The 60948-nt window shown below is 38.4% G+C and overlaps 2 protein-coding genes across 5 annotated transcripts in view; both read left to right on the top strand.

The window, feature by feature from the left end:
• The first annotated feature begins 8137 nt into the window (after positions 1–8137).
• On the top strand, positions 8138–33586 carry rybpb (RING1 and YY1 binding protein b). Its single transcript, XM_048198858.1, has 5 exons — positions 8138–8490; positions 9116–9241; positions 27023–27289; positions 27379–27474; positions 30266–33586. The coding sequence occupies exons 1-5, from the start codon at positions 8465–8467 to the stop codon at positions 30513–30515; spliced, it is 765 nt and encodes a 254-aa protein (XP_048054815.1). The 5' UTR covers positions 8138–8464; the 3' UTR covers positions 30516–33586.
• A 14230-nt stretch (positions 33587–47816) lies between these two features.
• prok2 (prokineticin 2) overlaps positions 47817–60948 on the top strand; it is a 42016-nt gene continuing 28884 nt past the window's right edge. For 3 of the 4 annotated variants that reach the window (XM_048198855.1, XM_048198852.1, XM_048198856.1), the window contains exon 1: positions 48732–48791. The gene's annotated coding sequence lies outside the window, so the exon portion shown is untranslated. Of the gene's footprint in view, positions 48026–48731; positions 48792–60948 lie in introns of those variants that run through there. The other variant, XM_048198854.1, reaches the window with a different exon arrangement.

The following is a 60948-nucleotide window of genomic DNA, read 5'->3' as shown; positions in this document are numbered from 1 at the left end:
AACTACAGCACTGTAAAATAAAGTGTAACCGCACATATTAATGCATTTTTCTGCATGACTTAATCCTACCAATTTAAAACTTAGCAACATAATAACTATTAATATGCAGTAATTAGGAGTTTATTGAGGCAAAAGTTGTAGTAATAGTTAGTTAATAGTGAGAATTGGACCCTAATCTAAAGTGTGACCATATATTTCATTATATTTTGTGGACCAGGATTAGGAAAAAAAAGAAAAACTCTCAGAATGCATTATCTGTGTTGAAGTCCTTTGAATTGCAATTTATTAAATTCCCTTTCCTGTCATTCCAATTCAAATTCCATTTCAACTTCCTGTGGGTTGTGGCTAAATCAATTCAAATTCCACATTGTGATTTGAAAAGAAGCCAATTCTGAATTTTGTTCCAATCTGACTGGTTTGTGCGCAGATTTTTATCTAGGAACTTGAAAAATGTGCAGGGTTCACATCATCAAAGGAATTTAGTGTTTTTAGGCACTTTTTTAGAGGTCAACTACATATTCATAAACATAACTTTATATTCTGTGTTGTTTTCTGAGTTTATATGTGAAGTAAAATTCTCTTATTACTTTTATAAGGACTGAAATTCTTTGCATTGCACTATATTATTGTGATATCATTGATTTCAAGCGTACCCACCCTTTAATGGTAAGTAAAATAAACTGTGGTTGACCTAAATGTCAGCAAGACAGCTTAATGTCTAGCTTTGCCAGACTAAGATCTCCCTGACCACATGGAGTGATTTATAGTCCTCTGTATAAACCACTCTTGTCAGAAGTACCACATGAAAGCATTACAAAGTCTCTAAACATCTCATTCCTTCATCTGAAGGTGACCTATGCTCAAAGAGCTTGATTTAGTTTTTTCTGTTCGCAAATGTGCCACAATTCTTGGTCTGTCATGCTTGATTGTTTTCAAGTGACTTTGGTTTTGATAAACCTTTTAGGAACTGTGAAGAATGACAATTTGAAAGATAAGCAAGCACTCTCTTTTTCAAAGAGAGAAACGACATCTGAAAGTGAGAGCGGGAGAGCTGGCAGCTGACGCAAAGCGTCTCGTTTTCTTGTTTAAAGTTGCAGCGCGCCTCTGAGTTAACAAACCATGGGATTGAGCCTTCCCACCACGCTGCCTGCGCGCATATGCATACTCTCCTGCACACACACTTAGCTCGCAGGCCTTTGTTCTGCAACCTTTTGTGAAGCTTGCCCTGGATTCAGCAAAGCTCTATGCTGTAGTGTGAGACTAAAGAAGTCTCGCTCTCTCTCACTCGTTCTCTCCCCCTTTGGCCCCCAACGTTCAGTCTGGCTCTCTTTGTCATCATTTTTTTTCAGTCTCTTCACCTGACTTTAGCAGTCTGCCTCTTTCTTTCTTTCTTTCTCTAACAAATAAAACACTCACGCTCTGAGCGTTTGCCAGCGTTTGGTGGGATAATCTACCTTCCTGAAGATTTGGCTGCGCTTCTCCTTATCGCTATGGACTCATCAGAGCATAAGCAGCTCTTGGCTTTCTACCAGCGTGAGAGAACCACTTTCCAAACAGGAACTCTTATGGAGACATTCCTTGTGTGGAAAAGGAAATCATGTCCTCCATTCCCCCCTTCATTCTCCCAGAGCACATACGCACACACATATTAAAAAATGCCTCCCTCTTTGAGTTGATGTTACGGAGAATCTGGCCAGTTATTTCATATTCAGACATTGTATTAACTTGGTATCTTGAAAACACGTTGTGCGTGTATGTTTAAGTACACTGCCCGGCCCCCCAAAAAAAGTTGCTTTTTTGAATCCAATCGTTTGGATTTTAATAGGCAAATACTTAAAGGATTAGTTCACTTTCAAATTAAAATTACCCCAAGCTTTACTCACCCTCAAGCCATCCTAGGTGTATATGACTTCCTTCTTTCTGATGAACACAATCGGAGTTATATTAATAAATATCCTGACGCATCCAAGCTTTATAATTGCAGTGGGGGCGGGGGGAAAAATATCCATATTTAACAAGTTATAAAGTAAAATATAGCTTCCGTCCGACCGCCTTCCATATTCAACTTGCGAAAAAAGTGCAACGCCTCTCGCAGTTCAAAAAGATTTATTTATGCTACATCCTACACCTTCCGTATTCGACTTATGAAAAAAAGCATAACTGATGTGACCAAAAATGGAAGCACCTCTTGATGGAAATAAATATTGTGATGTTATTTCCATCAAGAGAGGCATCACGTTTTGGTCAAGATCTTGTATTGATAATGCAAGAGGTGAGCACTCTGTAAAGTCTACTCCAGAACATCCCAAAGACTTTCAGTGAATTTAAGGTCTGGCCTCAGAGGTGCCAATTCATGTGTGAAAATGATTCTTCATGCTCTCTGAACCATTCTTTCACAATTTTAACCCTGATATCAGCATTGTCATCCTGGAATATGGTCATGATACATCTTCAGACATGGTTGTTAGGGTTAAAAGAACCGCTTCCAAACATAAAACATGCTAGAAACATAATAATCACTGTAATAATGATCCATTCATAGATTCTTAAGTATTTACCTATTAAAATTCAAATATATATATATATATATATATATGATATGATGGAAAAAATGTTTTTGCTTTCTCTAATCTCTTGCCACAGATCTAAGTCATGGGTGATAGTGTGGGATCCTAAAAGAATGTGCATTTCAAGTATGCCTATCGTTGGAGCCCTTCGTTTGGGAGTGTGCCAGCTGAAAGCTGAGGCCAAATTTTGTTTTGAATCAGTCAGTGCTCTGGAAAAAAAGTGCATAATTTTCCCAGTGTCAGTGCCAGATATGCATAAATGATCAACCACATCTGTCTCAAGAGAGATTGTGGATTTTAAGTAGCTCAAAGGTGTCACCAAACACTCTGTTTACTGATCAGTGAAAACTTTTTGAAGTCCAACACAAGCACACGCACACACAGTGAGTTTAGCCAACAAGAAGCAGCCCTAGGGGCGGTAGCCAGATGTGTTTTATCTTTAAGGTGAAAGGTCAAGTAGAACAAATTGCATAAACTCATTCCCAGTAGCAGGAACGCTATCCACAGGGCAGCAGATATGCATCTGATTTTCTTCTGGCTTCAACAACATTAAATACGAAATGAACAGGCTCCACTTTGCTTCTTTATTACTTCCCCTTCGCTTATACCAATAGAAAGGAAACGTACTGCGGAGTGTTAAGTGAGACAGGTACAAAAATGGCAGCAAAGGTCAGAGTTGCATCAGAGGTAATTGTCGAATTACTGGTTCGAAACTAATCAGGGAACATGAAACAAACACAAACAAAATGATATAAATCTAGAGGTCACCCTGATTTTGTCCTTGAGCCAGGCATATAATGTTCTTTTATTTTTAGGATACATTGGCCCCATCTGATTTAAACTGATTCATAATGAGTTTTATTTATCCTGAAAACAAACATTTTAAATGAATGGAAATGTAAAAGCAAGCAGGTCAAATAAAAGTGGCTTTTTAAATGCCATTCTGGTACGTCATGTAACCTAATTAATAGACTCAGTCCTGTTTTTATACTTTGTGTTCTGTGATGCTTTTTTCATTTTCTGAGATGCCTGCTCTGACTTCCTTGTCAATGAAAGCCTGTAGACTCATTTTTATGTGAAGGACTCGGGACGTTTTTGCTGCGAAAATCAAAAGGATGTGATGCTTACTCATGTAGCACGATACAGAGAATCTCTCTTCCGTTCTATAACACGTGAAATGTTTATATAATGTTCAGGATAATAAAGAAAGAGCCATTCTGTACAATGTCAATGTGTCATGCAAAGAAAGGGAATTAATTCAAACTAAAATCTCACATATCTAGATCTACAGTACTGTGCAAAAGTCTTAGGCATGTTAGTATTTTCACACAAAAAAGTTTTTTAAGCCAGTTATTTTTACCCTTTGCTGTATGTGTCAGTAGGAAATATCAGTTTACATTTCCAAACATTCCTTTTACCATTAATTGTAATAATCCAGCACAGATTTTTGTATGCACAAGGAGTCTGACAACAGCACACGGAGATCGGATCTCATCATCATTGAACCTGTCTGAGATTACATGAAGAAACAGAAAAAACTGAGACAGACTAAATCCAGAAGAACTGCTGCAATGTCTCCCCGACCTGCAAAGATACAGTACTGTGAAAAGTTTTAGGCACTTGTGTAAAAAAGCTGTAAAGTGAGGATGCTTTCAAAAATAATTTCATACATTTTATTTATCAATTAACATCTATTAATTAAATCAATATTTGGTGTGACCACCCTTTTGTTCTAGATACACTTGCACATAGTTTTTCAGGTAGCTTTGGAGGTTGTCTTCTTCAAGAAACGTTGCCACAGTTCTTCTGGATTTAGTCTGTCTCAGTTTTTTTTCTGTTTCTTTAATGTAATCTCAGATGGACTCGATGATAGTTAGATCAGATCTCCATGTGGAGCACATCAGGGTCTGAGCAGACATACACACTTTTCCTTGTCAGATTACTGCAAGTTTTGGGAAATCTAAGCTTTTCCTGCAGCTCACCATTCTAAATTTAAGGATTTGGATAATGACTGGTGATCTTTTATATGTAAATGACATTAATTAGGTGTCGTTTACAACACAGAGAACTGAAACCATTCAGCTGCACGCAAGTTCAAGAACATTTGCGATTTATAGATTTCACATCTGAAAGAGAGGCGTACGCTCCTTTTCTGTGTGTATGTTCATTCTATGAATCACACGTTCACCCATCTGAGAAATTATTATAAGATCAAATTTAGGATGGTTTCTGTGCAGCATTTTATAAATGAGGCCTCCGGTGCATACACTCAAAAAAATGAACTTTCACTGTTGTTAGTTTCACTCAAACCACCCTTGTTTACATTGCTTAAAAAACTCATGTAACTACATGAACGTAATTTAACTGTGTTGTTTCTACTAAAATTGAGTATTGTCAGCTTTACTTAGTAAGTGTTTGCTCAGTCAACTTAACATTGCTGTGTGAAACGCACACATTATTGTTGACATAACTAACTGTGCAGTGGATCTGTAGTTCCCAGCATGCTTTGCAAGGGACTGCATTAGGAGAGTAAATTTAGGGATTAAAGTGTTATTTTATGTGTTTTTCAGTAAAGGGAAAGATGTTGTTAGTTTATGTTAGTGTTTAATGTTCAGTTATGTTGGACATTTAGTGTATTTTCTGTAATGTTTTTGAATTTTGTGGTTACCATTATGCAGAAGAGTGTCGCCTGTGTTTAGGCTGTGCGCACTCATATATTCATGTTTATAGGATGAAATTCCTGCTCTCAATTCAATTGAGTTTGTTCAATTAGTTATTTTTTGAGTGCATTTTGGGGTGAGGGGCTGCATTCTGATATGTTGTATCCTTTTTATTTAAATGATTATTCAAAAAAAAAAAAAAATGTGTTCACCTTACGTAATCAACATAACATTATTAAGTAAACTGCACATATAAATATTATGTAACAGTGACATTCAAATGATTTGCATTTACTCAAAGAAATTTTACTTGAATTTCTTTTGTTCATTCAACTAAATAGTTTTTTTGTACAATTACTCAATATTGTTGCGTGGAACCACTTGACACTTATTTTTTAAGTAAATCCAACAATTCATTTTTTTTGAGTGTAGAAAAATCTCACTAGATTATTACAATTAATGGCAAAAGGAATGTTTGGAAATACCCTTTTACACTTTATTTTAGTGCCGTAATTACTCAAATAAGTACTGAGTACTATTAATTAACTACATGTAGTTACAGTTAGGGTTAGGGTTTGGTTTAGGGTTAGTTACTTGTAATTATGCAAAAACTGTTATTACTATAGTAAGTACATGTAGTAACGTGTACTGTAAAATAAAGTGTTACCAAAATTATACATTTGACTGGTAACACTGCACTTTTATTATTAGTAATAAAAATATTTGTACCATATTAATTACAATATAAATGAGAAATTTTATATTTTTAAAAAATATTTATTTAAAATATGAACATCCTGAGCCATTTGTGTGAAAATGTGAACTTTTTATAGTTCTTTTCTTTCTTTGGTAAAACTTTTTCTTTGTTAAAACCCATGTATCCAAACACTGCGGGCTGTTCAAATGTATCATCAAATAAAGGTTGACCAGCCACATGGAGAACAGAAAGAAACCATGTTCTCGGATTCTGTCTATTTCATCTGTTTGCTGGTATCTCAGCACTCATCTGAGTCATCTTTCTAATTCACCTACTCCCACATCACATCTCATCATTCGTGAGACAGCATGCAAGAGCTAGAAATCTGTGACATCAATCTGGTACCACAAAGGTGACAGCCAAATGTACTGTTCTAATTTTAAGACATCACAGACAAGCTCTAAATTAAGGATCTGACAGATTCTTACAAGTTTTCTCCAAATTCTCTGCATTCAATTATGAATCAGTTTTTGAAGGCAGAGTGTGAACTTGAGGTTTGTAAACTCAGGTAATCAGTACTGTTGTAATATTTCATGTTTTGTCTGATGTGACTAAAAACACTTTGACAGCATCTGTGTTGTATTTTGTATATTTACAATTGTGTGATTCTAGTATCATTTTCTTATACTGTATTGGCCTTTGGAGCTCTTGGTTTTTCCGAACCTTAGACGTTTGTATTCTTAGCTGTCCTGGATTTTGTAAGGAACCATCTGCAAAGAGTTCCAGATCAAACCTCCAATCAACATCAGCCGGTAATAAACTTACGAGGGTCTGTCATGAAGTTGCAACAGAGAATCCAGCAGCACATGGAGAGAAAAGGGGGCACAGAGGGGCTGGAACTCTGGAGAGCAGCTAATGATTCACATTTCATATCCCCCACACAGGGGCCCTTGTGTCTACCATGAGGGGCCTCTTCGAGTGTTTGTTTTCACTGTGCAATCCAAAATAAATGGGAGCCGCAGATGAGGACTGGACACTTGAGAAATTGAAATCATGAAGTCTGTAAGAAAAACACTAAGAAATACTCTTATGATCGTCTGTTGCTCATTATATGTGTCTCTTTGGCTGTGTGGGGATGGTGGTGTGTGTTTCGCACCATGAAATAGGTGAGGTCAATTGTGTTTATACTTAGAACTTGTTGTATCCTCCATAAGAACACTATTTATTTTGGCACAATTAGTTTCTGGTCATGCTTGTCAAAGCAGATAAAATGCCATGACATACAAAATATCAATACACTGATATCAGCAACAACAAAATGGCATTGGTTCTCATGTGTTCATTCATTTATAAGGCATGAAATAAAAATTCCTCCTCTATTTTGTAAATAATTTCAAAATTCATCTATTTTGTAAATGCATTATATTGTGACTGATTCATCCATTTCATGACCTTGTAATTTTTAATCAAAACGAAACTTGATCTTCCGGCGAAACTACAGACTTCACGAATCATGCCATGTCGTAATTCCCATTAATTTCAAGATACTCGGAGCTGTTCACATCCTCGGACTGGGAATCGTGCGTTTCTATGGCTATCAATGCCTAAATGAATCTGCAGCACTTTTTACAATGTGGAATCTGGTAATTAATTACAGTAATTACAACATGGTGTGAATGCACTTTTTTCGTTAATCTGTTTGCTTCTGTTACATCACGACTTCAACAATTAGACATAGGCTTAAGATATAAATTTGTGATCATCTAGAGAGCAAAAACAACTTCAAGTAATAGCCTAATAATAAATGAAATATTTTTATTCTTATAATGACTATTTAGTTAAAAAAAACTGAAATAAAATAATTAAAAGCAGGTTCTTCATACCAGTTGTTTATCAGACACTTAAAAATATCCAATATTGCAATCAGCTGTAAACATATCAGCTGCTAAACTTGTTGCACACTGAGTTGCTTGAAGACAGACTTAAAACTGTGGTCATTTGATCATTTAATCCCTGCATTTCCATGGCTTACGTTCATATAAGATATGAGATGGTAAGCCACAAGACAAAGTAAACCCCCATTTCAGTATTGAGGTGTCCCAAGTTGAACTTGACTTTCTCTCCATAGCCTAATTCAACGCACACTCCCCAGTGCTGCTGTTGATATATAGCAGAGTCATTTAGTCATCGAGTCAGCCTCTCACTACTGCTTTCTCTCACCTCGACAGGCACACATTCTAATTACGTTTGGCAATCGGAGAGTAGTGTAGTAGTATTACTCTCTCCGTGCCGATTATTTCTGGCGAGACTTTTAAACCGACGACAGCGGTGATTGGGCGGCGCAGTCACGGGGTCCGCAGTCTCTTCGCCCTGCCTAGAGTCAGTCAGTCAGTCAGTCGGGGGAAGGCGAGTCTGCCTGCAAGCGCTTCTCTCTGTGTGGATCCACCATACACACACATACACGCTCACACGGACCTTCACACACAATTATTGTTAATTACTGAACCCTTTTCGGTCTTTTGAGAGTCTGTTTTTCCACCATGGGCGACAAAAAGAGCCCGACCAGGTAAGAAAGCGTCAACAGTCGGTAGTTTCCGAGGCGATTTTGGTGTCCGCGCGGCTGTTTTTTCGCTCGGTGGATATTCGGATGCTTTTCTCGAGTAGTGTTTCTCCTTTCTCTCAGAAACAAGCGCAGCTATGGCGGCTTTCTCTTCTTCACATAGGACTCTAAAGACGACTCAGTGCCTCTCAGACAAAGAGATTTTCTTCCTGAGGGATACGCCTGGCCTCTTCGGACAGGGTTTTTGGTCGAAGTTCACCGTTAAATGGACGGTTTTTTTGACATTCAATTTCACGCCGTTCACCGACGCGATATCTTTAGCTCGCTGGCTAATGTTAGCTGCCGTGCCAGCGGACACCAGTCTAGAAGAGTGTATTATATCTGTGTTAAGCCCGGTGACTAGGTGCTGTGGAGAATAACCGTGGCTAGTTAGCTGGTTAGCGTGTATTTCCAGTATTTTCCGGTTCTAATAAACCGCCCTCGCGCGTCACGGGTTGGATTTTCTGTCACTTTCTCTGCCACTTCGGTTACGTTAAACGCATTCGAGACCGTCTAAGTCGGGGTGTAGGATGTTAGGGGGCAAACATGGAGGTTGACCTTTATAATTTGGGCTTCTTTTTTGTTATTTAAGGCCAAAAAGACAAGCCAAACCGACAGCGGACGACGGATTTTGGGACTGTAGCGTGTGCACTTTCAGAAACAGTGCCGAAGCCTTCAAATGCAGCATCTGTGATGTACGGAAGGGCACGTCTACCAGGTATGGGCATTTACACTAGGCTTCTGCAGCATTGCAATCCTGATTTCATCATTACTAATGCAGCTGATTGTGATGCTTTACTTGTTGATTTGCTCTTTAAGATTCATAGAAACATCAGTCTTCTCATGCAAGTTAAATGTCATTTATTCAGTCTGATGACTGGCACTAGAATGAAGTGTGGCAGCCAGCCTGTGCAGTCACTGCAGTGATAGGCAAACTTTCTTTGTCCTGCATTAGCCTGAACACATTGGATTTGCCTGTAGATGCTTTCACTGCTGCTTCCATGATCATGCATGCTTGCAGATGCATACCTGCTATTGCAGTGCTGCAGTGTTTGCATGTGTGTCTCCAGTCAGATTTCCAACTGAAATCCATTGCTGTAATTTGTTGGGTTTGATCAAAGGCATTTAATGTCTGAGTGTGTTTATAGCCTGTCAAACTGTTATAGAGACATTTGCTGTTCAGATCCAGAGCAGGAAACTAATTTTCTTGGGTTTCCTGTCTTATTAAAGCGGTTGCAACAGTTTAAAGGTCAGTCGGGTGTCAGAAATTCGTCAGGATGTGCCATTTGTTTTGACATACATGCAAGTGTAGCAATTTCTGCTTGATTTAAGAATTAGGCTAACATGCTGCTCACTTGTAATAAAGCTAAGGGCAAAGAACCAGACGTTAATGTTGTTTTTCTGGTTTGCCTAATTGAATGATTTCATTACTCTAATTCCTATGCTGTTCTTTTGGAAGCTGTCACTAACAGGTCTAGGTGTGCTTGTACGTTTGTAAAGGTCATTTATTCCAGTAGTTGTCATTCTTTATCCTGGAGGTCACTCTTATTTGACCCCTAGTTTAGGATGTCTGGATTTATCCTTAGCTAATTCTCTGTGTTGCTAACCATGAGGAACAACTTTATTGATACCTATAGCTCTTAAGGCTTACAGTTCTTTGTCATTTGTTTTTTTTTTTTTTTTCAAATTATAATGGCTTTAAGCTCTTGGCATCACGCTTCAGTATCTATGTATTATTCGACTGCTTCATTTTCTTATTTGACCATGCAATATATTTGATTACTTCTTTTTGCATACTACTTTGCAGGCTAGTATGCTAATATTATTTTAGGTGTGTTAAATAAGGGGCACTCCAGAACCAGGATTGAGAATCACAGATTAAATCGACAAATGAATGTTTTCAGTTTGCCTAAAATGCCATCGTGGTTGCATTCCTGTAAGCAGAGTAGCGGTGTATCCTCAGTTACGTATGTTCTACGTCTGTCTGGCCTGCGCTGTTTGTTATGATGTGTGAACCCGCCAACACTTCTCATCAGCTGACTGATGTGGTGTCTACAGCTATGAGTAATATGCGGCCGCACGCAGTAATCCCCGTGCTCTAACCTTTTCATCTGCTCTTTTACACCCAGTACTTTTCTGACATTTGGGGAAAGAAGAGGTGTTGGGAGAAGTCAGACACTCCAAAGCGGCATATTTGTCAATAACGATTAGTCTGTTTATTCCCTTCGAAAACCGAGCTTAGCTCGTGGATCTGTTTGCGCAAAGCAGGCGCGTTACGTTTGTGGTAATGACAGGAAATGATGCCATGCGTGTCGGAAACCCCTCGTCTCACTCTCTCTGGCAGCATCCCAGCTCCTATCAGTCTGCTAAATAGAAATCGCACGCTCTGTCTCTGTTTGATCTGCGCTGTCAAGCTTTGATGGATGCGATTGTTTGCTGATGTAAGAAGCCTGGCTCTCTTTGTAATGAGGACTAATTAGCCATCTTGTCCACGTTTGATGTATTCCAGTGGTGCACAGGAGGGAGCGTGGGGTGCGCGCAGAGAAACGATGCGCTCTCTTAAGAGGGTGCAGCAGTTTATGCTCCCATCTCAGCACCTTTTATCTCGGTTTCCCCTCAGTGAATGGGTCTTTGTGGTGTGATAACGCATTCCTCTCACCAATTATTTTATCTTTGTTGGTCTTTGGAGTTCAAAGAATGCAGCAACCCCCTGTGCAAGGATGCTTGTAGATAAGTGATGCATGTTTTTTTGTTTTGGTTTTTTTTTGTCATGTAAAGAAAGTCTGTTTAAAGTGTCGGGATGGTTGTGAAGCTTAAAGGATTAGTTTACTTCAGAATTAAAATTTCCTGATAATTTACTCACCCCCATGTCATCCAAGATGTTCATGTCTTTCTTTCTTCAGTCGAAAAAGAAGAAATTATTCCATGATCTTTCTCCATACAGTCCAGTTCAATGGTTGCCAATGGTTTGAAGGTCCAAATTGCAGTTTCATTGCAGCTTCAAATGACTCTACACAATCCCAGCTGTGGAATAAGGGTCCTATCTAGCGAAATGGAAAAATTATATACTTTTTAACCACAAATGCTTGTCTTGCACTAGCTCTGCGATGCATCACGCATTACGTAGTCACGTTAGAAATGTCACACGTGACATAGGCGGAAGTACCGCGGTAGGGCGAAAAACTCCATCTCATTTCCATCTCCTCCAACTTCAAAATCGTCTGACATCGTTGTTTTACCTTTTTTTTGTAAACGGCTTTCAACTTAGTCTTTGCATGATCACAGAACAAGTACAGGACAAGCATTTGTGGTTAAAAAGTATATATTTTTGTTTTTTTAGAAAACAACTGATCGTTTCGCTAGACAAGACCCTTATTCCTCAGCTGGGATCGTGTAGAGCCCTTTGAAGCTGCATTGAAACTGCAATTTGGACCTTCAAACCATTGGTTACTGTTGAAGTCCCCACTATATGGAGAGAAATCCTGGAATGTTTTCCTCAAAAACCTTAATTTCTTTTCAACTGAAGAAAGAAAGACAAACATCTTGGATGACATGGGGTTGAGTAAATTATCAGGAAATTTTAATTCTGAAGTGAACTAATCCTTTAATCTGATTCCTGAGCACATTGGATTCAGGCAGATTGATTATTTTCATGCAGTGTGCCTTGAACTTGGCTGCAGGAGAGTGTGCATGGTGTCGACTTTTAGGATGATAATTAAAGGCAACTTGTAGGGAAAATTGTTAACTGAGCATAACATTCTCTTTTGCTCAACTGAATCACTAACAGATCTCATAAAGGTTTGGATGTTCACTTATAGACTGGGCTATTTGATGCTCGATAGTGTGCTAATGAAGTGTTGAATGAATTATATATTTGGCTTTCATTCTTGTGTATCCACAACTTGCAGGATTGTAAGAGTTGGATGACATCTTTGCCGGAGGGCATGTCTCTCGCTGTTTTTTCCCACACAGCAGCTGCACACTTCATAGACTCATTCGCTTTGTGTTACCATGGCAGTAGAGGTTATCTAGGGTTATGCTACTGTCAACCCAGCAAAAATTTGTACTGAATCATTGCGGGCTTGTTCCATGATATGTTAGAAGTGTGGTCTATATTATTTGTGAGGTAGCACTTTTGGATTCAAGTTGCCTTGAGATGGCTTTAATCTTCCGTTCTTACTAATCTGAACTAAAAAAAAAAAAAAAACACTCAAGCCTCAAGCAAAGCTTCAGAACTATCTTCTTTCCTCTGAGCCCATCCAAATCAAATTTCCTCGCACAGCATTCCTTGCAGACCTTAAAGCATCACGTTTTAATATTACATTGGAATCCTGAGAACAGGAGTGAAGAATGCGACACCTTGTTTCAGTATCAGATTCCGTGGTTTCTATGTTCCAAGATGCATATCAGTCACCCACAGGTTAGAGGGAAGAATCCATTAGGGGTTTCTTAAGTTGATTGATGTGCCGGATCAGGGGGAAGTGCCATTTGGCCTTTGTGTTACCTTGATCTTCAATACGGGTGTACTTTTACTTCCCCTGAAGCTCCCTGCCAGGTCCCTGCTAAAGTTTTTCCTCCTTTTAAACAAGTGTCCGAGTAGTTTTGTTTCTTCCTGTGTCGATATTGATAATCAATCGCAAAGCAAACATTTAAGCCACAAGAAACGTTTTACGTTTTAAGTGTGCCTGATTTCGAATGTTAATTGATTCCTTTAAAAGTAACTCCTTACAAGAATGTTCAGTCTGTTAACGATAGAAAAATTGAAAAACAATTACTTTTTATATTTATTAATATAGGGTAATGCTAACTTATGATTTTGGACATTAATTCATGTTAGTTCATAATGGATTGCTAAATTATACAACTTGAAATATTCCCAATGTATTAGTGGTTGCACTTTATTTTACAGTATGTGCACTTTGAATTTATTTACAGTGTACTTACCCACAAAAGTACGGAGTAATATAAGGTAACTACATGGGTTAAAGTTAGGTTTAGGGGTAGTTTCGGGGTTAGTACCTAGTTATTACCCAGTTAGTGTCATTACTACAATAAGTACATGGTATGTTTATGCGAAACATGACTGTAAAATATAGTGCTACCATATTAGTATATATATAAATGATATATAATTTAACATGGACCTCAATTGATACATGCTGTAAAAGTATTGTTCATTATTAGTTTGTGATACCTAATGCATTAACTAATGTTAATTAATTGAAAGTAGATTTCCCCATCAATTCTTCCCCAGTGCTTGTCCAGTTTTCTTCTCAAACTTTTTATATTATTCACACTCAGTGATAGCGGTGGGGAAAATCGATTCACAGATGCATTGCAGTTTCTTGGACTAAGCTGCAAAAATCATTTGACTTTTACATTATTAAAAATTCTGTTTATTGATAAAGCATGCACAGGACAAAACATTGCAGATATAGATGTTTGCTGTGTGCAACCTTGCAGAAACGGCTTTCTAGATGTATCTGCAGCAGCAAAATACATTTACATTTAAAGGGAACATGTATTAACTCCTCAGTGTATATGTATGTACACATTCAATAGTTGATTAGTCTCACTGATTGACAGTTTAAGCTTGTTCTGATGTGTTATTTCATTTACACTGAATGAAAGCTGCAGAGCCGCCTCTTATTGTATTTCTGTTGATAGGCCAGAGCAGACATTTTACTATGGGTTTTTTACGGAATCTTTCCATAGAATTTGGCAACTGTTCTCTTTAACTCAAAATTCAGTCAAATGGTGAGGTGTCTTCAACATTCCCACCCATGATACTCAACAGGCTGTTTCAGTGTTGACCGTCTCTCTCGCGTGTCGTGTAAAGGTAGACAAGCAGAGCAAGCAGATGGAATATTGAGTATGTCACGGTGCAAGAATTTCATACAATCTGTTCAGCTGATTTTTTTTGAGTCTATGGGAAATTGAGGCTTTAAGTGCCTTGTTCCGCTTGGAATAACATAATATTGTCTTGACTCTATTGATTCGTGAAATCAACAAGGATGGCTTGGATTCGGTGTGTGTAATTGATGGAGCAGAGATTTACAATCCAGTAATTTTCTTCGTCATTGCATGAGTGCAGATTGTTGAGGATAATGAAATTACATAATCAGACTGTGCTAACACTGTGTCAAATTCCCCCATGCCTCTACAAACACACTTAGACACACTTTTGCTTATCCACAGTTATCAGCATTTAGACCTGCTCTAAACCACAGGCATAAGCTTTTAATCTATACCACTGTGTTAATTGAGGGTTTAAAACTTCTTAATGAGATTGTAGACATTTAAGTGAATGAGCACAATAAGGGTCTTTCAGTAGACTAGAGCGAAAATAAGAGATCGGAATACATGGATGAGATTTTGTCTAGTAGAGGTCAAATAGAGGTGTTGAGTAGTGATAGACCAATATGTTAGCCAGACTGATTCATCAAACAATATATGGCCATTTTGTTTTTTGGGATTGGCGGAATATACCAACAGGTAATGAACATTTATACAGGTATAACAACAATAATTTTGCACGGTTTGATGCGATATGAGCTAAGCGATCGTTAAATTTAAACACCATTGGCAGTGCTATTTATTGTAGGCTTAATGCTTTTTCCCTCAGTTGGTCAGAACAAGAGTGGCAGGAACATTTTCCAGTTAAAATTCAATCTGTGATATCCACGCCGGTATGGTGACTGACAGCAAACATTAGATTCTTCCTCGCTGACGAGCTGTGCCAATGCACAATGCACGTAAAGATGATAATTCTGCATATAACTGCAATTGCAGGTTTCAAACAGAGATGGCGACTAAGAGGAAAATCTTACGGACAGCAGCTTTAAATTGTACTATACAGTTGGGTCCAAAAGTCTGACACCACTAGTGAAAATGTTTTGTTTCTAATATATTTTTAATATTAATTTATATTATCCGTCTAAAGTTGATTTTGATCTTAATTGTTTTACATATTAAAACTAATATTACATTTTATACTTCTCAAACTCTTATACCTTTCTGATTATTTTGAGGTTTAAATAAGATGTTGAATCCCAGATTTTAAGAGAATTCACAGACTTTTGGACCTCACTGTCCTGGTGATACTGGTTGATGCTTAGTATTAAGTTTGAATCGTGTGTGTGTGTGTGTTTGGGTGGGCTGAAATTGGCTTGAAAGTGATTTAGCAACAGAGAAATTGCTGGCCATGTGATTCTGAAGGGAGCCAGATGACAAGGCACCAGGGAGGAGATAAAAAAGGACCCAAAAGAATAGAGTGAGTGAGTGAATGAATGCAAGAGAGCGAGTGTGCGTGTTGTACGTGTATGTGCGCTGTGAGGAGGGGGTTGTGGGCCACTGCATGCTGAGTTTGATGGACGGCTCTGTTGGGATGTGCTCACTCAGCCAAGAGGCTCTCAGAGGGAAGGCAGAATGGAGCACATCATTACCCAACGCAGGGAAGCACTGGGCTCACCCTCCTTCAACTACCGCTCTCCTCCTCCTCTTCACCCACCGCATGTCATTCAGTCAGTGGAGCAGAGGAGGCTGCCGTTCGCCTGACTCATGCATATATCACGTAACACAGTCAGTGACGTTCGGTGACCACACTTAATCAGCTAACTGAGTAGGAGCTGAAGCTGTTTCGAGTGAGAGACGCTGCCTTGCAGTAGTCTGCGGAGCAGAGCGCTGATGAAGATGGTAAGGCAGACAATGGAAGACGAAGTGACTGACAGCTTGTCTTGATATGAGCTGGAATCTGTTTTTGCCGAAGGGAAATATAAAGCTATTACAATCTGCAGCTCTGCTTGTATATAGATGTTAGCGCTAAGAGGATTAGTCGGCCTACTGTATTGCTTGCTGATGTGTTTTTATATGACATTGAAATTCTTCAGAGCAGTGAGGGCATGGATTTGCAGATAATGTATGAAGGTGATGGCAAGGGAAATATCTTTTCTGTGGACTCTTCATGTGAAAGTTTTATTTTACACCAGCAGTGTATTTGAAAACTCTGGCCCCTAGAAGTATTTGGACTCTCACATACAGAATATCAAATCAAGCAACATCTTACTTTTAAACAACTTGATTAAAAAATAAAAAAAAATTGTATTAGTTTTTTTTTTTTTTTTTTTTTGACAACCAGTCTTTAAATACTGTTTGTCTTAATTTTAACCCAAGCTTCTGTTGTTTTAATAAATTAATACTTTTTGTGAAAATTTTCTGCTTGCAGAGTGTACTTCAAAAATGTCTTTAAATGCCCCTTGCTTTTACTGTATGTTTTAATGCAGTGACTTTAAGTGTGACTTGTGTTCAAATACTTTGTAGGCCCACTGTCTCCATATATTTTATTTGAGTGTGGGAGTAAAACTCTGTATTGAAACTTTACTCTCAGTGCAAAAGTGAATCACAAAGGAGCAGTTCAGTGACAAGACATGGTTTTCTATTTGAGCGCTAAACAAAAAGCGCTTCTTTGTTGCATTTTTACTTATTAGTTTAGCAGAGCATGCCAGTCTAGACATAAATATTCAGTAAATTGTTGTGTTGAATAGGGTGCATATTGCACAGCCTTTAGCTCGTTCATACTAATTTGAAAAGTGACCTGTAATTATACAGGTCAGAGGCAATGGCAGGACACAAGGTTGAGTCTGATAGAAAAGGAATCGCCCTTTCAGGTCGTCATATGAAAAGAAACACTGAAAGCTTCTGCTGATAGATTGGTCCCTATGTGGATTAAACACAAACACTACACCTGGTTTGCAGTCTGAGTAATGAGGGGAATTGTGTGGTTTCCTTTGGTGAAAGGTCAGACAACACGGGAAGCTTCTCTTGGATGGATCAAAAAGCGAAAGAGATGTTTAGAGAGAAAGAGATGTTCTTTTTACTGTTGCTTTTTTGCTAGAACAGGCCCACACAGAGTCTGTGCCTGATTTCCAAATACAAAATGCAGGGCATATCTTTTTTTTATGCCACTCGAGGAACAAATCCCATGTTTGTGTTGTGAGGGGAAAAAAAAAAACAAAACAAAACCTTTGTACTGGCAACAGTCTTTTATATATATATATATATATATATATATATATATATATATATATATATATATATATATATATATATATATAATTTGTCCAATTAAATTTTATTTTGTACATTTAATGTTTGTAATTTTTAGTCTAGTGTTGTGAAAAGTACTGAAGAGTACTGACACTTTAAAAATGTTACACTTTGAGCACTGTTGAGCAGATTCGTAAACGCCTCTGATTGGCCATTGTGTTCACGTGCTCAACAGATATGTCTGTGATTGGCTACAATGATCAACGCATAGGAGTGTTTGACAGCACACGGAAGTGTTTGAATTTGAAAGCATTTTGAAAGCGGGAGCATTTGAAAGCAGGCGTCTATCAGTAGGCCTGTCCGCTGATAGACCCCCGCTTTCAAACGCTCCCGTGTGTATCTGTGTAAGCGCTCAGTGAGGAGCTTCATTGATGCCTGTTTACAACATGTTTTTGTAGCCAATCACAGACATATCTGATGAGCGCGTGAACACAATGGCCAACAAGACAATGCTAATTTAGTCATAGAAATTGTGTTAGTTTATAAAATTAATAGGAAATTAAACTGCTTTGAGCTCCTAAGGTGACGATCAACCTTTTCTGCTTCTCAATTTGTGTATAATGGCTTTTAAATACTTTGGCTGATTTCATAAGCTTTCATTCTAATGGAGTTTAATTCTCTGTTCCATTTAGTACATTTTGCCGTGTTTGAATCTATTCTGCAGCATTCCATAGATTTTCCCCCCCAAAATTGGTGCAGAGAAAAAAACCCCAGCAGATTGCATTTGGGCTGCTGTTTGGTTTTTATTTTTATTTATTTACTTGCTTTAAGTTATCGGCTAACTGCCCCATTTTTCACATTGCATTTCACATCCACATCTTGGTAGAGCAGTTAAATTTTTCACCACAGCTGAGATCTTCTCCCCAGAGAGCAATTTCCTCAGGGAAGAAGGAGGGCAGAATCCCTCCAGAAGGTGGAGATGAATGTTTAATGTCCTCCACCCAGTCGAGAGCGACAGAACAGGAACCCAGGGCCTGTTCTCTAGGTGCTCTCTTCGCTATCTCCGTTCTGTACAGCAGGCACAAAGCCACTAATCGCTTAGTAGAATGGCTTATGGGAGCCCGGTCCCAGAGCTTGTTCAACACGCGCACACATGGCAGCTTCATCATCCCCCACCAGCCAAACGCTTAATGCTGCTACGCCAGAGGATCAAGGCACTCCGCGAACTGCCACTGCACATAACTGTCGCGTTTGCCGTGATGTAAGAGGCGAATGACGTTAAATCTAGTGGTGAAATTCACGGAGGCTTTTAGGAAATGTCTAAAAAGCGAATTTTTAGGACAAATATTAATGTTTTTTGCACTGCTTTTTTTTTTTTTTTTCATTCAGAGTCCTCCATCTGAGATGAATTAAATCCATAGGCTCAGTAGAGAGTCTTTAACTAGCCTTGTCCTTTAAATGACAACAGATTGCTTTTTAGATTGCACTCTGCCTATAAAGGTACAGTGCCTTGTAGTCCAGTACCATGCATAAGTAGCAGATATGTATCCCATTGATCTGATTGTCCTCTCTTCAGGGCACTTTGTGGCCCCATAGCATGTAAGAGTCAATGACCATGATTGCCTGCTTATGCTGCACTTGAATTGGAGAGCTGTGTTAATTGAGCGCTTTTTTGTAGCCTCTCTTCACTGGAGCGTTCTCTCATTCTGTCTTGCCTCTACAAGCAATCTGTTTCATTTAACGCAACCATAATTTACTGCACCACTAACGTTTGTGTAACTGAAGCCTAGACTGGAGCCTCACAGAAATGCCAACCGCTCCAGGAATTAAATAGCCTCCATGTGTGGTGTCATTAATTACAGCGCATCAGTTTAAAGTGACACATGCCACCATGGGGGGCTTCTCAGACCAAGGCTTGTTTTCACACAGTCCTACAATTAGAAATTGACCAGTGGTATATTTAAAAATTAATAATTTATATTATGTAATGCCTTTTTTCTGTTTGGTAATATAATTACCGAGATGTAATTATTTATTTTGTTTTTGTATTTTTGTGTTTTTTGTATTCAACAGATAAAGGGCAATAGCCGGGTACAAGAAGCCCCTTAAAGGTTAGTTCACCCAAAAATTAAAATTCTGTCATTAATTACTCACCCTCAGGTCGTTCCAAACCCGCAAGACCTTTGTTCATCTTCAGAACACAAATTAAGTTATGTTTGATGAAAGCAGAGATTGTTTTTTTATCTCCCATAGAAAGCAACGAAATTACCACATTCAAGGTCAAGAAAAGAAGACATTGTTAAAATAGTCAACATGACTACAATGCTTTAACCTTAATGTTATGAAGCGTCGATAATACCTGTTGTGTGTAAAATAACAACAAAAAAATAAATAACTTTATTCAACAATTTCCTCTTTTACGGCCTTAACGATGTCTTTACTACTTCTCTGGACCTTGAATGTGGTAATTTTGTTGCTTTCTATGGGAGATAAAAAAAAACCTCTTGGATTTAATCAAAAATATCTTCATATGTGTTCTGAAGATGAACGAAGGTCTTGTGAGTGTGGAACAACATGAGGGTGAGTAATTAATGACAGAAATTTCATTTTTGGGTGAATAACCCTTTATGCTTAGAAAACCTTGTGATAACCCATAGTTATAAATAAAATACATTTTCTTAGCTTAAGGGGTTGGTTGCAACTGGGCCCAGTTCTTTGTAATGAAACTTCTAGATCTTAAAGATTGTGTAGTGTTTGTGACTTTTAGTGGTCTGTGCATTTTCACTTGATTTTATCTGAGGCTTCCCTTCCAATCAAGTTGGTTTCTGTCCAACAAGGGCTTGAGCAGTAGGTCTATGTTTGGAGTGGAATACTAGCATACTTCTTACTAGGGCTGGGCGATAAAACGATAACGATATGTATCGCGATAGACGTGATCGATATCAATAAAAAATGTGTTAGATAAAACATTAAATATTTTTTATTCTTCGTCGGAAGAAAACGGTGGTTGCGAAGCAAGTTTGGTTGCATTAACAAAGGCACTCACTCTCTGGTAACCTAGCAACGTAGGGAGTGACGCTAACAGCCAATCATGTAACAGTAACAATTTTGGTTGCGCCATATCGTTGTCTCGTGCTGGTCTGCTGGATTCCTCTTCAGTAACAGGCGACTGATAAGCAGAAAATGAGTGAAATTGTAAATAAAAGAGGAAGTGTGTTCATTGTGACTTTAGACTTGTTTTTACATTTTAATTATTCAAGTTTTCCATGGTTGTTGACATTTCTGTCTTAATAACTGAGGGGATTATGATCAGAGGAAGGTTAAGTTTAAAATAAAAATGTTTAAATGTAATATATTTTTCTCCTGGTCCTTATTTTAAATGGGTCATAAAAATATCAATAATTATCGATATCGACTGATATGAAACACTGATATCGTGATACAGTTTTCAGCCATATCGCCCAGCCCTACTTCTTACTGCATACCGCCTAGTAAACGTAAGTATGCTGCAACACATTGCAATTTAATTCATTAAGTGCCATTCATTTTTCTTCTTGGAAGTAAATATGAATATTTTACATTTTTAATCAATTTTTGCATAAGAAATTCTTATATAATTCTTTAGCCAGGTTAAGTCACGAGTCAAGTTGTAGGGTAAATAATGATTGATGTTTCTTCCAGTTCATTAGTCAAACTGTAAATGGAATGGGTTGTCAAGTGGATTGCATTGTGGGATACAGTGTTCTACACAGTGTGCTATATTGTGTACTGCAGATTTTGTCAAATGTAGGTCATTCGGATTCTTCATGCATAAAGAAAATCCACAATGCACAGTACACATACTATATACAGGAGAACTGTACCTTAGTTAGAGGTGGGCAACATTTAATTTGATGCAAATGAAAATAAGGTTCTGAGGGAGGGAGATACAGTCCATTCAGTAGTTTGTCTTACTGTATAATTTACACAGTGTAATTGTATTATTTATTGGGGCAGTTATGGCCTAATAGTTAGAGAGTCAGACTTGTAACCTGAAGGTCACGGGTTTGAGTCTCAGTACCAGCAATAAATGTAGGTGGGGGGAGTGAGTGAATAGTGCTCTCTCACACTCTCATTACCCACAACTGAGGTGCCCTTGAGCAAGGCACCTAACCCCCAATCGCTTCCCGGGTGTCACAGCAAAAAATGTCTGCCCTCTGCTCTGGGGGTGTGTTCACGGTGTGTGTGTGTTCAATACTCACTGCTGTGAGTGAGTGTGTGTGTGTGTGTGTGTGTGCACTTGGATGGGTGAAATGCAGAGCACAAATTCTGAGTATGGGACACCATACTTGGCTTCACGTCATGCCACTTTCACAGCACAGTATTTTTGTCAACAGGAAATGTTTTGAAAATACATACTCTGTTTTGTCAGCTGAATGATGGGCAACAAAGTATACAACAGTACATTGTCCCTCACAGCGTCATGTTCATTCAAGTGAAATTAAATGTGGCATATGCCCTGACTAATCCATAGTAAGAGTAGTATGAATTTCCAAAACACAGTCCCTCAACCACAGTGACCTCTCTCATTCAACTCCATTCAAGTTTCCCTTGACTTGGCAACCAACGTCTGTTTGCTAATGTGAGTTTGGTCAGTGTCCATCTCAAAGTGTATGCCATTACTCTCTTTCCACTGGAGAGGTGCCACCTGTGTTCATACACGAGTCCTAGTCAACAGGGTGAGGTTGTGATGAGGCAGTCATGTGTCGATCAGTAAATAATGTATTGTGTGGTTTTTGTCGTGCTCAGGGAGTGTTGACAGCAGTCCTTACATGCCAGTGAGCTCTCGTGGCCGAGTTACAGCTGGCACTGATTCATGGCTCAAACACTCAGCCTGTTTCTGTCTCGCTGAACTGCCCCTGATACAAATCTCCCCGCGTGGCAGGAGATCCACCGAGGGGAGGTTAATCAAATCAATCACAGGCCTGTCTGCCGCGAGACTCCCAGGCTAACCTCAGGTTGGAAGGGATTTCTGGATCCCCCTCAGGAGGTAAACTAAGCCAAGTCCCTGTTAAGTGGAGGATCGTGCACTTTTGACAAAAACCCTATCTGGATTAGAGCAAATTCCCCAGTGCTAAATGTACTACAGTGGATGGACCGCTCTCTCACCCACAGTTCAGCACACGGTTAATCTCAAATCTGAAGACACATAATATGTTTCGTTAATGTATGTTTCTGTCGATGGATAAGCTCTGCACACGTTTTTCATGACACTAGCTTCCCAGTCAACTTTTATCATGTTAATCTGTTGCTGACATCACAATTCCTCACATGTTGGTTTGTTGCTGATCAGCATGGCAAGTGAAGGAGACACAGTGGTGATAGAGCTGCTGCCTGCATCATATACATCTCCTGTCTGGGAACATTCTTGCTTCCCAATTCGTTATAACAGCAATGGTCAAAAACGTAGACAAAAGTCACTTTTGGTAAACTTTGTTCAATGCGAGTGCCGTATGCTCAAAGCATTACGTCTAACGATAGCGAGCAAGTGCAAGTTAGACTGAAACGACACACATTGCCTTCTGTGTTTATACAGGCACTCAGTGCTAAATCAGACAGACACAAAACAATAACAAAAACACTGGGTAGGGCTTGACAATAAGGACTGCCTGGGGAACGTGAAAGACATTCAGGACAGTTGCGCGTTTTTAAGCCTTGCCAATTTAAACAAGCGCAAGATAGAGAACGGGAAAGAGAACTTGTGCACGTTGTGTGAGAACTTTTCTCTGTGCACATCTGAAGCGCACAAGCCACGTCTCAGCGTGTGAATACTAAATTAAGTTCTCTTTCACATCTTGCACTTGAATTGACAAATTAAAAAAAATGTCAACATGCCTGTCTTGGCAGAATCTTAGTCATAGCTAACAAAAGTATGTAAAATGTAAATTGTTTCTAATCAAAAATGTTTTTTAATCCTTCATAGTTTTATCATACTCTGGAACGGATATGTTGCCTTTATAGCATAAATGTAACTTTGTATATTTTCATTTTTAAAATTGTTTGCTTTTCATCAGTTATTCTGCAGTATGTTAGTTCCTGATCTTTGTTTTTTTCTTCCCTTGACCAGCACAGACCTAATGCAAACTATTCCCACATGCTCTAAAAGATGCTCTCCAGTATCTTTTGCCAGCGGGCCCTGAAGCTCATCTAGATTCCTTGCAGAGGTTGTATTGATTGGAGTTGTGCTGGCCTCTTGAACATGATTCCCCATTATGAGGGATTGATTGGCTTCTCATTGGCTGGTCTCTACGAAAAAGGCGTCTGTATCCCATCAGTGTGTGGAGTGAAAGAGCCATCGCAATCTAAGGACCACAGGTTTTCTTCAAACAACCAGTAGACAGCTGTTAGTTTTATCCAGGGTTGTCTATTGATTTTGAGTTGAAGGGCACCAGTAGGTCTTTGGATCACTAGAGCTGCTTCTATCAGTACTTCCATTGCATTGTGCCTCGTTTATTATTCTGTGACGCTCCTAACCAGGCACAACATGACATGATTCTAATGACAACCTGTTGCAACAAATGCTGTGCAGTGCAGCAGTCATAGCCAGTCAGTGCAATGTGTGGATGGGTTGTTATTATGCATGCTTTCTTGCAGTCATAAACGTCCTCTACACAAATATGTGAACACAATGATTCAGACTCATTTTCTTGTGGTGTTATATTCCGAAATGATAACTCGCGTTGAATTCTCAGGCTTATTTTCTGTGTTTACTGTTAGAATAAGAACACATGTTAAGCAGACAGTGCAATGCATTGGCCAAACCTTCATGTTTGTGCATTTACGTAGAGTACGTGTCTGACCGTAATCTTTCATTCATGAGTTTTAAGAATCTAACCGCCATCTAAACAGCTAAACATTCCCTACTGCGACTGATCTGAAATATTGAGGTGAAGAGGACTCCTGAGTCTAAATGTTTAGACAAAGCAAAAAACACTTGCGGGCTTCAGCTCTTCCCCCATGATCAGTTGAAATCCTCTGTTACCCCCAGCTGCTGCCAGATGTTGGCCATTATGCTTGAGGAACGCGAGTTGGCTCGGGCTGCATGGCGCTCTGCCTCAGATCTCAGACACAGCCCCTCGGCTTTTAATTAACTCAACACCGCGCCGAGGAGAGGGAGCCTCCAGCGCGCAGCCGCTGCCTGTCATTCCACCGTTACAGAATGTGTGTGCGCACAGAAGCAAAAGAAAGGTTTCCTTACCCACATAGATACTAGGGCTGCTGGATTATGCCAAAAATCCTAATCACGATTATTTTGCTCAATGTTGAAATCACGATTATTTACCACAATTATAGGTGGGTGATATGAATCAAAGTCTTATTTCATGATATGAGTCATTTTAAATATCAGTGAAATTTCACAATTATCAATACTTCAGCAAAAACTAATTCTAGGTTAATGTAAGTAAAAGTCCTCAAACAGATACAGAAGACAAGTCAGCAATACCATAAGAACAAATAAACTAAATTACAAACAAAAATAACAAAAACTAAAATGGAACAAAAAAAAATACTGCTTTTCAGGAAGATGTACTAACATTGGTATTCAGAAATTGAATCAAATGTAAAATATCAGTGCTGTATACATTAAATATAGACTAATCCTTATTAAAACTACAGTTTATTCATTCAAGAGCACTGAGTGATTTTATCTTTGTCTTATGTTATTTGATTAACAACAATAATGACTGCAGCAGATTTATTAGGCTGCTGTCACTTTAAGAGCTAATGCATTGATCCAATATACTGTTATACATGGGCTCTTTCTCAGTGTTTACCTAACCGACTGTGTTTACAAGGATACTGCATTTCGACATATTTGTGTGTAGGCTATTTTACAGTTTAGGCACGTATCGCCCCGTCTCGGAGTCGAAGGTCGCACAGGTGGCTGCCTAGGGAACAGTATCTCTTTCGCAGCTTAATACACTTTTAATAACACTGTTTAGTATTAAGCATGTCCTGCAGTTTAGCAACAGTTGACTGAATTTTACACTTACTTGGCGGATTTGGATGTCAAGATGGGGTTTTAGGGGGGAACAAAAGTGCACCCCTGTGAAGGAAAGGAATGTGCGCGGGAAGAAATGTGGCAGCCGCACGATAATCTTTTCACAACGTTTATCTTGTTTTCATAATCGTTGGAAACCAAAATCGAAAAATCAATTACAATTAATCACACACCCCTAAGTGATATTATTCATTAGAAAAGGAATTCATATTCTCAGTTTTATAAATCACTTCTTAACTGGTTTCTTGTAAACCTGGTATATTCATGTTGCACATGAGAAGAGATGAATATTGTGCAGTGTCTCCTCAGCCTCGGTTCAGGCTTGCACTTTTGTAAACTAAGTTCTCATGTTTGAACTTTCAAATACATAAAGAAAATCTGTAAGAAATTACTTTACATGAATATCTGATTTCAGTAAATAAGTTATATTTTGGTCTGTTCCTCAGGCAAAGCTATTTTATAGCTTCATTAGATTTGAGATCAAGTTGTTTGACTAGTTTTATGGCCCTTTTTTTGGACTGCCCTTGACCGAAAAGAGCTGCATGGATATTCTGCTTTTGTGAATATTAAAGTAAACACTTTCTTCTCTGTGCTACTTTTTATATGTATACCCCAAGTTTTGATGGAGCTTGTTTGTTTGAGAGGAGAACCAAACTGAAAACCGCTTTCTTTCCGGTTTGTGACAAATGGGGCCAAACCTTCTAGCTAATCTGATTAGTCCCTATGACAATGACATGCTGCAAATGTCCCACCCTGTGATCCTCACGGTCATTTATTAAAGGAGTAGAGTAATGAGATTACACATTCAGCAGACCCACACAGCTGGCGATGGGCCGTCATCGCATTCAGGGACCAGTGAAAGGGTTTTAGTCACTGAAATGCCTGCGGAGGACATTACCTGGCTAGGTATGTCTTAATGTCTTCATCACAACTCATAAAATCTGTGCTTTAAAATGGTTTTGTGTAAACACTGACTGAGGTAGATTACATGCAGACATGCGATGGAGAGCGGACTTTTTGGTACTGTACATTGTTTTAGTGAGTGCTGCTTGATATAACAGATATAACAGCAACAATTTAAATGAGCTCCTAACCACTAGTAGCAAACGTGGCTTTGTAACTTGTTCTGAATGCTTACTGCATGAATGGTACCTCATCTCTGTAAATGCAATGGGTTTTTCCCAGTCCCTAAACCTGAGGGACAAGGCAAGGTTATTTTCTGTGGTAATCAAATGCAGAGATGTTGGAGCTTGTGTTGAACCAAGATCATTCATTTGAAAAGGACATGCTTTAGATATTGAACTTGTACTTGTCTATAACCTAAAGGCTCACCAGTTGAGTGAAGAGTTTACTCTATTTGTTAAGACTGAGTTTGTGCCACTCTGATACTATCAACTCTGTTCGGCCCCACAGGAAACCCCGGATAAACTCCCAGCTGGTGGCACAGCAGGTGGCCCAGCAGTACGCCACCCCTCCTCCCCCAAAGAAAGAGAAGAAGGAAAAGCCCGAGAGGCCTGAGAAAGATCGGGCTGAGGGGGAGCGTCCAGACAGAAATCCACCCGACAGTGAACACACAGACAAGGACAAGAGCGAGAAAGAGCAGCCTGAGAAAGAGAAGAAGGACCGGGAGAAAGAAATCACCCCAGCCATCACCAAGAAACCCAACAGCAAAAAGAACAAGTCCGTTTAGTCGCCAATAAGAATTTGAGAAATGTCTGTCTGGTTTTCTGTTTTATGGCATGTTTAACCAAAAGAGTTTCTCTTTACAGACCCAAGTCAGACAGCCATCAAAGCCCACCCAGTGAACGAAACAGCATTCAGTCCGGCAAATCCACAACCAAAACCAAGAACTCCCACATCTCCAGGTATCTCACCTTTATCTTTGTATTTATTCTTTTTTTTATTAAAGTAGCGACAGGATCATATAGCAGCAAAGCAAGTGAGTGGAGTGGAGCGACAGCAGTTTCCCCACAGCATTCTGTAATGACAAATCTGCTTTGTTTTTTTGAAGGGAACCCTGTTCCAAATTTGCTTCATAGCAAAATTTGTGAGGAGTTACCGCTCCACTGTGAAGTTCTTCCGATGTATGTGGCTGGACACAATATGTATAGAGTGAAAAATTGTTCAATCTTCCTTTTGCCTTCCTTCCTTCCTTATGCCTGCATACCTACTGTAATTGAGTACCAATCAACCAAAATGCCAGCACTTTTTTCACACTCCTGCTGTTTACTAGATAGCCGATCAACTTTGTTTAACATGTACACTACCTTTCAAATGTTTGTGGTCAGTATATGACCACAGTTTTTTGTTTGAAAGGAAATTATGAATGTGTCCTTGTTGAATAAATGTAATTTGATCAAAAGTGATTTATAATGTTACAAAAGATTTATATTTCAAATAAATGTTGCTCTTTTTCAAAGAATCCTGAAAAAAACTATTACCTATAAAACTATAACTATTACATTAAAAAAAATTAAGCAGAGCAACTGTTTTCAACTTTGATGGTGATAATAAAAAAAAATTGAGCACCATATCAGCATATTAGAATGACTTCTGAAGCATCATGTGACACTGAAGACTGAAGTAATGATGCTGAAAATTCAGCTTTGAGATCACGGGAATAAATTACATTTTAAAATATAGTAAGATAGAAAACAGTGTAATAATATTTCACAATATTACTGTTCTTACTGTATTTTTGATCACATAAATGCAGTATTGGGGAGAATATACTTTTTTAAAAAAAAAAGAAAGAAAAGAAACCCATTGCTTCATTGTTTTGGACTTCATCGCATGTAGTATTTTGGACTTCTGGATTGTGTTTCCGCTCTCCACAGGGCTTTTGTACTAATTTTTCCTGCCAGCATAAATGTTGTATCCCATCAGTATTGGTGTCTGTCCTTAAATTTGTCATTTTTGTGAGGGCACTCAACAGTGCCACCAAATCAGGTGCTGGTACCCAAAGCCCTGCCCCTCAGCAATGCTCAGATAGTCTGGAAAAGCAAAGACACTTCTATTAGCACTAGACACTGCCATACAGTCACATAAACATGCTTAATGCTGCTATCTAAAAGCCCAAATAATGGTAGTGTAATAATAATAATAACTGCAGTTGAAGATCTGGCTTGAGAATGTGTTGTAAGTCACTCTGACAGTGAACAAAGCTGGCAGTCAGCAGTGACGAAAGTCACTGTAGAAACTGCTCTGATTCACAAATGCCTCCTCTCTCTCTTTCTCTGTCTGTGTCTGTCTCTTTCTCTCTGAATGAGCGAGTCGTGGGCTGATCTCAAATGAGCAGCACAGTTTTACTCCCACACACGCCCTGTTGGCTGCCGTCCCACCATTCTGTTTCTGTCTGCTTCTGCCAGCAGAGCTCATTGTGTCACATTGTCTTGGAGGCATACTAACAACTGAGGCTAATGCCAATCAATGAGATTTAGCTTTGTGCTTTTGCCATGCACACAACCCTGGAAATATATGGAAAGATTTTGTGGTGAGCTTTTGTATAAATGTCAGTTTTGGTGATGTTTAACTTTTGAAATGTCTGCTGTTCAGTGTTAATCTTGCTGATCTCTGATAATCTTTGTGTACTTTGCTGGTTTCTGATAGAGCAAACAAATGTTTAGGAAATGTGAACCTGGCCTTATTTTTTCTCAACCATCTTTTCACCTCACATTTCTGCATTCTAAATGGTTTTTAGGGATTGTTACTCCTAAATGTTAGTTCTAATAATGGAACTTGATTTTATTTTGTTACTTTTTTAAATAGAGAATAGCATGTTAGTTGCTTCTGTCTTTTGAATTAAAAGTTGTGTGGGTGGACTGTTTTTACTGTGGACAAGTATTTGCACCCTCAACATAGTTTGCATGAAACGACCATACCCCTGTTCTTTTCTGCATTTCTAAATCAAAATCATGCAAATACTGTGAAAGGTAAAAAGCAGGTCTTTTCCCCCTTTGTCTAACCATAGAAAACTCATTGTTTGTTATGGATGGGCCCAGAGCGAATCTGTACCTCTTCTTCTTTTTTTTTTTTTTTTTTTTTTTCTCCTCACCATTTTCTTCTGTTTTTAATTATATTTTATATTTAAAGGATTAGATCACTTTCAAATTAAAATTTCCTGATAATTTACTCACCCCCATGTCATCTAAGATGTCCATGTCCTTCTCTCTTCAGTCGAAAAGAAATTAAGGTTTTTGATGAAAACATTCTCCATATAGTGGACTTCAGTGGCCTCCAAACGGTTGAAGGTCAAAATTAGTTTCAGTGCAGCTTCAAAGCATTCTACACGATCCCAGACTAGAAATAAGAGTCTTATCTAGAGAAACCATCACTAACTTTCTAAAAAAAAAAAAAAAAAATGTATACATTTTAAAGGGATAGTTCACCCAAAAATGAAAATTTGATGTTTATCTGCTTACCCCCAGCGCATCCAAGATGTAGGTGACTTTGTTTCTTCAGTTGAACACAAATGATGATTTTTAACTCCAACCGTTGTCATCTGTCAGTCTTATAATGGGAATGAATGGGAACTCGAACAATAAGAGTCGAAAAAACTTGCTTAGATAAATCCAAGTTAATTGACTTTAGTGATCTAAATAGCATTCTTTGTCGCACTACCCTCCTGAATATTTCTCTCTCTCTCCACGTCGGCAGGCCCAAGCTGAAGAACATTGACAGGAGCACAGCCCAGCAGCTGGCCATCACTGTGGGGAACGTCACAGTGATCATAACAGACTTTAAGGAGAAGACCCGCACCTCCTCCACCTCGTCCTCCACAGTCACCTCCAGCGCCGGCTCTGAACAGCAGCACCAGAGCTCCGGCTCCGAGAGCATGGACAAGGGCTCATCCCGTGCTTCGACCCCAAAGGGAGACCTCTCAGTCGGGCACGATGAGTCATTCTGAGCACCACGGACGCTGTCGAGACAGCGGGGATGTACTTCGCCTCCATTTTTTTTTTTTCCTCACCTTGCCCTGAGCCAACTCATGTTCATTTCCATCACTGAAATGGGGATGTATAGTCCTCTTACCCACAAACACTCAAATACGTACACATACATTTGTGTGAATGGTGCAAACTGAACCGTTGGGCGAACTGTACCTCCTTTCCCTTTATGGAGACATCCCACTCTTGTATGTATTGTTTTATATTTGTACGTGGATGTGCAGCTGAATCAACTTTTTTGTTTTGTTAAAAAAAAATGATATATGTAAATGTCCGCTGTGCACAATAACCACCGACATTTTAACTATTCTGGACCATTATTGCTCTTATTTATTATGTTGCATCTTTCTACTTTTAGAGATATTTTTTTTTTTTTTTTTGGTCAGTTTCACACAGCTAAGGTAGCTCAAGCTGACGGCTCCCCTTTAGTGTTGAAACGATCTTGCCGGAGATTCCTGAGAAACTTCCCACAATGGTGCTAGATACACTGTGAAATGGTTTCAGTCCTCAGACTGACGTTCACACCATAGAAACAGATCCCTCTACTCCCGAAAACGATGGAAATACTTGTGTCCTGGTGTCAGGCTGCATTCTTCTGTTGCATTGTTTTGGGATTTTTTTTCCATTTTGCGAGACTCATCTGAACATTTGTGCACTGGGGGTCCCTAGATCTGGTTTCGTCAATGAATTAAACGGATGGTGTTTTGCATCCGCTTTGTTATGGAGAAGACAGCTGGGATTCAGAAACTACAAGGAGCATGATGTGAGCTTTGGATTTGAACATTCGGAACTGAGCTTTCTTAATGCTCACTTGGCTTAACGTCTGGTTTTGCAAATGTATTTGAAACGTTTAATTTGACAGCTTTTGATGTCCTTCATGGTCTACATATGATGTATTGAAAAAAAAAACACTAAAAGGGTTTGACGTCTCAAAGGTTTGTAGGCCTTTAATGTTGAAGAACTTTTTTTTTGCGTTTGCTAGTTATTTTTGATCGAAATAAACCGATTTTAATGTTAGGGCTTTACTTAGCTTTGTTTTAATCTGAAGACAAACTTGTGACTTTACCCCCTATTTTCAGAAACTTACATGATTTACTAAAACAGTCCCAGCGCTAGAAATCTGAGATATGCTGAACATAAACTTCAAACTCTCATCGAATGCATGGGAACTATCACAAGCATTCAGTACCAACATTTTTAAAAATGAGTTTACTTTAGTGTCACAAAACATTGACACAAGCATGATTTCACTCAATATTACTGCTCCCCATTGACTCAAAATACTCAAGATGTCTAGCTGGCGTTTCTCACAAATCCCAAGGTCAGCAAATCATCCCTTTGAACTGTATTAAACTTGTACAAAGTATGTGTATATGATATGAGTTTTATTTATTGAAGGACCAAAGGAATTTGATATTGATGACATGCTAGGCAAATGAATAATTCAAAATGTAATTACCATATGTGTGATATATAACGTTTTAATAAAGTCTCTAATATAATCCATTTCAAATGTGTAATTCTTGTCCTCTTGATATATGCAGAATATTTGTATACTTGTAAATTCATAGACATTCAAGTCAAATCTGTAAAGACAACACTGACTTCTGTCATTGTACTGCGTGTTAATTCTGCTATGGCATAGAATTATTACAGTGAACTCCCATCAAGCTGTTTTTCCCTCCTTGAATTGTTCTTTTAATCTTTTGTATGTTTTGAAATGAAGAGATAAATGGACATTTTTTTGATCCACTGACCACTTTGATGCGTTGAATGGGTTACTGCTTCCTTTGAATTTCACTTCATCAGCAGAAGTAGACAGACTAATAAGCATCTTGTATAAATGAAGACTTTACTGGGTTGTATTGAGAGGGTAAACGTGTGTCTTATGTATTTGTGATGTTAACCAACCAAACCGGTATTGATTGATGGATACAAAGCATTTCAGTTGTATTGATAATGATTTTATTTTCTGACCCAATTAGATCAGTGCAATTCAAGATGGACACTATTTGTAACAAAAAAAAAAAAAAAAAAAAAAAAATCTTTTCTTTTACTCAGAAGTATGCAAGGTAATAACCAGAACGGGAGATGTTTGACATCACAAATCACTGGGGTGATAATTATTCTGCATTACTCAGAATATTGAGATTTTACTACATTTTAACCCCTGCAGAGTTATCGAATTTGCAGTGTATAGCTTAAGACAACATTTCGTAAAATGTATGAATATAGCCATTTTTTCACTTGCCTTATCCGCTGTCAGAAACGGTTACCTGAATTTTGTAAAATTGTAAAGGAAAAAAAGAACAAACAATGAATTGTATCTTAATTTATTTAAATTTGAGGAGAAAAAACAATTGCTGAGTTTAAAATGCTTATGTATAACTCAAAATGGTGCAAAAGCCAACATAATAGGCTATGAATAGCAATGGAGCTAAAGGTTTTTTTCTTCTTCTTTTTTTTTTTCTTTTTCTTTTTCACGCGCAAGCAGTTCTGTTCTTGTGTACGACCAGTAACCTTAATTTACTGTGTAAAGATGGTTACATTTTTTTTTTTTAGCTTTTTTTTGTCAGAAACCCAAATTTAGAATGCTTGTTTACATATGTTATAGCGTTAACCTTGTGAAATTTCAGTGTACCTGTATAGTCCTGGCTTCTTTTAATTTTGTCAATATCTTGTAAAAAAAAAAAAAAAAAATGTTTTTACAGTTTCCTTTTAATTTTGTTAGTAAAAATCTTTTTTTCCCCTTTGTTTTGTTCTTGCCTAGTTGCTGTTATTTGTAAATTTTGTGTGGAGCTCATTAATTTCACTTGTAAATGTACATTTTACTTCCCTTTCTCTTAATTTTTGAATTGATCACTGCTCCTTGTCTATAGCAGTTACAATGCTAACATTTGACAGACTTCTGGCATGTGCACGACTTTGCTTTTAGAGGCTTCTTTATCATTTCCCTTGCTTAAAGTAGAAATGTCTATTGATGCATTTTGCTTGTGTTTTTTTCCACAAATAAAATGTTCAATTTATCTAACGTGCTGTTTTTGGTCCTTTTTTATACTGTACTTCACACCCAAAGCTAAAATAACTGACTAAAGGCCCGTTCACACCAAGAACGATAACTATATTTATGTAAACGATAACGGTCTGTTTACTGTAAGCTCACGCGCTGCGGTTTCAAAGTGTACAACATGTTTTTGCTGTTCTTATTGCACTTACACAGCTTTAACCAGCAGATGTCCTCAGCATGCTATGTTTCGAGTGCATAGCTAGTGCAATCGATTTAATCTAACAGTGAATTTAGCTGACAAAGTTATTATAGTGGAATAAAAATCATCGCCTGGTCTTTTTCACTGCAACTTCAAAGGAAGCAAGACAATGCTGTCGAAACTAGAGCTGGATACCTGAGGTAATTTTATGTTACACTTTTTGCTAGCCTGGCGTAATGATCTCATCGTTAATATTCTCACCATTTATTCCGAGGGTATGACCGATTGTTTTCCATATATCCATTTTCTTTAAAGTATCCTTGAAAAGGGGGGTTGAATTGTCAAACAGTGGCGGCTTTTTCTGGACTTCGGTGATTAAGTTCTCCTCAACGTCTACCATTTTAAATGCACGAGCCCTTAAATTAGAATGGATTCTGCTTGGCTGTCAGGGTTTTATTGTTCAACAGCTGGAAAAAAATCTTTCTTGAAGTGATCCCAACGATATCGTTCCTATATCATTATCATTATAGCTGTGGTGTGGACAGTGCCAGTCTTTTATATTTAGAACGATTTTTAGACCTATATCGTTATCTTTATAGTTATCATCCTTGGTGTGAACAATAGCAATGACTTTTAACCAACTGGTCTCAAGACCAGAAAATGTCCATTTATTTTATTATATCTTCATGTTATATTGCTTTAAAAGAAATGTCATTTGGTTATTTTATCTAATGCATTGACATTTATGTGAAACGCAGCCGAAGTGTCCAAATACTGTAGAGTTTCATACTACTGTTTAGTCTGATGACCCTTATGAGCTTTTGATGCAAATATTTTGGTATGCAGAATAAAAGCTTTCTCACCACCACTCTGAGTGATGTGTGCTGCTCTGATAGTGAGTCCTGGTACCCTGAGGCATGCTGGGAGCTGTCTCGTCTGGATGGAGATGTCAGAGTAGAGCTCTCACCATTCATGTAAAGCACTGACATTAGACCCAGAGGAGACCAAGTGCTTTAGCCCTACTGAAAAATTCAGCTCCTTTCCTCTTCCTCTAGCTAAAAGACTCACATCAATGTTCCTCAATCCATTGAACTAAGCTATGTGGAGGCTTCACCAATTTAAGGCTCTACCATCGGCACCAGTATTGCAGGCTGGTCAACACCGAAACTTTCAATCATTTCAACTATGTTTGCTGCCGACTTTTGAAACAGCCAAGACAATTTGCGTGATATATTTTTATGTCTGGTGTCACATTTATAAAATAAGACATGATGGAAGAGAGGCATGTGATTCCAGTCACATTGAAGCTGAAGCATGTCATTTCTGTGCCACTGAACAGGACTGCAAAAATAAACATTGTTTTCAATACAGCTTTCTGAATACGCCCCCCTGTAAGCCATTGATTGATTATAATTTGTCACTTGTTAGAATTATTTTAGTATTTATATAGTAGCCTATTTATTTTATTATTTTATGTTTACTATTGTTATGTCAGCTTAAACTTTTCAGGAAGGCAACTTTTAAAGGGGACCTATGATGCCCCTTTTACAAGATGTAATATAAGTCTCTGGTGTCCCCAGAATATGTCTGTGAAGTTTCTGCTCAAAATACCCCACAGATCATTTATTATAGCTTGTCAAATTTGCCCCTATTTGGGTGTGAGCAAAAACATCCATGTTTGTGTGTGTCCCTTTAAATGCAAATGAGCTGCTGCTCCCGGCCACTTTCCAGAAGAGGGTGGAGCTTTAACAGCTCACGCTTCAGTTGCTCAACAACAACAAAACTGGAGAATCTCACGCAGCCAAAATGACGATCATCAGTAGCAGTGTTCAGCTTACATTGTTCAAACGGGAGTCGGACACTGATGGAGAGACTCAGGAAGAAGTTACAACTTTTAGAATGCAACTGGCCATTTCTGAATGGTTGGTGGATAAATTTATGTAGTTGTTGTGGAGTTGATTCAACTCATTGATTAGCATGTGCTGTCATGTTAACCTTTTGTGCAAATCCAACGTTGAATTGACTCTCATTTGTGAAGCAGTCCGGCATTAAAATGACGGCATGGCAACAACACTCTACTACAACAACTCTTCCTCTTCTCTAAAGCAGCCCAACATGTCCTCACCCCCTTTGATGCGTGTTCCCGGCGGCAGGGTTAATGTAAATTTTAGGGTTAGCGTTGTAGCAACTTTGCAGATGTTGTTTATGCTCAAACAGCATCATTATACACTAACTAAAGTTAAAAAAGTGAAATCAAGGACCCCTTTAAAGTTTAGATTTTTCATCTAATATTTTTATTTTATTTCAGAATTGGTCAAATTTTAATATTGCCATAGAGGCTTTTGAGAAAATTAACCTATGAATGGCTTACTTAGTTTTCTCTACATATTAAACTGGGACAGTTTTTAACACTTTAACAGTTTTTAGTAAAGCATTTTAACACCGAATACATACTTCAGTTTTAAGTTGTGACACATTGCAAAAAGTAAGATTTGAAGAAAGAAACAGTTTTATTATTGTTACTCAAGATGGCTATGGCTTCTTCTTTAGTTCTTTCTTCATGTTTTTATTTGATTAAACTGCGCGAGTTAATGATATGGATGGCACCAAAAATAAGTACTGCCACTTTAAGAGAGTCGCGGTCCGAATGTGCGCTGCAAGTACGTCTTCAATTCAATTCAATTCACATTTATTTGTATAGCGCTTTTCACGATACATATCATTTCAAAGCAGCTTTACAGAGAATGCATGTCAACGTTACAATTTAAAGAATGCAGTTAGCAAATAATGTAATAATTTAGGCAATTAATTTACAATCACTGTTAGCAGTTTAACTGAACGTAGAAGCAATGAGTTCCTGGAAAAATGAACTACATGAATTACATAACAATAATTAGGATGTAGAAACGTCTTGTGTTCGTGAGTTTATAGGAGAAAGTTACAAAATAATGTTTTTATTGCCATTTATGCATACAATAAAAGGAGAGTTAAAAGCAACAGGAGTTTGGTATCCCTCTTTTCTTCATCATCATTGTCATCCAGCGCAGAGCATGACTCAACTCAAGCGGGACACATATACAGTAGGCTAATCTGTTACCCTGTTTGTTTGTTTTAACTGTTTAACTTATAAAACCACTTTCTTTTGACCTAACGACCTCATAAAATCATCTTATGTAATGCTATTTGCAGCGCTTTTAGTATGGAGGTCAAAATGGCGCATGACATTTGTGTCGAAGGGTGTGTTGAAGCCCTGACACGTGAAAGGGGTTTACTGCTGTTCTTTGCTCTTTCCGTACGATAATCAGCCTGAATAAGCATGTCAAAGTGGTCAAGTTTGGCTGCGTGTGATTATTCACGGCTTCAAAACCACTTGTCTCCATCATCACCCAAAATCTGTCATAATCCTTCAGCTGCATTCACTAAGCCTGTCTGTTTCAGCACTCGTCTGGTCTCCAGTGTCCTGTAGCTTCTATCATTAAACGGCAGAACCAATTGTAGTTTTAACTCCTCTCCCTGGGCTATCTGGTGACTGGCTCTGGATCGGCCCGCTGTGTATGTCCCGATTGATGCGTTTCCAGACAAGCCCAAGGGTTCTCCAGAGAGCCAGGCAGAGAGGGGGGTGTCATCTCCACCATTACCCACCTTGTTCCCACTCCAGATGGGTCTCTTCCGCAGCATTCCCTCCCTCCAGACCACAGGGTGAGGAATTCCATATGTCTGAGAAAAGGAGAACATCTGCAGATAAGGGAAGGGCTTTTTATATAAAGGAAACCAACAGGCCCACTTTCCAAAAGGTTCGAGTATGCGTTTTACAGACTCACTGGAGATAAATGGGGGGAGGGGGAATGCTTAATAGCACAATAAATAGTGTTTATTTTTTATCTGTGAATGGGTAAAAGGTACGAGTTAATAAAAAGAGTCTTTTTGTATGTGTGAATGAAACTGACGCCAACTAAGTTGGGATAAAATTCGGAGTGTCTATTCATACCAAGGTTTTTGGGTAATCTGGGACATTTTTGCACTTTTGATCTGCAGTTTACTATATTGTCACCTCAACACTTCAGACCACCAAATGAGACTTTATCACACAACAACTTGAATATGGTAATATAGACTGTACACATTCATGCATCTCACATTACTCAGTGTTTATTAGATTACACAAATTGACTCTATTCCAAAATCACCACACAAGTAGATGCATGCTGTCATGATTGCTGTGCTTCTGTAATCCGTGATATCTGTGATATGTATTTGGATAGCTAACCTATGACCAAGCATGTTCGATTGTTTACATCCACAGAAATGCTCTTCCAGGTCTTACCATAAAACAGCACAACTCCTCTGGCTTCCACATGTCAGTCTTCCAGCAGAATCAATAAGAAAAATCATTTACTCTGATGAGTGTGAGTCAATATAGCATTGATCTCCATTTTGCAGGAAGGAATTCTTGCCTGCTTAGAATTTGAGCCTCTCTTTGTTCAGTCCGGGGTGACTTACATGGTTTGATGAATGTAAGACAATAGTGTTTTCGAAGGTTTGAAAGGATAGTGGAGCTGTGGAGATTTAGACAGCTGCGGTGATCTGTTTGGTTAAGTGAGTCTTTCAGTTTTTTTCTATGAGAAGATTTTTTATCTGTCTCTTTTCCTATCCATCCCCCATCCTTCTAACTTCCCTTTAAGTTTGTTATCAATCTAGCACAGATATTACAGTATGCCTGGGTATCATTTGCATTTTGAAATAACTAGATTTTGACTTGGTTTGAATGTGCCTATGATGCCCAATTAGGAACGAATGTGCCTATGATGCCTATAGATGGTGTGTGTGTATATATATATATATGTTTGTACATGCCTATGCCCCAAAAATGCAATCTAGATTGGTGACTCACTATAGGTTTGAATGTGTATGATGCCAAAAATGCTGTCTAGATAGGAGTCTCTTTAGGATTTGACTAGGTTTTAACATGCACAAAAATGCAGGTTAGGTGATTCAATATTTGAATGTGCACATGAAGACCAAAATGCTCTAGGACTTTCTATAGGTTTTGACTAGGATTGAACATGTTTTTGATGCCCCAAAATGCTGTCTTGTTAGGTGGTCAAAAATGAGTTGGTAACACTTTACAATGAGGTTGATACCTTTTAACCTTTTAACTACAAGGGTAAATAAAGAACTTGTTGTTTGAAGTTGTCTAAGGGTGCGTTCACACTTGTCATGTTTGGTTCGATTAAAACGAACCCTGGTGCGATTGCTCGGTTAGTGCGGTTCATTTGAACATATGTGAACGCTGCCATCCGAACCCTGGTGCGCACCAAACAAGCGGACCGAGACCGCTGAAAAGATGGGTCTCGGTTCGCTTCCAAACGAACTCTGGTGCGGTTCGAATGATGAACGCAACATGGACCAAAGACATGTAACCGAACCAAAAACAGGAAGACGAGACCCTAAAAAGGACAGAATCCTCAGCATGTCGGTTTTTCTCGTCATAGACGCGAGTTTGCCCATCACAGGCACCAGACGCGCGTCTCCATGCAGCAGATCATTTGTGTGTGTGACGGATGGATTCCCGCCGGTGTTTTGACTACTTTACACATTTTATAAGCTCTTCACGAGTTCCCAGCTGGCCAAAATACCATCACATGCAGGCTACGCATCGCTACGCACACACAACGAGCGCATTTACCTCAGCAAACAGCACCGTTTTGGATGTTCGGTAAGTTCCGTCTCAAAATAGGCAATACGTCATAAAATCCGACCAATCACGTTGTGAATGTATCCCTATGCCTTAAGGTTCGGTATCTTTTGGTTCGGTGATAAAATTGCCAATCTGGGGTGAGTTTCCCGAAAGCATCGTTGGTAAACCATGGTCGTAAGTCCCATTGAACTCTATTGGTAACGACGGAACTTGCGACCATAGTTCGCTTTGGGAAACGCACCCCTGAACGCTAACCGGACCAGGACTAAATGTTTTTTTTTTCTTCTTTGGTCCGGACCAAATGAACCAAACGAACCGAACTACAAGTGTGAACGCTCCCTAAGTTATCTAACTAGGTCTTAATTAGGTTCAGATGTGTCTGATGCTCAAAAATGCTAGGTACAGTAAGTAGCACACTAGATTTTCACTAGTTCACAATAGCCAAAAATGCTGTTTAGACATCTCACTTGGTTTTGAATTCACATATTAATTCTGCCCCAAAATGCTGTTTAGGTCTACCTACTTGGTTTTGACTAGTTTGAACATGCCCAAAAATACAGTGTAGGTAGGTGACTCACTAGTATTGACTAGGTTTCAATGTTCTCAAAATGCTGTGTTGGTATATAGGTATCTCACTAGAAGCTGAATGTGTTTATGATACCAACTGTAACAGTGCTGTCTTATCAGGTTCAAAGGTGACTATGGCCCTGTTTCCACATGGTATTAAGATGTGTTTTGGTAGACGAGGGAAACAACTGTTTCCACCTGGTATTTTAATCCGTCTCTTTTGTCCACTTTCAGACACTTCTGTTCTGATTTCTTTGAGGGGAGGATCTATGGGCAGATAAATGTATGGATTTTTTCAGATGTTTCGATCTAATGGACAAAATAAGCTTGCGCAATTTACATATGAACCTGCCCAGAGACGACGGAAAAACATACAGAGAGCAGCAGCTTTTATTTCTGCTGGGATAGCCACAATTCCATGCTGAATGCTGTGAAATGGTGAGAGAACATTGTGCTTGGTATGTTTTTGTATACGAACCTTCAAACCAGCTGACAAAGTTTTTGTACACGTTAGGTCAGTAGGCATGAGCGTTTCCACTATAAAAGCAATCCGGTCGAATGTGTTTTTGACTACCTCTGGAAGTGGTCGAAAGTGGACAAGCTCAAAACGTTTTAGACCCCGTTTACACCTGTATTTAGTGTCATCCACTTGTGATTCGATCAACCAAAACGCATCTTAATACCAGGTAGATGCTGTCTAGATGGGAATCTATCTAGGTCTTGATAAGGTCAAATGTGTCTATGCTCAAAAATGCTGTCTAGCTACAGTAGATAGTCCACTAGATTTTGTCTAGTTTTGATCAATCCTATAATACCCAAAAATGCTGTCTAAGTAAGCAGCTCACTAAGTGTGAACATGCTCAAAAATGCTGTCTGGTCTTTCTTGCTGTTTAGCTCACTAGCTCACTCACTAGACACAGCAACGGATCATACCAGGACATAACCAAAAAACACTGAATTTAACAATAAATCCTCTTCCCCTAAGACATGGAATGTATTTACTTTACAAGTAATGTATTGAAGTTAAAACTGTGAACTTAGATATTCTGAGCCACTGTTATCATGCTGAGCAGTCAAGTGAGTTCTCCATTGTACAAAGCTCAATCTTTGTTTGCGTTCTAACTGGGTGCTTCAATGAGCTGTGATGGAAAATGACTAAAGAATGTGTGTGAGTGAAAAAAGGGCCTGTGGAGAGACAAAATTTGCATGACCAAAGTCATTATGTTTGAACAAGATAGTGATAAACAAGGGAATTCTCTGACAGAAAGAGGAAACATAGCACAAATTAAAGTACATAGTTAGCAGTTGTTCAAGAACCAGCATGAATACTGAACTAAAACCCCATTATTAATAATTGATAACCCGGGTGCCTTTGTGTCGTGTGAGATGGACATATCTGCCGGTCTTGTGTAGCTAATAACTCGACTGCTGGTCATATCTTCATTTGTCTCACACTGCTACAGCTCCTGTGGGCTTGTCTTTGTGTTTGCTTCAAAAGAAGACGTTCTGCCTTGCTATCTCAAGAACCTCTGGAGGCTTAGAAACTGAATAGCTATTTTTAAAACATTTCGCCTGACATCATGTACATCATCTACAGCTGTGCATATTAAAGAATTCCCGCCTGTCACGAGACATTTAAAAGAAGATTTCGAGATCATGTCATATATGCATTTTTACCTTGGTTTCCTTTGTTACTCCACTATATTAATATTCCAAACTCTTCCTGTGCCTAATTTGCCAGTGGATGCATAATTTGAAATGGTTGTAGCAGCATAAGATTAAATAGACAAATCAAAAAAAGTCCTAAAACAACCCCAGAAACATCCACTATGGTCAATTAGTGTATGAATGTGTTTGTGGTCTGATTTACCCTCAGTAATGTGAACCCCTTGCATGACTGGCAGGCGAAATTGTTGCTAATTCTCTTAATTTTGCAATGAGCGACTTTGCATTGGAGCCCTCTCTTTATCACTTTTAATGCAAACGCTTTATCATTTCAAGTAATTACCACTCACAGCAAATGCTTTCTCGTTGCCAGCCAGTGCAATGTGTAATCATTCCTGACCCACTCGGTGATCTGCTCCTATTAAGTATCTGAACTGCATAATGTGAGGCCCTGGCCTCTAAATAATTAATGAGAATAAATTGCACCAAATACAACCTCCATTTATCTGAGCGCTAATAACTTAGATTTTAACCGCCTTATTCTAATGTCACGGCTGGGCAGAGTGTGTGTACAAGTCCAAAACAAACACACACATACCACATATGTGTATTATAGTTTCTCTTTTCGTTAAATGAATTCAACAGATAATAATTTTATATAATTATAATAAACAAATAAGACAAGGAAAATAAAGCAGTTTATTGCCGGATATAGCCAAATTAGACAATTTTACATTTTATGTCAGTATTGTCATATGAATAATGACCTGGGAATATTTATGCAGTTTCCATATTTGTTACTGTAACCATGTTTTTTTCTGTTTACAAATAAAATATATATGTTTAAAAAAAAATCCTGCATAATCACACATTATAATTTCCTTTCCCAGGAAAGGGTGTGATTTGTTAATAAAAAATTCAGGATTTGTCAAAAGTTACTGGTGAACCACATTTTACATTTTAGAAAAGTACCAGAGCCATTTATATTACTTACAAAGTTATTCAAATCATTTGCATGCACGTATTGCATGCATAATTTGATGTTTTATAATTTTGGTGAGAGATGGCCATATGACTGAGATGGATGGATGGATGGATGGATGGATGGATAGATAGATAGATAGATAGATAGATAGATAGATAGATAGATAGATAGATAGATAGATAGATAGATTCTGTACCCAGAATGTATTGCAATAATAATTTTTGGATTACACATTTAAATCAGATTTAATTCTATCAAATCATGCCGCAAAGTTGTGTGAGTATTTTTTTCTTGTTAATTAAAAAAATAAATAAATAAATAAATTACTACTTGTGTCATGGATACACATCGTTTCCTAAGAATGAGCCAAAAAACGTTTTATTCCTCCTCATTCATGTATAGTCTTTCTCTGCATCATTAACTTTGCTCTCGGTTGGATAAAGCAGTGCAATGTCTGAATCAGGACTGTACGGGCAGTAAACGACCATTATTCACACTACATCACAGGCCATAGGAGCAGCCTGGCAGCCCACTCTATATGAGTTTCCATATGAGTCATATCCAAACTAAACTTCTCCGAACCTCAGCCAAGAAGGTCCCATGAGTTAGGAAAGGAGGTGGAGGCAAAGAGAGTGAAAAGACGAGGTAAGGCAACATAAACTCATTCACTCCTTCCTCAGGAGATGGGGGTTGTTTGTGCAGCGGTCGCCGCCTGTGAGGGTGGCCTGGGCATTGAGGACTTATTCTGTCATCTTCAAACATTTTCAACAAGCCATGAAGATGTTATCTTTTTTTAAGCCTTGTTATAAGATGAAGAAGAAGACAAGAAAAGCTGCTTCATAATACAGGTTTTCACAGACTTTACATGCAGCATCACAGAAGACAATCAGCTACTTAGCTATGCTTACTAATCTAATTGCTAAGTTTGAAAAAATTTAAAATCCCAGGAAATTGTGTATGGAACAGTAGGTTGAAGACACAAACATTTTCATTTTCAATCTTGAGACACACCAAAAAACTTTTAAAATGCCCCTATTATGCTATTTTAAATTCTCAATTGTGTTTGGAGGTCTCCAACAATAGGTTTACAGGTCAAGAAACACTTTAATTTTCTCATAATACATATTGCTGCATCACCTCTTTTCTTACACTGTCTGAAACTGTTCGGAGTTCTCTCTAAACTCCTCCTTTCTAAGAGCTTACTCTGCTCTAATTGGTCAGATGGCCCAGTCTGTTGTGATTGGTCTACCACTTACAGCGCGTATTGGAAACGAAACTCCCATTACCATATCTGAATTTCAACTCTGGAGGCTTTCTGTACATTTGAATTTGAACTTACTTCGTGACCATTATGTTCAACAAGTATGTTCTATATAGTATGAATGTGTGTCGATTTTTTACTTTCACAAACATACATAATAGGGGCACTTTAAGAGTAAAAGCGGAAACAACTTTGTTTACTGTATACATTGTACATGATATTTTATTTCCATTTAATATTCTGAATTTATATGGCAACATATTGATGACATGAAAGCTAACTGACATCCACAAAACAGCCGTTATGATTTCAGAGAAATCTTTAAGCACCAATCCACCTAAGCCTTCACCTGTTTCTTCTTTCTCTTTCATAATTTGTATCTATTGTCATTGATGATATACAGTCTTAACTTTTCCCTGACCGAGACTCTCTGCAAGCTATCGGAAATATGATAATAAGGAATGTGATGTGATTTTGCCCAATGCTGACCATATTATTCTTCGACCAGCTCTGACCTTTGATGGGAATGGATCTTATCATCTCCAGGCGCCACCTCTCTTGGGAGCCTTTAGGATTTCACAGGCATACCAATCATCTGCTGTCCAGGGGAGGGAAGCTTTAGGAGACAGTTATGCTTACAATATTGGTGGAGAGTTATAGCTCTACTTTTGTATTTCGGCTCTGAGTCACATATCTTTTATATCACAGCTTTATGCTTGGTGCTTTTTTTCCCACACTGTTTGGAGAGTCACTGTTTATAGTTTGGAACCCACTTTTATCCTGTTCAAATAACGAAGTAAACACTTATTTGAAGATGATGGGTAAATTTGCCCTGTACTTGACTGCCTGTTGATTACCACAGACAATAATTGTCTGTCAGATTATAAAAAACCCAAATAACCAGTTGACAGCAATAAAAGTCTTTGCATTGCAACTTGCACGCAGATCACATGACAGTGAATAAATATTAGAATTTGCATGTATTTCTTTCTCTCCGTTTCTCCCTCTCGTTGTTCTTGTTATGCTCTGAAATGGAATCTGCTCATAAGCACATTATGGCTCTCCAAGCTGAGAGGGGCCTTTACGGGGTCAGTTTGGAATGATATAGTCATGTTGAGGTCTGTGGGGCCCTGAATAGTTTGCGTGAGGATTTGCAGGAACTGTTGGCATGGAAGATGGTTGTCAGAAATACCAGTACCTACAAGAGCAATGTGTTATGCCAACCTGCCAGCTGGCATGCCTAGTGTAGTAGTAACTCTACAGAGTAAAAGGTTCACTACCATATCGTCCAGATGGTTGAAAAAGGATTGAATATGAATATTAGCTTTCTGGAACAAAGTAATTCCATTTGATGTCAGAGAAAGCCCATATTTTCATTTGCAGGCTTACACAGTTGCTGATCACAGTCGTACAATTCAATACAACAGCACTCTTCTGTGTGTGTTTTTTCTTAATTAAAGTCCCCATGAAATCAAAATTGACATTTTAAATAGAATATTGCAATTTTTATTATGAATGATATATTCATGCACATTAGGGGTACAACAGATCGCAGTTGATCCGTGATTCGCACGGACCAGGCCCCACAACCCGATCTCACGGCAATTCGTATGAACTCGCACAACCTCACTCTTTTTTGCTAAATCGTACGTATTTTACGAGTTGCCAAATTCGTATGAATAACCTACCCCTAACTCCGCCCCTAAACCTACCCATCACTGGAGTTTAGACAAATCGTATGAATTTGTACAAATTAGCCACCTCGTAAAATACGTACGAATTTGTCGTGACATAGCGTTGGGCCCCGCGGTTCGGCATGCAATGTGATTTACGGATTCGCGGATGCTAAGTTTAACCTTCATAGAGTGAAAGTTTATCATTTGCATATTTTTCTTGACAATTTGCACATTCAAGCGATTTTAAACAATTCTAGCGTAAGAAGAGGCGAAAGAGAACACGATCGCACACACAGAGAGGAGCATTTCAGATACCCACAAACACTGAATTGATTCCTCTTTCGCGTCTCCTTGCGCTTGAACGGACACATACACACAAAATTATGTTAAAAATACCCGTCTTGGCAAGTATTCTCGTAACCAAAGATGGGTATGTCTAAACGTAAACAGTTGAGAAAGAAATTGGATGTGTATCATTATATTGGATCCATTCATTAGGTCTTAAAGTGACAGCCACCTATACATACCCACTGCCAAGTCATTAATGTTAATCAAACAACAAAACACAGCTTTAACAAAGATTAATCTATATTTAATCTATACAGATTTTTGCTGTGGTATCAAAGTATTTACTTGATCTGTTGCACCACTAATGTACAATATAATTTTTTTTTTTTTTTAAATCATGTGCCATCATAATCTTTATTCAAAATAACTTCCCTTCCCTCTTGGAATGACATCTCTTCTCTTCTCTGATGATGTGTTTACTGGCGCGACGGCGGAACAACCTGTTACTAATATAATAGTAATAACAAACCACAATGATCCAGTCAATTCCCATTGGACATTTTTTTTTGTTCATTTGAGAAGCTGTTTTATTCAGATATACATCATAATAAGACTATCGCAACTTCCATTTCATGCCGACTTTAACGGAGGATGTAAAAAACAGTCATTTTAGAAAAAAAGCCTATACTGGACTGTGAAAGTCAATTAGTGTTACATTGACTGGTAATACTTCAGGTTAGAATTGTGTTTGCACTATGGAGTTGCTTGAATTTTTCACATTTTTCACTTCACTTATTGTTTTTTTTTTTTTTCTTCCACCATCTATTTCAATATCCTGGAGAATGTCATTATTCCATAAAAGAGCTGATGGGAGGCAGAGAAATGACCCACCTCAGGCAGAGTCTTTTCTTTCTCACTCTCTGCTGATCATGATGCATAAGTCCACGGTGTAGGGGAAAAAAATCATCCCCATTCCCCTCCCCAAAACAGCATTAAGTGAATGAGATGTCTGTTGGCTTTCAGATAGAAATTGGCAGGGCTTCTGGCATATATTTCATCAGTGGTCCAGCCTCGCCTCCATCCCAGAGAATTAATGGCCAGGATTTTCATGAATGTGAAAGCAGCACAGCTTGGCAACCATGCACAATAACTGAAGATGCGTGAGCATGCTTTGTGAGTATGTAGATGCTACTGCTTAGCATGGGTGGTGTAATGTTCTGTAAATATGTGTGTGTGTGTGTGTGTGTGTGTGTGTGTGTGTTTAAAGGTGAGAGAAAGTGAAGGCAATAGTGTGAGGTATTCCCATTATTAATGAAATTTGGTCATATTCCGACATGTTAACCTGATTAAGCCAATATTATCATCTAGCAATCCAATAAGACAGCTAGCTTTTGACATATTAATCAGAATTTTTGTCATGTAAACATATTAGATTATTAATTATTTATAGCTGCACAATTTCAAGTGAAACTATTTAAGAGACACAAGAAATGTTAGGCTATTAAGCAAACATTTTCAAATTATTTGTAATAAACAAAAAGAAATTAACATAAGTAAACATATAAATGGGTGAATGCACAGTCTTGACCTACATTTTGCACTGTGTTGCGCTCTTGTATGATGTTGTCAAGGAGAATTATTGACTTGATTAAATTATTGTGCCGGATTATTACAATTAAATTAAAATAAATGGCGAGCATCAGTATTTATACATGAGAAATGAATATGCAAAATGCTTGGTATACAATTTTCCAATAGCTGTGAAGCATTTACTTTTTTTTAAACAAAGGATTTGTTAGAATATGAACTTTATTTGGAAAATAATGTGCATGCGAATATGGTCAGTGTCAGAATTAATGTTAAGGAATCACGCTGAACTGTAAGTATGTGGGTTTTAAGAAATAACACTTGTTTCAATCTGTGGTGTGACAAAGTGCAAATTCTCCAAGTATGTGCTCGCGAGTGGTAGCCAATCAGAGAACTCGAAGTCGGATCTAAGCCAAAGGCGTGAGTGAACAGTCAATAGCCTAATGGCTAGATGTGAACAGTCAAGCTAGACAAGAGGAGTGTATGGGAAATCTGTTTGGAAAAGATTTAATGGCCCAGAAATCGTGTACAGCAGCTGTAAGTACAGACAAACAAGTCCTGGTGGCAAGCTGACAGGTTGGGATTGAGAAGAATAGTACGTAGGCTACGTATTAAAGAGTTAGTTCACCAAAAATGAAAATAATGTAATTAATTACTCACCCTCATGTCGTTCTACACCCTTAAGACCTTCGTTCATCTTCAGAACACAAATTAAGATATTTTGATTAAATCCGATGGCTCAGTGAGGCCTCCATTGCCAGCCATTGTAACTCTCAAGATCCATAAAGGTACTAAAACATATTTAAAACAGTTCATTTGAGTTCAGTGGTTCTACCTTAATATTATAAAGCGACGAGAATACTTTTTTTGTGTCAAAAAACAAACAAAACTTTTCAACAATGTAGTGATGGGCCGATTTCAAAACACTGCTTCAGAGCTTTACGAATCGAATCTTCGGAGCGCCAAAGTCACGTGATTTCAGCAGTTTAGCCGTTTGATATGAGATCCGAATCACTGATTCGATTCGTAAAGCTCCGAATCAGTGTTTTGAAATCGGCCCATCACTATATTGTTGAAAAGTCGTTATTTTGTTTTTTTGGCGCACAAAAAGTATTCTCGTCGCTTTATAATATTAAGGTAGAACCACTGAACTCAAATGAACTGTTTTAAATATCTTTTTAGTGTCTTTATGGATCTTGAGAGTTACAATGACATTGCTGTCTATAGAGGCCTCACTGAGCAACTGAGCAAAATATCTTCATTTGTGTTCCGGAGATGAATCTTACGGGTGAACGACATGAGGGTGAGTAATTAATGACATTATTTTCAGTATTGGGTGAACTAACCTTTTAACCGTATTTTGACTGGAAGTCAATCCCATTCTCTTACTCTCGAGTAATGGTGACAGATAACGACATTAAATATTAGGATTTTATTGTATCTTTAAAGGTTTATTTTAAACCGCTTTATGACACTCCCGTTGCTTGCGTCGCTAGTTCAGATCGAATGTTGTCGTGAACAAGTTATTTGACACAAGTAGGCTAACATTATTATTGAAATGTATGGATAAAACAAATACTAGCTTGTTTTAACTGTATTTAGGCTCTATTTGGATTAGCCTGTATGCATTTTATAGCTCTTATAACTCCCCAAATGTTTGGAAATCTAGAAAAACAAAAGTCCTTGTCCTGAGCAACTTTTGTTTATCATTTGACGTTTCTAAATGGTATGTTTTTTTCCGTATTATTCTTTTAACTTTTGTCCCAGAAGGAGCTGAGGGAAAACAATATTTCAAAGGACCTTTACAGGCCTTGTGGCTGATTTTTCAATGGTATTTCTCTGCCATCTAGTGGTCACAATTCCTATATCTGTTTTCATTTTTTTCTCTGCGTGGTTTTGTGGGTCAGGTTTTGCCCTACATTGTAGGGACCAAATGTCCTAATAAGACCTTAATTAACCTCTATGTGGCTAAGGGTACCCACAGGGAAATCATCTTAATATATACTAAATAATGTCTTGCTGAAAATAATAGAGATGCAAAAAGGTTTGTGTGAGGTTAGTTTTAGGGGATAGAAAATATAATTTGCTCAGTATAAAAACAGTAGAAGTCAATGGGAAGTCCCAACCATGATAGTAGAACAAATGTGTATGTTTTTTCTTGTGAAAAACGTGAGACAATAGCCACAATCTCGCTTCATTAACTCATAAATCATGCCATTCATTGAAGAATAGCGCAAGGTGACGTGATTGCTTGTGACACTTAGTGTTGGCGTGCCAATTTGTGACACTTATAGCTCAATTTCATTTTCATCCTCATCATCAAATCTGACAGTCCTCTGTCTTGCTACTAGATTTGAGACTCCACAGACTGCTTTTCTCTGTCACTCTTCGCCCGCCATGAAAGCCGAAGTGTGTCTGTCCTCACTGGAGCTCACATTTACATATTTATTTTCTAGACAGACTCCATCATGCTAAGGAGATTTAATAGACTTTGAGGCTTAGCTGGAAAGATGTGCACTCAGGAGATCATTAGGAGCATGGCAGATGTCTTACCACATGTTAATTAATACCTCATGCTGCTTTAGTATATAAGATGGCCAAAAACTGTCACTTTTTGTTGTCATGTGTTTTATAGTGATGAGTTTTTCCATTACTATAGAATATAACAGCACTGCATTTGAATATACAATATGTCAGTGTCAAGTCATATGCACATAAATGCAGGTCAGAGAATTTGGCAGTGCTCTGAATAGGCTCTAATTGTAGCAAGTCTGTAGGTGGCGGCACTGTTTTAAGGACATGCAGGAGACTAAACAAATGCTTTCTTTTTTTCCCCCTAGAATGCAAAGAGCAGTTTACTCGTAATTCCAGACACATAGTTACAATACGCCTACTATTTTGCTTTGACGTGCGTGACTGGGTGTATGTGTTTTTTTTTTGTTTGTTTGTTTGTTTGTTTGTTTTAAACTTTGAAGCCTTTAAATCTATATGTAGAATTTAAAGGAATAGTTTATGCAAAAAATGAAGATTTTGTCATTATTTACTCACCCCTATGATGTTTCAAGTTTTCTTTCTTCTGTGGGGCACAAAAGGAAATGTTTTGTGGAATGTCCAGGCTTCTCTTTTTTTGCATACAATGAAAGTATCTCCAAAAAAAGTAACACTGTAAAAATAGTCCATAAGACCCATGAGTTATGTATTAATTTTCACTTTGATTTGCTTATAATCTTTCACAGTAGCTCTCAAAACTTATTTGCACATATTAAAACTTTCCACCTCAAGGCACATCACACATATTGAAATGGGATAAGAGTTTGTGTCAAATTAATTCTAAACACCATTTGATTTCACATATCTTGACATCAGGATGACTAAATGTAAATCATAAGAATTTACATTTTTTGGAAGGCAAAAAATTTCCACATGAAAACCATTAAAAAATTTGGGGTTGGTAAGATTTTTTATGCTCACCAAGGCTGAATTTATTTGATTAAAAATACAGTAAAGTATTTACAGTAATATTGAAATATTATTACAATTTAAAATAACTGTTTTCTATTTTAATATGTTTTAAAATGTAATTTATTCCTGTGATGGTAAAGCTGAATTTTCAGCAGCCATTACTCAGAAATCATTCTAATATCAACATTTTTTTCTTATTATTATCAATGTTGAATACAGTTGTGCTGTTTTTGTGGAAATCAGGATATGTATTTTTCAATATTCTTTGATGAATAGAAAGTTCAAAAGAACATTTATTTACAATAGAACTCTTTAAAACTCCATAAATATGGATTTCTTTAAAAAACAAAACAAAAAAGACTTTTTTGTGATCTTGATAAGGCGAAAGATGTGACAATCATATGTTTTCTTATAACTCACGTGTTTCTTGTAGACATTTAGATTGATGGGCATGGAAGTCAGCAGGATTACGTTTGCTACATCATACTGCGGTGCTTCACCAGGATATTTCATTAAAAGAGAATGGTATTTATAGGCTATCTGTCTGAATAATTTATCTGAAAGTTGAAAAGGCTCAGGCCGAGAGCTTGCTAGGACCGCGCAAAGCCTGTGAACAGCAGGCCTGTAGACGAAGTTATTAGAGCAGAAGCTGTCTTCAAAGGGGCAGCAGAAAGCAACATATTTTATAGTAGGAAAATTCCAGAGAGGCTTGTGTCTCATTTATTTCATCCTTTGATTACTTTCTTTGAATGTGTATTTAAAGGGATAGTTTGCCCAAAAACACAAAAGAAGATATTTTAAAGAATGTCAGTAACGAGACAGTTGACGGCACCCATTGACTTCCATAGTATTTTTTCCTACTATGGAAGTCAATGGGTGCCATCAACTGTCTGGTTACCAACATTATTTAAAATATCTTCTTTTGTGTTCTACAGAAGAAAGAAACTCATACAGGTTTGGAACAACTTGAGGGTGAGTAAATGATGACAAATTTTTCATTTCTGGGTGAACTATCCCTTTAAGACTTTTTACTGCTTTAAAGGTGATAGAGAGGATTTTTTCGTCGACTGAGAATCCAAAGACTGTTACTGAGTTTTTGAAATGAGCGCATGCGTAAGAACAGCCCCCCTCCTTCACAGCTCATTTCAAGAGAACGCCTTCCAACGCCTCGTGCACGAGTATTGGAACACGAGTGTTTACCACCGGCGTTCGCTGTGTCGTGTTTGTGGATTCATTATGTTGGATTCACCGCAGGTAACTCATAATCTGCAGTTGTTTCTCATGTCTCCTTACAAAAACATTGCATGCGGCACCTGTGGACTGGAGTGTGGAAAGTTACTGGAGCGCGCAGCCGCGCTCGTCTCTCACAAGGAACGTCACGGCACTGATTGACAAGCCAGAGGGCCAATCGTTTACGCGATGATCGCGTAAACGATTGGCTGATGTTTTTAAGGCCCTACCTCGTGCACAGATGATGTATATTAATATTATTCCTTTCAGTGCACCTAATAAATAGTCTTTTATCAGTAAAGACAGTTTCAAGTAATATTGCAAAAATGTATAAAACAAAACATCCTCTTTAGCACCTTTAAGTTTGCCCCATGCACATTTCTCAGATCTTTTGTTGAAGTTTTTTCGTGGCTTCTTACGGGCCTTAGTCCCAACCCAAGACTCTAGATATAGATCCCTTTAACACTTTATTTTGATGGTCCACTTTAATCATTCTAACTATAAGTAACTTTGCAATTCTCATTAGAGTATAAGTAGGCTTAAAAAGTCTGCTTAATATCTGCTAACACTTTATTTTGATGGTCCCCCAACAGACATTCTACTCACTATAAGTAACTTTCCAACTACGTCAACTTAACGTCATTAAAGATGAACGAAGGTCTTACAGGTTTGGGACGACATGAGGGTGAGTAATTAATGACATAAAATTAATTTCTGGGTAAACGAACCCTTTAACCTAAAAGTCTACTAATACTCTAATGAGAGTTAGTTGACATAGAGTTGCAAAGTAACTTATAGTTAGTGGAATGTCTAAAGTAGACCATCGAAATAAAGTTTTACCTAGATCTCTTTTTCCAAAATAGAAGTGATGCAGCTAAATTGTGTTATTTAATTGTCAGCAAACATTCTCTAAAAGCTGTGAAATGCTTGCATGGTTTTGCCGTGATATTTTGTTAAACATATTATATTGCCTTCAAACCTTGGCGCAGATGGTAATCAAGCTTGTGAAATAGGTCTCCACTGCATTTGACTGTGATAAGCACCACGCAATTGAAATATCATGAAATGTCATATAAATATTCAGCTTGCTCCTCTGCTGAGCTGCGCCTGAGCTGGACAACAACAGCTGTGCTCTTACAACTTCATTCGGATCCAACCACATCACCATAATTATGTAAATATGGTAATTGGGCATCTGTTGCCTGGAGTCATCTCTCGCTCTGACAGCTTCTCACATGTTCTTTCTTTATCTCTGTGGTATCTCTCTTGGGTCTGCGGTCTGCCCGATGAACTCAACATATGGCTCTTAGATGAAAGAACACAGAGATGCTTCATAAATGATCATGATTCATATATGAAGTTGTTGCTTGAAGTGATTGTGAATCATCTGGTTCGTGATTCGGTTCGTTTAGAGGTGAAGTGTATGTTTTTTGTCATATATGGACTGGATGAATACTATTATAGTGCTGCTGGGATAATTAGCTGACTGTCTTACTTTTTGCCGCTTGGTGTTTAAAAAACTGTTTGTGTTGTAAGGGGAGGCAGGAAGGTTGATATCAGGTGAGCTTTCGAGGGGAATATCCTCCTGTGGCACTTTGCGATAAATCTTTAAATCCCTTTTAAGCTAGTTGGAGTCCCATCTCTCCCTTTGTAAAGCTTCTCATCTCTCTCTTATGGGAGAGCCATCAGCCTCCAGGCAAACTGTCTTTCTGATCTCCCTATCTGTTGGTCTATTAGTGCAACTTAAGTCAGTAAAAGCCACAGTCCATCTTCTATACATATTTGAAATGATCATTAATGTTCTTTCCACAGATTCTAATGGGTACATTTTGATGACTCATGTTACACATTACTGATTGAAAAAAGAAAATGGTGAATATGCTTATTATATTATATTATATTATATTATATTATATTATATTATATTATAATCAATTTACAGTTTTTTACAATTGCTAAGACATTAAACCCCATTCTCTGAAGCAAATTCTCAAAGGCCTAAACCCATTTGTAGAATAAATCTCTTTCTCTGCAAAACCTTAAACAAGTTCAAGCAGTTAGACACCATTTGCAAGTCTCATGCACTCTTTTTGTAAACCTTTAAACATATTCTCACTCACTAAAACACATTTTGCACTGTGATGCACTTTTTTGCAAAATGGTAAACACAAGTGGCAAAAGTTAAACACAACTTGTTTACACACAACGGCTCAAAATTGTTCATACTTATGTTCACCTTAGTTGTGATCACTATACTTTTTTATGTAATTGCTAGTTTTGTTTACTGTATACAGTACACAGTACATTGTATAGAGCACAGTGTATACAGTACATTTTATTTCTGTAACTACATGCTCTGGATGCTCTCCATTTTTTAAATGTAGTGTCTAATGAATAATCTGTAGTGTTTATACTGTATATTGACTGATTGTGTATGATCTGAAAGCATTGTCTGATTTTAGTTACAGGTGAAATGGTTTTGAGTCGATTGTTTGATTTTGCCGGAAGAGTCAGGGGTTTTGTGAATGTAGTTTGAAGATTTGCTTTAATGTTGTGAAAACCCATTTTTTTAACTGTTGTGATCCCAATCGGACTTATGACCTGGAATGCTGCCTAAATCATAATTATGCACTGTTTGCTGTTGGCCAGAGGAGAACTGGCCCCCCGACTGAGCCTGTTTTTTTTTTTCTCCATTTTAGTTTGGGTTCCTTGCCGCTGTTGCCTTTGGCTTGCTTAGTTGGGGACACCTGATATTCAACGATGTGTTTGATCTGCCTGCACTGACACCATTATATGCGCACAGAACTGAGCTGTTGTGTTTCATTTGGGAAACACTGCCATTTAAATACCACAATCATTTCCCAATTACCCACACACAACCATCATGTGTGAAAACTCTTACTCACACTAGGCACGGTTGCCTTGAACCGAGCCCAAGCGTGATTGTCCCCCCTCCCCTAGCTTGCACTCACATTGCCTTTAACGTTGGGAGCACACTTACGTCATACACAATGCAACTTTTTGAATGGAAGAAAACATGAAGAAATGCACTTTCACTAATGTAATATATAGGCTATTTATAATTTATGCCGCGCAGCGATTTTCAATAGCACGTATCAGAGGATTATTACGAAGGCAGCTGAAGTTCATGGAGAAATTTGCAGCTTTACTCACAAACTACAATTTCTGTTCATCAATAAGGTGAGAATCAGACCCGTTATAAACCCAAATACACTTGAATTAATTACATGAATTGATAAGTGTACTATCAAAGCAGTAATAAAGATGTTTGCCATCATAATGATGACAGTAGCACACACAAAAGGAGTAACTGTTCCGTGCTCTGGCATGTATATAAAGAATATATATATATATATATATATATATATATATATATATATACACATACATACACACACACACAATGCAGGCCAAGTCAGAAATTCAACTTTATTTCTAATAGATTGTTTTACAGCATCTTCACAATAGTAACACATTCAAATTCTGCTCTAACAAGCCAACAGTGTCATTATACAGCTCAAATCAGTTCAGTATTGATTCAGTTCACTTCCATAACTGTGTAAAATTCATCAGTTGTGAATACATACTGTATATAAGGTGTATTTGTGCAAATGTACATGTGAGTGCTATGACAAACGGTACACTCCACTGCACACTGAACAAGCAAAAAACACAAGATAATAGTGTTTTACATTTTTCACATCTGTGTGTAGTTTGGCGTGTGTGTGGCTAATCATTTTATGTTTGTGTGTAGAGTTACTACACAAAAATACAATTTTTAAAATAGTTAAAATAGTTTTGAGTAAAGTGTTTGATTTTGAAAAGACTACAATTGGAAAAAAAAAAAGTTTAGAAAAAAAATAAATGTTTTGTTATAAATAAAATTTTGACCCGTGAAAAGGGTGCGTATAAATCTGAGCAACTAACGCAACTTGGCCTGCAGATAAAATCTGTGACGAAGACAACACACTGTATGATCATGCCTTGATCTACAAGATTTGTAACAGAATATATTCTCACCCCACTCATTAGTAGCCGGGTGCTTGAGTTGCTGTGATGTCACGGTCATTCAAGTGAAAACCTTTCATTAGCGCCTCGTGAGGTGGAATTCTCCACTCAATTAGTGTGAGCGCCAGTAGCTTCAGCTAGACATCATGCAGACGTGCTTGGTTAATGACTGTGTCCCGCTGCCCACGTGCATGTGTGTGCAATAGTGATAGAGCAGCACAAGGATCAAAGATTCCTCCATGCCAGAGAAGGATAGGCTGCCTTTGAAATGTGCAACACGGTTCCTTTAGAACATGTGTCCTTAAAAAGAGCAAATTTGAAGCTCTTTATTGCTCTAAATTGTAGGGGAAACCAGGGCTTGTGCACCAGTACATTTCTTGGTTCATTTTTGGTAGTCAAATTCTGTATATTGCCTATGAAGAAAGATTCAGCTCATTTAAGAAATAGGTGGGCATGCCACACTGAATGGGGTGAGATGTAATGAAATAAGACTGTTTATTGACAGTTATTTGAGAAGAATACTTGGTAACACTTTACTTAAAGGTGCCCTCGAATGAAAAATGTAATTTGTCTTGGCATAGTTAAATAACAAGAGTTCAGTACATGGAAATGACATACAGTGAGTCTCAAACTCCATTGTTTCCTCCTTCTTATATAAATCTCATTTGTTTAAAAGACCTCCGACGAACAGGCGAATCTCAACATAACACCGACTGTTACGTAATATTTGTAAACTGTCTTTCTAAATGTTTCGTTAGCATGTTGCTAATGTATTGTTAAATGTGGTTAAAGTTACCATCGTTTCTTACTGTATTCACGGAGACAAGAGCCGTCGCTTTTTTCATTTTTAAACCCTGGCAGTCTGTATAATTCATAAACACAACTTCATTCTTTATAAATCTCTCCAACAGTGTAGCATTAGCCATTAGCCACGGAGCACAGCCTCAAATTCAGTCAGAATCAAATGTAAACAATATAACAGTATACTATACTCACATAATCCGACGCATGCATGCCGCATGCATGACGAACACTTTGTAAAGATCCATTTGAGGGTTATACTAGCTGTGTAAACTTTGTTTATGCACTGTTTAAGGCAAGCGCGAGCTCTGTGGGCGGAGAGCACGAGATTTAAAGGGGCCGCACAGCATAAATCGGCTCATATTTAATGATGCCTCAAAATAGGCAGTTAAAAAAATTAATTAAAAAAAATCTATGGGGTATTTTGAGCTGAAACTTCACAGACACATTCAGGGGACACCTTAGACTTATATTACATCTTGTAAAAAAACGTTCGATGGCACCTTTAAAAGGGTCATGACATGAGAAATCAAATTTGCCTTGATCTTTTGACAGAGCTTAAAACTTTCTCCTCATTATAAACAAAGAATTTATGTAATCAAGCTCCAAAAATGGCTCGTTTGGATATTGTGGTATTTTGTTATGTTACACAGGTAAATGCATTTGCATATGCCTGCCTCCAGAGCAAGACATCGACGAATAGTTTAATATCATCACACCATAGGCCCCACCCACTGGCATTCTGTCACTTAACGGCTGACACTTGCCTAGTGCCTACACTGGATGCGATTGTCGCGTCAAAAGCAAATAGAACCCGTTATAATTACTGAAGCTGTCTACACTGGATACAGAATACAGATGCTCCTTCACCTTACTCCATGCACTTGAGTCTGCTAACAAGGGGACAAATAGAAGAGAAAATAGAAGCGTAAAGGAATGTTGGCTTTGACACTTCCTGGAAAAACAGCTCATTTGCTCATTTCTGTAGAGACTTAAAAAGGATGCCAGTGTCAGAAACAAGTGGATTTTTTTTTATTGCGTCCTGGATCACGCCAGAGGATTGTATGTTTGTTCAGAAAATTTGACTGCAGATTGTTTTGTAAATGACACAGTGTAATGTTTGCAAAGAAACCTTTTGTTGATATATGACGCAGTCAGCTGTATTGGATGTGACAGCAGCTATATTGCAAAGCACAAGTAAATGATATCATAATGCTTTTTACAATAATGTCTGTAAATGATGGTTTTAAATGGCCAATGTTTTCAAAACACTTACTCACGTGCAATAGAGTGGGCATTCATACTGTTTCCTATGCAATGAAATTTAAAAATATGAGATGGGAAGAAAAACTATATTACAATGGTTTGTAATGGTTGCATTCCTCAAAGAATTTTGCTAGCTAATGCAAAAACATTAAAATACAGTACAGTTTTTCACCATGCCCACTTAGGGGCTCCATAAAATACGTCCTAAGGTTGGACAAAAGCTACCTTCCACAACATCTTTATTTAAACAGTATTATAGGCTATTTTATGTTGTTGTTGTTGTTTTTTAGAATAAGAAATACATTCAAACAAATATGAAATAGCAGAAATACAAGACATTTTGTGTTTGGGAAGCTACTTTGAAACTGAGCTCTACTCAGAAAATCTGAATGAACCAATTCACTACAATGAATCATTATAGTTGAACTATTGTAACCTCTGTCTTATTGTACTCATGCATCTGTCTTATTGAATCCCAATGTAGTTACATTGTGTTCACACATTTACCCAAAAGCTTTTACAGTCATAAACTAGATGATTAAATACAGCATACAAAAACGGTTGAACCACTGAAAACAACATTTTACTCTAAAGCTTACTGAGATAAAGCCCTTGTGCCATGAACTTTTTAAATAACAATTAATTAAAATCAGTTAAACAGTTAAAATGCCACTTGCTTATAGATATAGAGCCAGTGTTATCCAGTTGTAACTATACTATGCTATTGTGAGTTTTATAATATTTCAAATGATGAAAAAGTAGAGTGAACTGCGAACTGCTAGGCCTGTAAACATCATTAGCATTTGCTGTTAAATAAAAGATAATAGCTTCGATTTTTAAACACAGGGGACTCCGCTATCATATATCTCCAACAAGGCAGCGTGAGCAGCACATCACAAAACATCACAACATATAATATTCATATCCCCCAACCGCACAGCTATTCAAGTGCATCTGAGGGCTTCTGTTTGTCATCAAACACGCCTGCCAAACAGTGTTACATCACACAACAGCATGACTGCTCTGTCTGTACTGTTCAGGCACCTCTATCCTACAAACGCTATGATTCAAATCAAGATGTGCTCATTTGAATTCTAATGATGAGAGACATCGGACATCTGTTTGAGAGATGCGTGGTAAACAGCAGTATCTGATGCCACGCACAAAATGTTAGCATGCTGAGAAAGCATACAGTCTTCATAAATTTAGGTTGAGTGTAAATCCATGTGGTTGTTTCGTGAAAATTTAAGGCTTGAAGAACTGAGAATAGTGCTGACTATTCACTTGAGCAAAGAGCACTGATAAAATATTTATATGTGTGCTTTTGGTTCCGAAGGCAATGGGAAATGTAACAGTGAAAGCTCAACTCTGTCTGAAAAAAAAAAAGAAAATTATAAATGACTCAGAAACGTCTCGGTTACAAAGGTAACCCTCGTTCCCTGAAGGAGGGAACGGAGACGTACGTCGGATGACCGACGAATAGGACGAATAGGAATCTCGCTAGAGAGGCCAATCTACTTCGAGTGTAACTAAACGAGCCAATGCACATTGGCATGCAATCATATGCATCAGCTGCTCGCCTCGCAGCGCGGGTATATAATGAGCAGCAGGTGCGTTGCATCTTCAGGTTTTCGCTGTGGAGCCGAACCCAGCAGGTGGCAGCATCAGCAGGACAGCGCCTGTGGCGACGGGACGTACGTCTCCGTTCCCTCCTTCAGGGAACGAGGGTTACCTTTGTAACCGAGACGTTCCCATTCAGTCGGTCACTTCGACGTACGTCGGATGACCGACGAATAGGAATCCCTACCAAAGCGCCACAGGAGGTGCCCTCTTCCAGTGCTCTGTTGTGAGCCACCTGAACCCCCTTGCCTAAGGACGGTGGGACCGGGCTCACACAGAGAGGGTCGATCACTGTTGTTCCCAAAACCCACTCAGTGAGACTATAGATACCACTGGGAGCGTAACCTTACGTCAGATAAGGAACGCTGCGGAAGCCATATCCTTCCCCGAAGGAGTTATATGGATAAGTACATATGGACTAACCTTGTAGGTTGTACAACATATGGAAGAACTGGGGTGACTCCAACTTGGTGGGTTCTCCCAGAGGGAAAGACACGGGCTTCGATTAGGAGCAACCGTGGAAAGCCGCATATGGGATCCCCGTAGGGTCACACATATGGAACCCAGCCTAAATCCGGTTCTCAAGGATTCAACGGAGTAAGGCCTGGCGACCGACGCTCCGCCACGTCGGCTGCCGAAGGGATGTCGGAGGACTCGACAGGGTCTGCCTTGTAGGGACTCTCTGGAGAAAAGAAGCGCATGTCGCGCAGCAAGCGGACACTAAGCCGGGGCCTCTCCGTGCCTCTGACCTGAGGCGAGAACACGGGAGGAGACCGGCTCCACACGAAGGCTATAGTACCTAGCGAACGTGTTAGGTGTCGCCCAGCCCGCAGCTCTACAAATGTCTGTCAGCGAGGCGCCACGAGCCAGCGCCCAGGAGGATGCTACACCTCTCGTGGAGTGAGCATGCAACCTGAGCGGGCAGGGCACGCCCTGAGCTTGATAAGCCAGGGCGATGGCATCCACTATCCAGTGGGCCATCCTCTGCTTGGAGACAGCCTTTCCCTTCTGCTGGCCTCCGTAACAGACAAAGAGCTGGTCTGAGGTCCTGA

This window comes from Megalobrama amblycephala, linkage group LG8 (genome assembly GCF_018812025.1).
Source record: "Megalobrama amblycephala isolate DHTTF-2021 linkage group LG8, ASM1881202v1, whole genome shotgun sequence".
NCBI classification, from domain to species: domain Eukaryota; kingdom Metazoa; phylum Chordata; class Actinopteri; order Cypriniformes; family Xenocyprididae; genus Megalobrama; species Megalobrama amblycephala.
This window is presented reverse-complemented; position numbering and strand designations above follow the sequence as displayed.

Bases quoted from the DNA above. Each gene is read 5' to 3' on its own strand.
- rybpb (XM_048198858.1), top strand. From the start codon at position 8,465: ATGGGCGACAAAAAGAGCCCGACCAG. The intron at 8,491-9,115 runs GTAAGAAAGCGT...TTGTTATTTAAG, and splicing joins GACAAAAAGAGCCCGACCAG to GCCAAAAAGACAAGCCAAAC. The intron at 9,242-27,022 runs GTATGGGCATTT...TCGGCCCCACAG, and splicing joins CGGAAGGGCACGTCTACCAG to GAAACCCCGGATAAACTCCC.